Source organism: Podarcis bocagei (genome assembly GCF_964188305.1).
Source record: "Podarcis bocagei genome assembly, chromosome: 4".
NCBI classification, from domain to species: Eukaryota; Metazoa; Chordata; class Lepidosauria; order Squamata; family Lacertidae; genus Podarcis; species Podarcis bocagei.
Window position 1 is genome coordinate 5,625,697 of NC_138128.1, and position 60,894 is coordinate 5,686,590.

Sequence of the window (60,894 nt, forward strand, 5' to 3'; positions counted from 1 at the left end):
GTCTCCTCGTCTCCAGGCCTTTCTACTAGCAATCTGAGACTGTGCCTGCATGCAGCCAACCTCTCCACCCTTTTCATGCCAGGATGCCAGGCAGGGATATCTCCCAACCCAAGACTTACCTGGAGATGTTGGGGATTGAAACTGGGACCACCTGCTTGCAATGCAGACACGCTACCCCCTAGCTGCGGTCATTCCCACACAACGTCGCCACCTTAGCTCTGATCTCTGCTGCCCTGGGCCCCTTCCTCTGCTGACACGTGTGGGATGTGAAACACAAGAGCAGTCGAGTACAACATTCCTAGAGTGAACATGTTTACACATGGGGAGGAATGTAAACTTCCTGTTTCCTTCTGGGCTGGGACAGACTCCTCTGCATGTGACTAGAGGTGGGTGTGGCCTCACCTGTGCAGGTAATGAGAAAAGCACAGGGCAGGGCAGCCATCTCTCTGACTACTTTTGTCAAAGAAGCAACATCTGCTTAGCCAAAGATGCTCTCTTGGCCTCCAGCCAAGAGAGGACAAAGTGACTGTCTCCGTATGAGATAGTTTCCAGGTGTAGGTTATTTTTCTAAGACAAGTCTGCCTTCTGGGATCTGATTGTGAGCAGAATGGTGTGTGAGTAAACTCTTTTTATACTTTTATAGAAGACTGTGTCGTGACTTATCTTTTATGAGGGAATAAGGGGAAAATACAAGAAGTTATTATAGAGGCTTTAGCGAACCTGAGCAAACGCATCCGCTGTGAGTTTAAAAAGGGGGATGTTACTCTGCTAAATTGTGAACTTGTTAACACAAGTTGGAAAGGCTATAATCAAACAATATATCCTCTCCTGCATCCCTGAACATTCCCACAACATGCAGCCCCTGGAAAGTTGCCTGTTGAGAAACACAACTCCTGACCTAATGGGGAGGGGACTCCCCAGCTGCCCAGGCTTTGCCTTCTTTTTCTGGCTCGGCTCAAAGGCATCAGCTGTGCGATCGCATAACTCAGTGCCCAGAGATCTTGTTTCCACTGGGACAGGAAGCGACTGTCAGGGGAGCTTTGATGGATGAAGTGGACTGGGCAGTGCCCTGCAGGGAGGGGAGTGGGGGGCTTGCTTGGCGCGACAGTCAGGCTCATGCACTTGGATCCTGCAAAGATGGCAGCGGGGACCCTGCTCCCACCGCAAAGAGCTTCCTTTCAAAGGCAGACGGGCTCTCGCATGCTTAATCCCACACCAGCAGAGCAGCCTAGTTAGCGGACTGTCAGGACTTGGGGCCGCTTTGCAGGAGAGCTACTGGATTTAAGTGGAATTGTCGCACAGAGAGACACATCCAAGCTTCAGGATCTTGGCCGCCCTGAGAGTTTTCAGGGTGTGTAAAAATAGGGATGGGAAGAAATTGATCCAGTTCACCTTGAAAGGCGACTTCACCTCGTTCTCCAAAATACCTGGATCAAAAGGCAGCCATTCTTTGACATTCCCACTTCTCCGAATTGTGATGCAATTCTCGAGCCAAGCAATGTGTAGAAGAACACGGATGCTGCTTCTGAATGCCAGTTACTGAGTATCACAAGTGGCGAGAGTGTTGTTGAACTCGGGACCTACCTTGCAGGTTCCACAGAGGCGCATCTGTTTGGCCCCCCTGAGAGCAGATGTTGACCTTTGGCTCAATCTAGCTATGGCTCTGCTCTTGCTTGTAAGGATGAGCAAATCTGACCATTTTGGTTGCTCTCAGTTTCTACTTTTGCTTCATTTCAATTCTCCAGTTTTTTTGCTGAAATTGGTATTCTTTTAATTTTTTAAAAAAACATGATGGAAATTCCTCATTTTAGTGTAAATTTATCCTAATAAACATTTTTGTATGCAATTGTGACTGATTACACTTTTTGCAAAGCAGTTTCCCTTAATGTAAGGCTATGTACCTTTTAATGCACTTGTTGTTGTGGTTGTTTAGTCGTTTAGTCGTGTCCGCCTCTTCGTGACCCCCTGGACCAGAGCACGCCAGGCACTCCTGTCTTCCACTGCCTCCCGCAGTTTGGTCAGACTCATGCTGGTAACTTCGAGAACACTGTCCAACCATCTCGTCCTCTGTCATCCCCTTCTCCTTGTGCCCTCCATCTTTCCCAACATCAGGGTCTTTTCCAGGGAGTCTTCTCTTCTCATGAAGTGGCCAAAGTATTGGAGCCTCAGCTTCACAATCTGTCCTTCCAGTGAGCGCTCAGGGCTGATTTCCTTCAGAATGGATAGGATTGATCTTCTTGCAGTCCATGGGACTCTCAAGAGTCTCCTCCAGCACCATAATTCAAAAGCATCAATTCTTCGGCGATCAGCCTTCTTTATGGTCCAGCTCTCACTTCCATACATCAGTACTGGGAAAACCATAGCTTATACGGACCTTTGTTGGCAAGGTGATGTCTCTGCATTTTAAGATGCTGTCTAGATTTGTCATTGCTTTTCTCCCAAGAAGCAGGTGTTTTAGTGCACACTTTTCCCTAAAATTGTTCGGTTGAAGAACTGCATGGCAAATTTCAGAGCAGGTGCAAATTTCAAACAATAGCAGTGTTTCTGGTGACATTGGTTTGAGGAGTGCAAAGCAGGCAGTTTCTCGTTAAAATAACGAAGAAAAAATACCCGCCGTCCCCATTGGGTGCAGAGCCACTGTGAACTTTTTGTTTAAGTTTTGAACTTGCATGCAAATAAGGAATGAAGTTGAATAATCGGCCTCAGCATCACTTGGAGGCACCTGTTTAAGAACATAAGAAGGGTCTGCAGGATTAGACCAAACGGGCTCCGCCTAGTCCAGCATCCTGTTCTCACAGTGGCCAATCAGATGCCTGCAGGAAACCTGCAAATTGAATCCGAACACAAGACCATCACATACAGTGGTGCCCCGCAAGACGAATGCCTCGCAAGACGGAAAACTCGCTAGACGAAAGAGTTTTCCGCTTTGGAGGTGCTTCGCAAAACGAATTTCCTATGGGCTTGCTTCGCAAGACGACAATGTCTTGCGAGTTCCTGCTGGTTTTTTTCCCTTCCCCCCTTTTTCTAAGCCGCTAAGCCGCTTATCAGCTGATCCGATCAGCAGATAAGCCGCTAAAAGCCGCTAATAGCGCTAATAGCGCTAATCCGCTAATCCTTCAATGGGCTTGCTTCGCAAGACGAAAAAACCGCTAGACGAAGAGAATCACAGAACAGATTCTTTTCGTCTTGCAAGGCACCACTGTACGATAAAAAGAACCTTCTTTCTCTTTACATTTCCAACACTTGTTTGATTTAGATTTATACATTTTTTGCCAGCTTACTCGGTGTTAGATACCAATGATATATCATTTTCTTTTCTTTCATTTTTATAATTTTAAAAAGAATTTTATTAGTATTTTCCACACAACAACAACAACAACACAAAAGATATCAAAAGATAACAATACACAACACACACAAAACAACATTCGAAAACTAAAAAAGACAAAACAAAACAAACAAACAAATCCATATCTTACAAGTTAATATTATAAACACTAAAACAAGACATTGATATATCATTTTCATATAATTTTCTCTTAAACCATAACATGCGGTACATTTTATATCCATATTCCACAATTGTTCTTATGGAAACTGCTCCATTTCTGCCCCCAAAACTGGTCCTGCACCTCCATTCCACCTGACACCCCATAGTTTGGCCACAGCACAAAAACTACACCTTGCATACTGAGGGGTCAGGCTGGGATCGGGGTGCTTTGCCCTTCCGCTGGAGCCCCCCATGTGGGGCAGCTGAAGCCCTGCCAACTCTTTGTCCCTTGTTTACCCAGAGCAAAACATCCCTCTTGGCTCAGAGCAGGGAAGGAAGGGATAGATTTGCTGCCTCTTGTTCCTCAGCCCAGCAGCTATTTTCGAACTCTCCCTCTGCCTGCCCCTGCCAGCCTTGCAGCTGCCGCCATCCGTCCGCATTCCCAAGTCACGGTCCCAGCTCGGACTTCCGTCCCCTTCGGGGGGAAAACGGCTGAGGCATTTGGAGGGGGAGTTGGGCACAGAGACGGCACAGGCGACCCGGGTGCCAACATGGACAGGCGGACACTCGCTCTGCTCTGGGTTTTCATCCTCCCAGGTAAGGATGCAGCTGCCTGCCAGAGCCTGCAGACTTGGGCCTAGTGGGAGAAGCCACAGGAGGTCCACCCAGCAAGAAGGTGGCTTCCAAAGCTGGGAGACTTGGAGGTGGATATGCGGAATGGTTCATTTCTAGTGAGGAGTCCTGGGGTTCAGGCTATTGGCATCAAGAGGAGGGAGAAGGAGGGACTTTTCTGCCCCTTCATGCTATCTATCCATCTATCTATCTATCATCTATCATCTATCTATCATCTATCATCTATCTATCTATCTATCTATCTATCTATCTATCATCTATCATCTATCTATCTATCTATCTATCATCTATCTATCTATCTATCATCTATCTATCTATCTATCTATCTATCATCTATCTATCTATCTATCATCTATCTATCTATCTATCATCTATCTATCTATCTATCTATCTATCTATCTATCTATCTATCTATCATCTATCTATCTATCTATCTATCTATCTATCTATCATCTATCTATCTATCTATCTATATTTCAAGTTTATACATTTCACTAATTTTACATTCATTTTGACATTTCAGAACTTCACTTGCTTCCCCCTCTTTCTACGGTTCCTTAAATTTGTTTTTAACTTCTGCTGCATATCTAAATGAACTTAATTTGCTCATTTATTCATCTTCTTTAAATATATACTCATGAAACTGCAGGTTATTACAATAACCCTGCCAATGTTTTTATCTGTTTATAATTTATCTGTAAATATTCAATAAACCATTTGCATTCTTTTGTTTAAAAAAATTGTTATCTTGATTTCTTATTCTTTCGGTAACTTTTGCCATTTCTACATATTCCATAAGTTTTTGTATCCATTCTTCCTTTACTGGGACTTCTGCTTCTTTCCATTTTGGGGCAAGTAACATTCTTGCCGCTGTGGTAGCATAGATGAATAAGTTTCTATACATTTTAGGTAGTTCTCTTCCTATAATTCCCAAATATCCCCCTTCATGTTAAACCAGAACCCCCTGATTCTTGGCTTTCATGTAAAAAAATAAATAAGCTTCTAGCATTTATCGAAGCTGATGGATGAGGCAAAACATATAGGCACCATTCTTCTCATTTTCTATGTGAGAATTTTCACATTTTACTCCCCCAAAATTCTTGTGGATACTTATCTTTCATGCCTTCTTAGAGAAAGGCATATTCTTGAACCTGGAAACTTCTTACCAAATGGTGGAGACGGGGAAGGGCTTTGGGCACTCTGCGTTTGCTCAGGGGAACTCTTTTCTTCTCATATTTCATGCTCCAGCGTGGGTGTTCCGGTACAGAGAGCATTAAAAGAAAAGGGGGGTTGTTGTATTGCAGCTGCCTTGACTCAAAAGAGGGGCAGAACCAGAGGGATATTGCATCCAGGTTCAGCTGAAGGGTTAAACTGAGAGCCGATGTGATGTAATGGTTGGTGTCACACCAGGACCCAGGAGACAAGGGTTCGAATCCCCACTCGGCCAGAAAGCTCTGTGCGGTCTGTGTGTGTGGTTTGGGAGCTGCACAGTCAAGGAAAAAGCAATGCTGTCCAGGATTGTAAAGACTGCGGAGAGAATAATTGGGTGCACTCTTCCCACCTTGGATCAAATCTATGCTTCCAGGTGCCATAAGAAAACTGCAGAGATAGTGCAGGATAGTGCGCACCCCGGAAATTATCTCTTTCAGCTTCTGTCTTCGGGAAGAAGCTACAGGGTTATAAAGACTAGGACTAGCCGCCTGAGAAACAGTTTCTATCCAAATGCGATTTTGATTTTAAACACAGTGTAAGGAGTCTCTATGGGTGTATATTGTATTTAAAAATGGGGTATCAGAGTTTTTAGGGGCCTAACCAGGCTGGGATAGCTGGGATAGCAGGGATAGCAGGCTTGTTAATTTTTGAATGTCTTATGTAGATTTTTTCAATTTCGTTGTTCTGTATGGGACAATGACAATAAAGATTATCGTATTGCATCGTATCGTAGCTCACAGGGTGACACTGTCTCTCAGCCTATCCTACCTCAAAGGGCTGTTGTGAGGAACTCTTCCCACTGATGTCAGCCAGGCCCCGTCACTGCACTCTTTTCGGCACCTGCCAAAAACATTTTCACTTAGACAAGCCAACCCAGGTGGCATGCTCTGGTCCATGGGGTCATGAAGAGTCGGACACGACTAAACAACTAAACAACAACACCCAGGTGTTCCAAAAGCTGGTGCGAGTTCTAATCTGTTTCAAGCCTACTGTTATTTTAGCAAGTAGATAAATAGGTACAACTCTGGCGGGAAGGTAAACAGCATTTCCGTGCGCTGCTCTGGTTCACCAGAAACGGCTTAGTCCTGCTGGTCACATGACCCGGAAGCTGTACGCCGGCTCCCTTGGCCAATAAAGCAAGATGAGCGCCGCAACCCCAGAGTCAGCCATGACTGGACCTAATGGTCAGGGGTCTCTTTACCTACCCTTTTAAATCCATTTTGGAGGGAGGTATTGCCTTGTTGTTTTTTTTTATTATGCATTTTTGTGTGTTTTTGTTGTATTTGTGTGTGTGTGTGTGTGTGTGTGTGTGTGTGTGTGTGTGTGAACCACCCTGAGTTCTACAGATGAAGGGCGGTATACACATTTTAATAAATAAAAAAATAAAAATAAATTTCTGAGCTTGCAGGAAGGCTGATGAGCTGGAGCAAAGCTCTGCCCCTTCTCTGGCCAGCTCCTGGGATGAACCACTGCAAAAGAGGGGTCTATCTGAGCTCCCCCTGCTTCTTTTCCCTTCCCTCCAGCAACCCTGGGCGTGAACATGGAGGAGAAGCTCATCAAGTACCTCTTTGAGGAGAATGGCTACAGCAGTAAACTGCGGCCTGTAGAATCCAAGGACGAAAGCGTCACCGTCTCCCTGGCGCTGACCCTCTCCAATCTCGTCTCCCTGGTGAGCCTACCTTCCGGGATCCGTCAGCAACTGCTCACCACTTGTTGTCTTACGTGAAGAGCGTAAGAGCCCCTCTGGATCAGCCCCAAAAAGGCCCATTTGGCCCAGCCTCCTGTTCCCCTACAGGGCCAACTGGATGCCTTTGGGAAGCCCATAGCCCCTCCCCACATCTTGCATTCGGAGGTTGAAGTGAAGGACATGAGGCAGGAGTTGGTAATGCAGGTGAGCTGTGCACAAGCAAGCTGCCAGCTAGCTCTGCTGAGGCTCTTTTTATTAGCACAATATGCAAAACCAGTCAGATACATTTTGGACTGTGCCCTTTACATCTTCCAATCACGTGGTCGTGGGGTGGTACAAAGTTATTTTGGCACCTGTTTCCACCGCGTCACTTTCCCCTTGAACAATGAATAACGAAGGAGACAAAGGTCACAGGCAGGGCACGGCAGACCACTAAGAGCAAAGGTTAGATAGAGGGCATGATGTTCAGACAGCTGTGGCTTGTCTGCGGGTGGAAGTGTGCTCCACACCTGGCGGTCATTCCTTCAGGAGGTACACTGCTGCAGAACATGGATGCTCCATTTCACTGTTGTGGCTAGAAGCCGTTGGTAGACCATTGGTAGATGAATTCATAAAGATGAATTCACAGTCAGAAACAGCGATGCGTCTGAATGCCAGTCGCTGGAAACCACAGGAGGTCTGTGCTTGGATCCTGCTTGTTCCCTCAGGCATCTGGCTGGCCAATGTGAGAACAGGATGCTGGACTGGAGAGACCATTGGCTTGATCCAGCAAGGTTCTTATTTTGTCCAAGCTCTGGTTTAAAACCATCTCAGGCAATGGCCATCACCGCAGGGCTACTGTATCTGTGTCCTGTGTTGCAGATCCTGTCCTGCTGGTTAGATCATATAATCCCCAAAGCCCATCCCAATTTTACAATTGCAATCCCCATAAATTTATTGTGTGCATTCTGAAGAACCGTTGCCTTTCGTCTGGGGTTGATGGACCAACGGTTTGCTTTGGTGTGGTGCAATTTCCTGTCTTCCTGTTCCCCTGTCCTTCTCCTTCTAATTGGAGCAGCCTAATTTCAAAGCCTCAGCATCCCCTCTGTGACAAAAGCGATGGTATCCAGGGCCGTCTTTAGCATATGCGGCACCAGGGTGCAAAAACTGGCCAGCGCCCCCAATTTTTGGGGGGGGGCAGGCCAAAGTTGTTGAGCCTTTTTTAGGGGGGCAGCTCAGAGTTGTTGAGCTTTTCTGGGGGGGGCACGCAACTCTCTCCCATGCCGCTGGGTTTGATCCTCCCTTATTGTGTGTTGTTGCAGAAAGAGGCCGACGAAACTCTCACCAGCAATGTCTGGATTGAGCATGTGAGTAGCAGAATGCCCCTGCCAGCTCCTCCGCCCCAAATCAAAGCCTGGTCATTGAAGTTTGTGTGTGTGTTGGTTCTCAAACTTAATCCGTTCCGGAAGTCCATTCCAAAACCAATGCGTTCCAAAACCAAGGTGCACTTTCCCATACAAAGTATGGGACACTGGCCGCTTGTGGCCCATGGGCCTTAGGTTGCGGACCCCTGACCAAGACGTTTGAGAACCAAGGTACTACTGTATATCTTCATTACTTCCAGCTGAGCTAATATGCTCATTTGAACTCCTGATTCGTGGCGCATTAGGCTTCTGTTTTGAGGGTGTAACTTCATTGTTGATCTCACGCTGTTTGCTGCCGTGAATTTTCTCTATCTCTCTTAACGTTGGCATTATAGAAATTTTTTTGCAGGTAATTAAAATAAAGTAAATCCCCACAGGAGTGGATGGACTACCGGCTGAAATGGAATGAGACAGAATTTGGCGGCATCAGTGTGCTCCGCCTGCGACCAGACATGCTGTGGCTGCCTCAGATTGTCCTGGAGAACAAGTGAGAACCAGCTAAGTCGCCCTTAGGGTTGCCAAATCAGTGGGACCACCATGCTCCTCTGCTTTCTGAGGCAGCTGGCTCTGCAGAACCTTAGCAGGCGATGTCTCCCTCCAGGCTGGTTCTTTCCTACATGGGCTGCGGGGCAAGGGTGGCATGTCCTGTGTTGGCACCAGAGGCAAAATGGGAAGTGCTGCCCGGCCCTACCGTTGCTGCACAATCTCCACGGTCAGAAGCAACGCCATTTTCCAGCGAGATCACGCCAAAATCTCACGATATCTTGAACGCCCCACGAGATCTTGCAAGATTTGTGGAATGCTCCCCTAGGGAGGTTCGGCTTGTTTGTGCCATCGTTATACACTCTTAGGTGGCAAGCAGGCCTTTGATTAATAATAATAATAACAGCAATAATTTTGTTATTTCTACCCTGCCCATCTGACTGGGTTGCTACACCCACTCTGGGCTGCTTCCAACATATATAAAAACATAATAAAACATGACACATTAAAAAGCTTCCCTATACAAGGCTGCCTTGCATAGCGATTAACATCTGATACCCTTTTAAATGTGTTTGTGAGAGCGGGTGGTCGGAATGGGTGGGATATTCGTTTGTCTTTGTTTTGATTATGCATTTTTATATTAGTATTTTTGAGATCTACGGATGAAGAGGGCGGTATACAGATTTAAGAAGTAATAATAATCGTCCTGGAAATCGACACCAAAGCAACTTCTCCATTGGTGGGGGGGGGGGGTTACCCATGGGGGGAAACACCTCAGGGACTTCCACCAACTGAGATGGCAGCTTCACTTCGCCTCCTGGGTGGGCCAGGTCTGGTTTCAGGGGGAGGACAGAAGCCATGGTTCCACGTGGAGAGCAGAAACGCCTGCGTGGACGGGAGGATCGCCTTAGCTTGGCGCAGGATCCCGCCCAGTGTCTCTGCATCCTCCCTGCTTCCTGGAGGCCTGCCTTGCCGCAGCAGGCAGGAAGCAGTTCCCCGGGAAGGACGATGCCCTTCTCAGCCCACGGCTCCCTCTCCCTTTGCAGCAACGACGGGACCTTTGAGGCCACCTACGACGCCAACATCCTCCTCTCCTCGGACGGCAGCGTCTACTGGCTGCCGCCCGCCATCTTCCGCAGCGCCTGCCCCATCAACGTCAACTACTTCCCCTTCGACTGGCAGAACTGCACCTTGAAGTTCACGTGAGGAACCTCCAGCCCCTTTGCTGGGCTTCTTCAGTGCGTGTGGTTGGGTGGTTGGGTCCCTAGAAACTGCCACATGGCTCATTCAGTAGAGTGCGAGACTCTTCGCCTCAGGGTCGTGGGTTCGAGCCCAGCGCTGGGAGCAAGATTCCTGCACGGCAGGGGGTTGGACTAGATGACCCCCGGGGTACACCTTCCAACTCTACAGTTTTATGATTCTATTATTCTGATTCACACATTTTTTGGCAAACCATTTCTCCTCGTATGATGCATTTTCAGATGGTAATATACGTATTGCTATGCTCGCTTTACCCTGTCAAGTGCACACTCTCTCTGTTTTGGTACACATTGATCACAGAATTGGTTCCCTTTAATACAGGCACGTCCAACTCCCCAGAGACTGTGATCTACTCCCAGTATAAAAGAATCTGGCAGTGATCTACCCATTGTCATTGGAGGGAGGAGGAGCATGGGGGGGTGGATAAATTGCCCAGAGTTGTTGAGCTTTTTATTTTTATTTTTTTAGGAGACCCTGCAATCTACCAGGATCAGCCAGGGATCTACCGGTAGATTGCGATCTACTGGTTGGACATCCCTGCTCTAATTCAACCCCTTGTATTGCAGGAGTCACAGCTATTGAGGTCTGGGGGCTCGCTGGGCCTGAGGTTCCTATGTGTGTGTGTGGGGGGGGTGTTTTTAAAGGCTTCAAACAGACCGTCCGTCAGTTTTATGAAGTTTGCTTGGTGGGGCAGAGACGGTTCAAAGGCATCCGTGGAACCTTCTGCCACAGGATTCTCTGCTAACTGGCTTTCTGCCTGCCTTTCCCAGCTCTCTGATGTACAGTGCCAACGAGATCAACCTGGAACTCATGTCGAAGGTAGACGAACAGACCAATAAGTCGTACGTGGTGCAGTGGATCACCATTGACCCGGAAGGATTCACCGGTAAGGGGGGGGGAGCGGGGAATGTCCTCCTATAGGGGGCGGTCAGCTGTGATGGGAGGAGGTCTCCCAAAGTTGTAGGGCAGAAAACCATCGTCCTCAATGGCTGGGGGAAGATTATCCACCCCATGGGCTGCATTCCGATCTGGGCAACATGCCAAAGGCCACGTGTGGGCGGTGGGCGGGGCTAGAGGCAAACTGGGCGGAGCAATGAGTGCAATTTTCACTTTTGTACAGCAGCAGTGCCGGATTTATGTATAAGCTAAACAAGCTATAGCTTAGGGCCCTGTACTCTTGGGGGTCCCCAAAAAATTTAAAGGGAAAAAAGGTGGATGTACATTTCCACAAGATAAAAAACAAATAAAATAAAACCTACATACAGCAACAGTGTTTCGTGTTGTGTAGGCTCCTATGATGTAAGTAAGTGGCCCCGCCTGCTAGCCTGCCCCCTAAAATATCACTGGTTTGCTCATTTCTATATATAGGGTGCCTACATTCTGCATGCACTGGTGGCATGGCAACATGTAGCATGCAGCTGCAGACTGCAGGGCAGCACACTTGAACGTAGGTCAAGCTGTTGTACCTGTTATCTAATATTAAAGAGTGCTTGTAGATTGATGATCAGGCAGCATAGACTAAGGGTATGAATCTTATGCCTACTGATTGATTTCATGTAATACACAATTTATTTATTTTGATCCCATTATGGCTTTAGGTACCTATTAGGTCCATAAATTACCATATAGCATACAGCGGGTGCTTGGGTTGCGAACGTGATCCATGCAGGAGGCACATTCGCAGCCCGCAGCACCGCGTCTGTGCACGTGCGGGTTGCCATTCAGCACTTCTGTGCATGTGCAAGCGCCAAAACCCGGAAGTAACTTGTTCTGGTGCTTCTGGGTTCAGCGCGGTGTGCAACCCGAAATCGCGCAACCTGAAGCGTCTGTAACCCAAGGTATGACTGTATATTCAACACACAAAAAAGAAACAATTTGTTGTTGACAAAGGACAGCTGGACATATAAAGGGCTCATCCAACCTAAATCCGGCCTTGTACAGTAGGCTAGTTTCAACACACCAACATACCTTTCTCTCCTCCAGGCAGGCATTGTCAGGGTTCAAGGACACATCTCATTCAGGGAGAAGCACTCAAGGTGGGCATGAAGGCGGGCCAGGAGAGGGAATGGCAAGGGAGAAGGGTGTGGCATGGGTAAAGTTTCAGGGGCCAGAAAGAGTGGCTTTGAGGGCCTGAGGTTAGACCTTTCGGTTAGAGAATCCTGGGACCTGTAGTTTACCCTCTCATGGTTATTTATTTATTTATTTATTTATTTATTTATTTATACCCTGCCCTTCCTGGGTCAAAAACCGGGCTCAGGGCAGCTAACAACCAATTTAAAACACTTACTTGTAAAAGCAGCATAACATACAGTATAAAAACATTAATAATAATAAAATTCAAAGTTCAGAAATCAATTTAGGGGAAATCCATCTAATAAACACTAGATAGTCACCAGGGCTAGATGGCTGAATTAGTCCTACTTGGGCCAGCGAGGAGACCAGGGGACTCTGTGGGGCCCCAGAGCGGGTAATCTTCATAAAAAGGGACGGGGAGGGAAGGAAGGGGAATAAAAGATCAGGCTGAATTCAAATTAATGGCCAGGCGGAATAGGCTCTGTCTTACAGGCACGGCGAAAGGAGGTTTAATCCTGCAGGGCCCTATTCTCATGGGACAGAGCATTCCACCAGGTCGGAGCCATCACTGAAAAGGCCCTGGTGGAGGATAGTCTGGCTTCCTTAGGGCCCGGGACCTCTAAATTATGGTTATTCATGGACCTTAAGGTCCTCTGCAGGGCATACCAGGAGAGGCGGTCCCCTAAACACGAGGGCCCTAAGCCACAATGTGGCAGCACCCTTAATGAAACTACATCTCCCAGCATTCTCTGGGAGAATGCCAAATGTCCACCCTGCCTGCCTCCCTCCTGGTTCATGGGCCTTGCGCGTCTGTCCCCCTCTCCTTGTATGCTCACAACACCCCTGTTAAGAGCTCGGGAGTAATTTTACTTATCAGCGCTCAAGGGAGTCCCTGTGCAGAGTTTCAAGACAATAAAGCATTAAGACATCACTTTGCAACCACGGCCCATCAATACAAAATAATAATTCCTTGCGTTTATGTGGAACTTGCAGAGCGTTCAAAGCGCTTTCTCACAATTATCTTGTTGTGATCCTCACAGCATCTCCATTTGGCAGATCCAGTAATAACACGGTAATTCACCCTCTTTCGGATCCAATTCACTGCGTGCCGTCGCTTTGTGTAGCTGGTGGGGGGCAGGGGGAGAAGGGATGGGATGGAGTGGCTGGAGTCCTCAGCAGACGTGCTGCAGCTTTTTTGTTGCAGGACTCCCATCTGCTAACCTCATTGCAGATGAAGGCTGAGTCAATAACCCCTCAAAAATCAACAGTAGAGAAGAGATGGTTTGATCTTCCTGCTCGGTTCATGTTTGCACTGGCTCGGCCTCTCCTGCCTTGAAAATGTCCCCTTGAGCATATGCATAAAGAGATTATTGTGGACTTTAGGAAATGTAAGTTGAATATTCAGCCACTCATTATTGAGGGGAAGTGCGCGGAACAGGTCTCGGTGTTTCGATTTCTGGGAACGGAGTTGAGAGATGACCTAACCTGGGGAGAAAACACTACAGACCTGTTGAAGAGAGCACAGCAGAGGTTATATTTTCTGAAAATCCTCCGGAAAAATAATCTCTCAAAGGACCTGTTGATGGCATTTTACCATTGCACTGTTGAGAGTGTATTAACTTATGGTCTGTGTGTGTGGTTTGGGAGCTGCACGGTCAGGAGAAAAACAATGCTGTCCAGGGTTGTAAAGACTGCGGAGAGAATAATTGGGTGCACTCTTCCCACCTTCGAGCAAATCTATGCTTCCAGGTGTTATAAGAAAGCTGCAGAGATAGCGCAGGATAGTGCGCACCCCAGAAATGATCTCTTTCAGCTTCTGCCTTCTGGAAGAAGGTCCAGGGTTATAAAGACTAGGACTAGCTGCCTGAGAAACAGTTTCTATCCAAATGCAATTTTGGTTTTAAACGCAGTGTAAGGTAGTCTCTATGGGAGTATATTGTATTTAATTATGGGGTATCAGAGTTTTTAGGGGCTAACCAGGCTGGGATAGCAGGCTTGTTGGCTTTGAATGTCTGATGTAGATTTTTTCAATTTCGTTGTTCTGTATGGAACAATGACAATAAAGATTATCTTATCGTATCACACATTACTCTGGATATCAGGACTGGACGCCTGCCCTCACATCCATTCTGAACAGAGGAGCTTCTCTCTGTGGCTGTGTGGCACTGGCTGATGTAGGTACCTTTTTTCACTGGTGGTGGAGATGCCTGTCTCTTTTCCCTAATCTTTTAGATGTGGCAGCCATTTTGTATTATGCTTCGCCTCAACAGCAGTCATATTGTGCCCCTCTACATTTCGACAGCAGCCATATTGTGACTGGCGCCCCCCTGGCACTTTCTCCAGATTCCAAAATGAGCCCGCTGGCGCAAAAAGAGATTGAGGAGAAAGGAGTAGAGAGGTTTTGTCCTTCTTACTTACAGCCTTGTACATAGCAGGGAGACGCACAACCAGACACACAGAGGGAAGACTTCCTCAGAACCACGCAGCCAACCAGAGCATGTGTTACCTCAGTAGAGATTGTGCCACTCCGACTGGCTGCTAAGCAACACCGCCATCTCCCTCATGGCTCGTTGACTTTGACATTAACAGAATTAAACTTTAAGTTGCAACCCGAATTAACGCTGCTGCCGTACTTCCACTGGCTAGGAGCCCTCTCCATTCTGGGTTCCTGTGAACTACGGCATACTCTCTCTCTCCCCTATCCAGAGAATGGCGAATGGGAGATCATTCACAGGCCAGCCCGCAAAAACACTGACCCGTGCTCCCCTCGCGACAGCAACAAGCACCAGGACATCACCTTTTACCTCATCATCAAGCGCAAGCCGCTTTTCTACATCATCAACATCGTCACCCCCTGCATCCTCATCGCCTTCATGATCATCCTGATTTTCTACCTGCCTGCTGACTGTGAGCAAAATCTAACTTTCGAGTCCAACCCTGTATGCAGCCACCCCAGACAGGGATCGAACCTGTAACCTTGGCATTATCAGCACACTACTCTAACCAACTGAGCTATCCCTACTGAAGCATGTGCTAATGAGGGTGGGATGTGTAGCACCAGTTCCGGGCTCAATTTGAAGTTCCAGTTTGATCTATAGAGAATTATGTGGCTCAGGACCCCAATGCCCCCAGAATTGCCTCTTGAACTGATCCAGATCCTGCAATCATCATCTGAGTTTCTCCTCTGTCTTCCTCCTCCATGGGAGGCCCAGAGGGTGGCGATATTCTAGAAGGGCCTTTTTAGCGGTGGCTCCCTGTTTGTGGAATACTTTCCCCAGGGAGCCACACCTGGCACCATCTTTCTCTATCTGCAGGTGCCAGGCAACTTACTCTTTATTTTTACCTTCACCCAACCTTTCGACCCTTAATTTGAAGGCTCTCAGGTATTTGGAGCCTCTTTTAGTGGGGTGGGTTCCACAAGGCCTGTCTTCTACCTGCACAGGTGTGCTTTGAGTTTTCATTGCTCCTGTTTGTTGCAGTTGATTTCAGCGCTCATACTATTTGTGTGAGTCTCTAAGTCTTGCTTCCTAGAGGAAAGTGGCTAATAAACTCCCTTCTGCTCCTCCTTTCGTGCCTTCCAGGTGGAGAGAAGGTGACCCTGGCCATCTCCATTCTGCTGGCTCAGTCTGTCTTCTTGCTGTTGATCTCCCAGCGTCTCCCAGCCACCTCCTTAGCCATCCCTCTCATTGGCAAGTAAGTCTTGCTCTGCCTGGAATACTATCTTGGAGGACTAGGCTATCAAGGTCTAACAGCCGTGATGGCTACGATCTCCCTCTTGAATCTCCTGATCTTGCAGCTAGCCTTTCCTTGTGTTCTCAGCCTGCTTGTCCCTTTGTGATCCTTATCATTTTGCATTCTCCCCCTTCCTTGTTCGTTCAGATTATTTCCGTCGTTCAGTATGAATTGTGCAGCTGCCTGGAAGGCTCTTGAATGGGGCAGCAGCTGTGCAGAGCGCCATCATTTGAAAACATAAATATTGCGTCAGGAAGGCTGCACAGAGGAAGAATGGTGGGAGCTACCCCCTCCCCTTGATCCTGAATCTTCCCAGGAGCAGGAGGACAGTATAGATTTGGAACAGTGGTTTGCAGAGGGGCATAGTTCCGAAGGCAGAAGCTGGGAAATACTGGATGGGGAACAGCTAGAATAAGAACAACTGGGAGAGAGAGGGTTAACAGATTCACAGTCTTTGGGTAGCATTCCTCCACCACCCTCCCCAAGGTCGAGAAGAGCTCAGAAAGTCTCAAAACAGAAAGCGCAGAGCGTACAAACTCAGATTACAAGACGTAGGAGTGACGTAGATTAATAGGGACGGAGCGGGGAGTAACCTTTAATTGGGAGCACCGCCATTTCTAGGGGGACGTGTTCTTTTGTCTCCACTGATGATTATTAAAGAATCTAACTGGTAAGATATTCCTTCCCTTTGATCTTATTATTCACTGCCATGGGCGAGGAAGGTGATTCCCCGAAGTCTGACATATTGGCCCCTGTTTCTTTCAAATGCACCTTCTGCCTCTCCCCCCTTCCCTGGGCAGGTACCTGCTTTTTGTCATGCTGCTTGTGACTGCCGTGGGGGTAGCCATCGTCACAGAGCTCAACATCCATTTCCGCACCCCCAGCACCCACATCCTGACCGACTGGACCAAAGAGGTGAGCTGCAAAGGCCGGGTAACAGGGAGGGGGGGAGATGTGTAAATCCAACATACCATGCGGGATGCCACCAGCGTGGCAGTGTAGCATAGTGGATGGTGTGTCAGAGTAGGAGACCGGGGTTCAAATCCCCGTTGTTGTTTAGTCGTTTAGTTGTGTCCGACTCTTCGTGACCCCATGGACCAGAGCACGCCAGGCACTTCTGTCTTCCACTGCCTCCCGCAGTTTGGTCAGACTCATGCTGGTAGCCTCGAGAACACTATCCAACCATCTCGTCCTCGGTCGTCCCCTTCTCCTTGTGCCCTCCATCTTTCCCAACATCAGGGTCTTTTCCAGGGAGTCTTCTCTTCTCATGAGGTGGCCAAAGTATTGGAGCCTCAGCTTCAGGATCTGTCCTTCCAGTGAGCACTCAGGGCTGATTTCCTTCAGAATGGAGAGGTTTGATCTTCTTGCAGTCCATGGGACTCTCAAGAGTCTCCTCCAGCACCATAATTCAAAAGCATCCATTCTTCAGTGATCAGCCTTCTTTATGGTCCAGCTCTCACTTCCATACATCACTACTGGGAAAACCATAGCTTTTACTATACGGACCTTTGTTGGCAAGGTGATGTCTCTACTTTTTAAGATGCTGTCTAAGTTTGTCATTGCTTTTCTCCCAAGAAGCAGGCGTCTTTTAATTTCGTGGCTGCTGTCACCATCTGCAGTGATCATGGAGCCCAAGAAAGTAAAATCTCTCACTGCCTCCATTTCTTTCCCTTCTATTTGCCAGGAGGTGATGGGACCAGTTGCCATGATCTTTGTTTTTTTGATGTTGAGCTTCAGACCATATTTTGCACTCTCCTCTTTCACCCTCATTAAAAGGTTCTTTAATTCCTCCTCACTTTCTGCCATCAAGGTTGTGTCATCTGCATATCTGAGGTTGTTGATATTTCTTCCGGCGATCTTAATTCCGGCTTGGGATTCATCCAGCCCAGCCTTTCGCATGATGAAGTCTGCATATAAGTTAAATAAGCAGGGAGGCAATATACAGCCTTGCCGTACTCCTTTCCCAATTTTGAACCAATCAGTTGTTCCATATCCAGTTCTAAATGTAGCTTCTTGTCCCACATAGAGATTTTTCAGGATGAGGTGATCAGGCACTCCCATTTCTTTAAGAACTTGCCATAGTTTGCTGGGGTCGACACAGTCAAAGGTTTTTGCATAGTCAATGAAGCAGAAGTAGATGTCTTTCTGGAACTCTCTAGCTTTCTCCATAATCCAGCGCATGTTTGCAATTTGGTCTCTGGTTCCTCTGCCTCTTCTAAATCCAGCTTGCACTTCTGGGAGTTCTCGGTCCACATACTGCTTGAGCCTGCCTTGTAGAATTTTAAGCATAACCTTGCTAGCGTGTAAAATGAGTGCAATTGTGCGGTAGTTGGAGCATTCTTTGGCACTGCCCTTCTTTGGGATTGGGATGTAGACTGATCTTCTCCAGTCCTCTGGCCACTGCTGAGTTTTCCAAACTTGCTGGCATATTGAGTGTAGCACCTTAACAGCATCATCTTTTAAAATTTTAAATAGTTCAGCTGGAATACCATCACTTCCACTGACCTTGTTATTTGCAGTGCTATCTAAGGCCCATTTGACTTCACTCTCCAGGATGTCTGGCTCAAGGTCAGCAACCACACTACCTGGGGTGTACGAGACATCCATATCTTTCTGGTATAATTCCTCTGTGTATTCTTGCCACCTCTTCTTGATGTCTTCTGCTTCTGTTGGGTCCTTACCACTTTTGTCCTTTATTATGGTAATCTTTGTACGAAATGTTCCTTTCATATCTCCAATTTTCTTGAACAGATCTCTGGTTCTTCCCATTCTGTTGTTTTCCTCTATTTCTTTGCATTGTTTGTTTAAGAAGGCCTTCTTGTCTCTCCTTGCTATTTTTTGGAAATCTGCATTCAATTTCCTGTATCTTTCACTGTCTCCCTCGCATTTTTCTTACCTTCTCTCCCCCGCTATTTGTAAGGCCTCATTGGACAGCCACTTTGCTTTCTTGCATTTCATTTTCATTGGGATGGTTTTCGTTGCTGCCTCCTGTATAATGTTGCGAGCCTCCACCCATATTCCAAATTCCCACTGGGCCGCAAAGCTGCCTTATACCCAGTCAGACCATCTATTGCCTACAGTGAATGGCAGCAGCTCTCTGGGTCTCAGCAGGAATAATAATAATAATAATAATAATAATAATAATAATAATAATAATAATAAAAAATATATTACTTATACCCTGCCCATTTGACCGGGCCTCCCCAACCACTCTGGGCGGCTCCCAACAGAATATTAAAAACACGATAAAACATTAAAAACTTCCCTAAACAGGGCTGCCTTCAGATGTCTTCTAAAAGTCAGATGGTTGTTTATTTCCTTGACATCTGATGGGAGGGTGTTCTACAGGGTGGGCGCCACCACCGAGAAGGGCCTCTGCCTGGTTTCCTGTAACCACTTCTCGTAGGGAGGGAACCACCAGAAGGCCCTCGGAGCTGAACCTCAGTGTCCAGGCAGAACTATGGGGGTGGAGATGCTCCTTCAGGTATACTGGACCGAGGCCGTTTAGGGCTTTCAAGGTCAGCACCAACACTTTGAATTGTGCTCGGAAACATACTGGGAGCCAATGTAGGTCTTTCAAGACCAGTGTTATGTGGTCTTGGCGGCCGCTCCCAGTCACCAGTCTAGCTGCCACATTCTGAATTAGTTGCAGTTTCCGGGTCACCTTCAAAGGTAGCCCCACGTAGAGCACATTGCAGTAGTCCAAGCGGGAGATAACCAGAGCATGCACCACTATGGTGAGACAGTCCGCGGGCAGATAGGGTCTCAGCCGGAGTACCAGATGGGGCTGGTAAACAGCTGCCCTGAAGTCTGATCCTAGTACTACATGGAGTTGTCAGGAATTGAACCCAGGACCTTCTGCATGCCAAGCAAACGCTCTACCATCTGAGCTACGGCCTGTCCCCAAGGACTAATCACTTCCACAAGGAGGCTTCCAAGACCCCTGTGTGGGTTAAAGGCCAGTTTTTAGACCTCAAGGCACAGCAGCAACATACCTTCCAAGCACCCGTATTTTAATTCCCAGAATTACAGAATCATAGAATCATAGAGTTGGAATAGACCACAAGGGCCATGGAGTCCAACCCCCTGCCAAGCAGGAAACACCATCAGAGCACTCCTGACATATGGTTGTCAAGCCTCTGCTTAAAGACCTCCAAAGTAGGAGACTCCACCACACTCCTTGGCAGCAAATTCCACTGTCAAACAGCTCTTACTGTCAGGAAGTTCTTCCTAATGTTTAGGTGGAATCTTCTTTCTTGTAGTTTGGATCCATTGCTCCGTGTCCGCTTCTCTGGAGCAGCAGAAAACAACCTTTCTCCCTCCTCTATATGACATCCTTTTATATATTTGAACATGGCTATCATATCACCCCTTAACCTCCTCTTCTCCAGGCTAAACATGCCCAGCTCCCTTAGCCGTTCCTCATAAGGCATCGTTTCCAGGCCTTTGACCATTTTGGTTGCCCTCCTCTGGACACGTTCCAGTTTGTCAGTGTCCTTCTTGAACTGTGGTGCCCAGAACTGGACACAGTACTCCAGCTGAGGTCTGACCAGAGCAGAATACAGTGGCACTATTACTTCCCTTGATCTAGATGCTATACTCCTATTGATGCAGCCCAGAATTGCATTGGCTTTTTTAGCTGCCACATCACACTGTTGGCTCATGTCAAGTTTGTGCTCAACCAAGACTCCTAGATCTGTACTGCTCTCCGCCCTGGCTTCTGATTTGATCCTAGAAAGTCCCAGGGATGAGCTGGTGCTTGCAGCCAGCACTGGTTCTTGCATTGGTGCTGTGTTTTCGCTGTGTTTTGCGGCACTCAAAGATGGACATCCCAATTTTACGTGCCCCGATTTTCTTCAGGGGAATGTTGGAGGGGATGCAGACATGGGATATTCCTCCCAACTGTTATAAGAAAAAACTGCTCCTTTTCCCTTATCCAAGAGCCCACATAGAGTCCTTAAGTGGGTCCCTTATCGGTGGGAGAAAATAACAGAGGCCAAACAGAGAATATTGAGAAGCAAAGCAGTTAGTAAGCCTGATCTTTATTAAACTGTTGCAACAGGGTCCTCACTCACCACACGCAGGAGGGAGGAAGAACCCTGAACAATGGCATGCAAGCCCTTATATAGACTTTTGGAATTGCCCACCCTGTAGCCCAAGACCACCCCCCAAAACATCATACATACATCACAGAAGGAGGCGGTCTACAGCAAAGTTCCTGCCTGCCAGGATACCTGATAGTGGTCACTGATTGCTTTACCTGGGCAGCCTGGCCATTCTTTTGTGATGGTTAATATTTAGTCCCTGAGTCCAGGTCACAGACTCACTCTATTCATACACAGATGCGCCCTTAAAACAGGATTCGTAAGCAAAAAGAGTATTGGAAGGCAGAGGAATATTTGAGAGAGTCAAAATGGCTTCAGGATTGCTCTCCTGTACTGTTTCAGACACGTGGTTTATATACTTATGCATGTGTTTGCCTTGGACATTTATGAACATTTAAATTATATTTGAGTGCTTAGAATTCGTATGACGCTACCTCCCCCAACCTTTCTGCTTCCCTGTCTCCCCAATGCTGCAGTTTTTCCTGGAGACCCTCCCTCGCCTCCTCCGCATGTACAAACCGGCCGAGAGTGAGCCCGAACACAGGCTGGTGATCCGGCGATGCAGCTCTGTGGGCTACATTGCCAAGGCGGAGGAGTACTTCACCGTGAAGTCCCGCAGCGAGCTGATGTTTGAGAAGCAGTCGGAGAGGCACGGCTTGGCTAGCCGCATCACCCCTGCCAGTGAGCTTGCGGGGGGCAGGGGGTGGTCACTGCTCCCAGGGGGCCAGAAGAGGGTCACCATCTCAGAGGGCTTGGAGAGAAGACGATGCAGAACTTACGGAGGGCAGGACAGGCGCATGAGAACATGAGCCCTGATGGCACAGACCCAAGGGACCACATGCTCTTCTCAACAGTTTTCTGCGGGCCAAACAGTGGTACCTCTGGTTGCGATCGGGATCCGTTCCGGAGCCCCGTTCTCAACTTGAGCAGAACGCAACCCGCATCTGTGCGTCTGTGGGTCACGATTTGCTGCTTCTGCGCATGCTCGTGATGTCATTTTGAGCGCCTGCGCCTGCGCGAGTGGCGAAACCCGGAAGTAACCCTTTCCTGTACTTCCGGGTCGCCACGGGACACAACCTGAAAAGATTTAACCCGAAGCGTCTTTAACCCGAGGTATGACTGTATTTTATTTTGTTCCATCTCATTTTTAATTTGTATACCGCCTTTCTGTATTACTATGCACAAGGCAGTCTGCAAAGCTGAAGAAACAGCAAAATAGACAGATCACCCATCTAATAACAACCTGATCCAATGCACAAAAGTCATAATGAAAACATAACTTTGAAATGAACAACCTATATCGAACAAAGCAATATTCAACCATCCATTAGAATATAATAGAATTAAATATCAGCAGATGATAATTAAACAGTTTACACTTAACAATTATGATAAAGAACTACAAAACTATAATCAATAAAAATAACGTCAAGTCACAGTGCATAAAATACCACAAAACCTGCAAAACCAGGTAAAAGGGTCAAATTGAGAAACAAGGAGGCACAAGTTATAAAATTATTATTTTTTAATATCCCTGGTGGGCGGGGCCAGAGGCAAAAGTGGGTTTCACGGTTGCAAAGGAGGCTGGTTTCTATGCCCACTCACACGCTCCTCTCTGCCCTCAGTCCACGCAGGTAAGAGGCATGGTCAGAGTTCTAGGACATAGTCCAGCCAGGCAAAAACACTCCAGCAAAGGGTGAAGGGGTGTGTGGCCTGGGGAGACTCCCAAGGGCAGAGGGAGAGGCCTGGACTCCCCCCCCCCCAGCATGAGGCTCCTCCACCCTTGGTCTATCTGGAGCAGCATCCTCTTCTCGCAGTGGCCAACTAGATACCTCAAGCAGCACCTGAGTGCTCAGTTATTATTATTAATAATAATAATAATGATAATAATAATAATAATAATAATAATAATAATAATAATAATAATAATAATAATATATTATTTATACCCCGTCCATCTGGCTGGGCTTCCCCAGCCACTCTGGGCAGCTTTCAACAGAATATTAAAAATACAATAAATCATCAAAGATTAAAAGCTTCCCTAAACAGGGCTGCCTTCAGACATCTTCTAAAAGTCAGATGGTTGTTTATTTCCTTGACATCTGATGGGAGGGCGTTCTATAGGGCAGGCGCCACCACCGAGAAGGCCCTCTGCCTGGTTCCCTGTAACCTCACTTTTTGCAGCAAGGGAACTGTCAGAAGGCCCTCAGCACTTGGCCTCAGTGTCCAGGCAGAACGATGGGGGTGGAAATAAAAAAATTCCTTCCAGTAGCACCTTAAAGACCAACTAAGTTAGTTCTTGGTATGAGCTTTCGTGTGCATGCACACTTCTTCAGATACACTGAAACAGAAGTTGCCAGATCCTTTTTTATTTTGACTATGGCAGACCAACACGGCTACCTATCTGTAACTGGAACGATGGGGGTGGAGACGCTCCTTCAGGTCTACTGGGATGAGGCCGTTTACGGCTTTAAAGGCCAGCACCAACACTGTGAATTTTGCTCAGAAACATACTGGGAGCCAATGTAGGTCTCCACCACTGAATCTCAGTGGAACCTCCTTTGGTTGCTTTTTATGAGAACTGGAAGGAGCCTGAGGGAGGCTTCTGAACCAGGATGTGATGATCCTTAAAAAAGTCTTAACCAACCTACATAAAATATGCATTATAATTACACATCAGGTCAGATGTGAAAAGCAAGGAAAGTTTAGAAAGAATTATAAACGGACACACACGTGTGTGTCCAGTCAGTAGAACCTCCGCTCTGGTTCACTGTGGCTCAAATCCAAACTGAATTTTTATCTAACACCAGAGCACCATCTCCAAAACATGCTGGCTGCCAGGAAATTTGAATATTGTTTCTATAGACTGTAAATTTAGCTGGTGGATGTAAACGCTTCGGTTGTAAATTTTTTATGCCTGCCTTGCACTGCTGTTGTGTGCTGTGCTTTTTATTATTGCTGTTATCAGAACAGCAGCTTAGAAATATTGTTCATAAATAGATAAATGTTTGAAAGCCCGGGAACTGACGATGCGCTAATCTGCATTTGTGAACACTGCAGGGTTGTTGCAATGGGAAGGGGGGGGGACAGGAGAGCCGGAGCCCCTTTTCTGCAGCCCCCACTTCTTAGCGAAGTGTTGGGTTGAAAATGAACGACAGACGAGTATGTAGGTGTCATCGAGAGGCGTCTGTCTGGGCGGACCCCGGGAGCCTCTTTTATTGAATATTACAAACATTGCCACAGGTGGGCCTGTGGCTGATTGGTTGATACATACACAAAGAAACTTGTTGCTGATTGGTTAACATAAGTACAAGGCGGGGATTACATGTGAGAGGTGGGAATTACATATGATCATTTATCACTAATAGATTAAAGGCTGAGAAACGGAGCTGGAACTAGACAGGCATGAAGCCTCCTAATTAAATTAAAACTAGAGATTGATATAGCATAAAACAATTACTAATGACTGATCATAACATGAAAGAATACAATAATCAAGTTCTGTAGATGTGGTCAGCAAGGCATAAAAAGCAGGTCATGTTGTTTTCCATGAACTTAGGATGACTGAACAAGGAAGGAATGTCTTGGTGTTTGGAACAGGTTTGTACAGTGTGTGCAGAAGCAGGGAAAAGATTATAAGCAAGACTTCCCAGAATGCAAGAGAAAAGGAGCAAGGCTTCCCCATAATGCAACAGAAAAAGAAGAAGAAAAACTTCCCTTTAGCGAAGGGACCTCTGTGATCACACACCCCCATCTGCTTGTAAATTGTGGAATATTTATTCCAAAAACGTTATGCAGCCAACTCAGTGGCAACAATTCGCATGGCGACTAATTTATAAGCTAAATATTGCAGAGGGAACACAGAAATCTTGCAAATCAGTGGCAAACCAGACTGTGGCGCCTTCAAAACACCCTCAGCCGCCCCGGGCAGATTAGAGCCCCTGTAAGCAGAGAAGCAGAGGTGGTCCTTCCCATCTTGCCGCCTGAGGCGAAACGGGAAGGCGCTGCCCTGTGGGCAAGACGTATTTTTCGCTCCATAAGACGTGCCTGACCATAAGACGCAGGAAGTTTTCAGAGCAGGAAAACAAGAAAAAAAATATTCTGAACTAAACAGTGGATGTATGATTTTTGTGGTTCATGCTGTGGCCACAGACATGTGATCTGATGGTGAATTTGGGGTGACCCAATGTAAAAATCCTGAGGATCCATGGGCTTTTACCTCCCCCCTCCCAGGCAGCCTCCTTTATCTCTAGAGTCCCTTATCTCTCTCCCAATCCCACTAATCAGCTGTTTCCTTTCAATACTCCCTTCCCTCTTGTTTGCCTTAGTGTCTTTTCCTTAGCTGGAGCAGTTTTTTGCTCCTCCTTTTCTCCTAATTTCTCTCCTTGTTGCTTTAGTCTTCCTGTTCCCCCCCCCCCCTTTGCAAGTTTGCTGTCTTTACCTCCCCCCTCCCAGGCAGAACCCTTTATCTCTAGCGTCCTTTATCTCTCTCCCCAATCGGCAAACAATCAGCGGCTTTGTTTCAACACCTTTCAAAAAAAAAGTATGATCTGCTTTTTGCCCCTGGGCAATTCGGCTCCAGGGACCACACATTCGCTCCATAAGATGCACAGACATTTCCCCTTACTTTTTAGGGGGGGGTGCATCTTATGGAGCGAATGCGTGGTCCCTGGAGCCGAATTGCCCAGGGGCAAAAATACGGTACATACACTCTTGACACCCCCATTGAAGCCTCACTTTCTAGGGTCAGAAGAAGGCAGCTGAGGACTGTCCTCTGTGAAGTGGACTGAATGGCCACCCAAGTCTCGCTGTGGCCCAGGTTTGGTTCCAGTGGGTGGCCAGGGGAGGCCTCTCTTGGGCTGGCAAGGGGCCCTGCACCCCAGCAGCAGCTCCAAAGATCAGAGAGGATATTCTCGACGCATTGCAGGGGGTTGGACTAGATGACCACGGGGGCCCTTCCAACTCTACAGTTCTAGGATTCCATAAAGCCCCTTTTTGATTATGAGTCCACTGAGGTCATCTTGATTATGGATGGATGAATCTGTCAGCTGTGCTTAATATGCACATTTCTCCAAAGAAGTTTTCCCTAATAAAATGTGCTTTTGCTTCCCCAAAATGCAGAATGCCGCGGTGAGGCTCCTTATGGGGTCCTTGCCGCAGGATCACATTCATCCAGTGCTTTACCAACTGCACTGACTCCCGGTGGAGTACAGGGTCAGGTGTAAGGTGCTGGTTTTGACCTTTAAAGCCCTATGCGGCCTAGGACCCATGTACCTATGGGACTGCCTCTCCCGGTATGCCCCGTGGAGGACCTTAAGGTCCACAAATGACAACATTTTGGAGGTCCCAGGTCTCAAGGTGGTTAGATTGGTCTCAACTAGGGCCAGGGCCTTTTCAGTACTGGCCCCGACTTGGTGGAACGCTCTGTCACAAGAGACCAGGGCCCTGCGGGACTTGACATCTTTCCGCAGGGCCTGCAAGACAGAGCTGTTCTGCCTGGCCTTTGGTTTAGACTCAGTCTGACCCTTATGTTTCCCTCCCCTTATGGTCTTGATCTATCGGATACTCTTAAAATGAGGCTGCATTTTAAATTGTATTTTAACCTGTATTTTAAATTGGTTCCCCCCCCCATTATGTTTTTACTGTGATTTTATTGGTGTTAGCCGCCCTGAGCCTGGCTCTGGCCGGGGAGGGTGGGGTATAAATAAATTTATTATTATTATTATTATTATTATTATTATTATTATTATTATTATTATTATATTTGATACTGACTTTATATGCAGCCAACACATTTTTGTGCCCATTGCTTGGCTGGAGAACTGCACTGTGAAGGATGGCTGTACGTTTCCCCCCAGAAACCACAAATTGGGTAGCTTCACCCTGAAGTGCAAGCTGAACTGAATTCCTCCCTCCACCCATCATAGCCTAGTTTGCTTGATCCGGGAGCTGGGACCCAAATTCTGTGCTGCCCTCTCGGTGGCTGCCTTCACCCTGCATTTGTGAGGAACCCCCCCCCCCCCCGGTTTCCTGGATGTAACCTGCTCACCCCTTCTCTCCTCTCTGTCTGCTAGGGCCAAACCCCCACGGGGTGGAGGGCACACAGGAACAGCTCTACAATGAGATCAAGCCGGCCATCACGGGAGCCAACTTCATCGTGAAGCACACGCGAGACAAGAATGACTACAATGAGGTGGGCTTGGCAGAAGCGTCACGGCTCTTCTCTGGTTTACCTTTGGTTCCTCTGAGCCCAAGCTCCTTGCTAGTGCCTTAGATTACAATGGATTCCTCCTCAACAATCATCGATGCCCCGTCCGCACTACACATTTAAAGCAGTATCATTCCACTTTAAACGGTCCTGGTTTCCCCCAAAGAATCCTGGGATCTGTAGTTTATTGTTCGGTGCTGAGAGTTGTTAGGGGACCCCTGCTGCCCTCATGGAGCTACAGTTCCCAGAGGGGTTTAATAATAATAATAATAATAATAATAATAATAATAATAATAATAATAATAATAATTTATTATTTATACCCTGCCCATCTGGCCGGGCCTCCCAAGCCACTCTGGGCGGCTTCCAACAAAATATTTAAAAAACCCTCTTCCCAGGGAACTCTGGGAATTCGATGCTCTGCTGGATTTTAACCCTTGCTGGATCCAGGAGATTAGGAGGGACTGAGGCTAAATCTCTGCCAAACATACAACCATTTTTAATGATGTTAAATAATCTTAAATAGCAATTATTATTTTAGAGCGGCCTTGTACCAAGTCAAATCATTATTCCATCTAGCTCAGTGCTGTGCGGCACTGACTGGCAGCTGCTCTCAAGGGTTCCAGGCAAGGGCTATGGAATGGCTCTCCTAGAAGGTGCCACTGGGCATGAACCTGGGACCTTGTACGTGCCACGCCTGTACCTGCAATTTTGCAATACGGCAGGCTCGCAACTTGCAACGCATTTAACTGCAGGATTGCAGCTTTACACATCTGGCAGCTGGTCAGCCAAAACCACACAAATTAAGCGCATGCAAGGCGGAGAGCTTAAAAGCTCTTTTCCTGCCGCAGAAATGACTTCTAAGCTTTCCACGTTGCTTCCCGGGCTCTGGGAAGGTCTGTTTGGCTCTAGGAGGCTCTCTGCCTTCTGGTTTCGTGGGAGCAAAGCCTGCCTGGCATGCCAGCTTTGAGAAATTAAGGATGGTCACACAGGGGCAGTTCCGGGGTTGCTATGTGTTAAGTCGTGGGCAAACATATCAGACGACACAGCGATTCTTCAAACAGCTCTTGTTTATTCCAAGGCCAGAACAGAACTGAACTGAAGAGCTCAGTCAGCCTGCTTATATAGAGCTCCAGAACACGTAACTGTAGCAACTTTCTAAAACTATCCAATCACTGAACGTCACTTTCGATCCTTCATTTGCATAACTATCTACAGTATCCCCCTGCTGGCCCAGGGTGAGAACTTCAGTACATAACACTATGACTTCCTGACAGTAAGAGCTAGAATTATAGAATCATAGAGCTGGAAGAGTGTCAGGAGTGCTCTGATGGTGTTTCCTGCTTGGCAGGGGGTTGGACTCAATGGCCCTTGTGGTCTATTCCAACCCTATGATTCTATGACTATGTGCCGTCTTGGCTTTCCACATGTGCTGGTCCAGGTCTGGTCCAGAATCCAAAGGTTCCGCTGGGAGTCAGTCTGACAGGGCCAAGGCAGGACACGAGGCAGGAAACCAGGCAAGGACAGGTACAGGATCTCAGGCAGGTTCTAGCAAACAGCAATGTTGCTCCCGCAACCTGGGGCAGGGTCTGACAGCTTTTTATCTTTGTCGGGGTAACGGCCGGTCCTGATCCCCCAGTGACTCACCTCCCTGTTTCGCCCAAAGGCGAGCACTCCTCCTGCGAGTACTCAGGTCTCTCCTTCTCTCAGACCTCAGTCTCTGCAGCTCGGGAGATGTCGGTGGGTTCCTAGACCCAGGGGCCGCCTCAGCCTCCCCTGACCAAACCGGTAGTGGAGCAGCTGTGAGTGATGGCCCAGCTGGAGGCAATGAGGTCATCCCTGCATCTGGAGCCAGGGCAGGATCAGGCCCCTGACTCGGCCCAGCTGGTGCTTGTTGCAGGGGAACCTGTGCAGACTGGGACTCTTCAGGGTCAGGCCCCAGACTTGGTTCAGATGCCGCCTGAGGCAAAGGATCCGGTGCGGACTGAGACTCCTCTGGTTCCGAGTCCAAGTCCCAGGCTATCACACCACACAATCGCCACCCCCTGCCAAAATGTAACCTCTCCTCAAGTTGGGAGCCTCAGTTGTATCCCAACTGAGCCTTTGCATCCTTCATCTCTGGCTGCGCACACCAACCGAATGACAGGACCAGCCTTTGGCTCTTGTGCCGCGGAGGCTGGATGGTAATCTGTCATGGATGCTTTAGTTGAGAGGGGGTTGGACTAGATGACCCTCGGTTTCTCTTCCTGCTCTACAATCCTGCCCAGCTGTCAAGAGGGCATCCTTGGATACCCTCACTTTCTGTGTCAGGCTGTGGTGCAGAATGTACTGTATGCATCGACCGGGAAATGGGAAGGTTTGTGTATGCTTGAGTTGGCCCTTGACCTCTGTACATTGGGGGGGGGGGAAGAGAGAGAATTTGTGGTCTTTGGGCCCTTCCGAACCTTGCGGTTTCATTGGCAGGAGATAGACAACTGGAACAGCATTGCCCGCACGGTGGACCGCCTTTGCTTCTTCCTGGTCATGCCCGTTCTGAGCCTCGGCACCTTGTGGATCTTCCTGAACGGGTCCTACAACCACCCTCCCCCCTTGCCCTTCGAAGGAGATCCCTACGACTACAATGAAGTGAACAAGAATTACATCTAGAGCTGGAGGGGACCCTTGACCCCCATCTCCCCAGATTCAGAGGGCTTGACTCCATTTGAGAGCCGGTCTTCTTCCCTTCCTCTTACCTGTGAGATGGGACGCAGCCCGTACTAACTCACACTCGCCTCCCAAGCCAGCTGGCGTGTTGCATTCTCTTAAATTGTTTCTGCTTTTCTGCCTTGTCCCTTGCGGTGCAATAAAAGCTGTGTGTCCCAAGCGCTGGCTCCGAAACTACAGGGAGAACATGTTCAGGCAGAAGAGTCCTGGATAGCAAGGGGGAAAGGCTGACGTAACTTTTCTTAGGCAATGTGTCTCTGTGTGAGGAAAACCACCCTCACTGCGTTCCACACAAAATTTTGTATCTCTTTCCATCACTGGTAAATTCTTGCATGTGACAGAGAAATATTATAAGCTGCCTTATGTCAAGTCAGATACCCTTAGCCCATCTAACCTAATATTGTCTGAACTATGGAAAAGCCAGCCATGCAAAGCTCCTATTGGGCAATGCCTGTGCCGTCACCAACACTACTTCCTGATGCAGTTTTTCAACATTCTGCAGTCCAATACAGACTTACCTGGGAGTAAAGGTGTTTCCAGATTAGGGATGGACAAATCTGAACGTGTCAGTTTCTCTTTTATCCAATCTTAGATTCAGTTCCCCACATATCAGTTTGCTTTTTTAAAAAAAGAGTCCTTATGAAAAATTTTCAGCGTTTAGTGTGCATTTATCCAACATATATTCAGTTTTGTATGCAGTTTTGACTAATATAGACATTTTCCAATGCATTTTCAGTAATAAACTGCATTTTAAATTTTATTTTCGCAAATATATGCCTTTTTAATGCATGCTTTCCTCTGTTTTATCAATTTCTGTGCACATTATTGGTCGGAATGCTACATTGCAAAATTTAGAGAAGTACAAAGCTTAAAGGATGGCTGTGTTTCAGTTTGCGTATCGTACCAGGAGGTGCAAATTAGGTAGGTCCACATTAGAATGCAAACTGAACTGAATTTATCCCCCATCCCTCTTCCAGACATGAAGCTCATTTTGCAAATGGGTCATTCAGATCTGATATTTATTCTGTGTGCGCATTTGGCAGGTGAGCTTCCACACATTCCTGCTGGGGGTTTTAAGGTAATATTGTTCCTGTTACACCACTTGCCATCCATATCAGGGGGAGGGCTTGATGGAATGTATATGTTGTTTTTGTCCTTCCCTGAGCAGTCAGAGAAACCTATGTGAAGGCTGCAAACAGGAGCTGAGGGCAAAAACACTCTTCTCACTTATGATCCGCAACAACTGGTTTTCTGAAGCATCCTTCATCTGACAGGGAAGGGAGAACATCGCCCTACAGTATCTTCTCCCATCCTGGTGTGCAGGTATTTCTGCACATGCACCTTTTAATTAAAAAATATTCCCCCGGATATGCACAACAGCAAATACTGCTTACAGGCTTCATTTAACAAAATTTAGACACCATTTGACTGTAGCAAACAAAAACAAAAACACTACCAAACCTCCGCAGCCAGTTATTTATTCATTTAAATAAAATATCTCAAAGCGATTTAACAATAATTACAATTGCATATTTAAAGGCAACAATGGCTGCAACTGCATATTTAAAAGCAGTTAAAACAATTCCATATAAGACAATCAAAACTACCATTCAGTACATTCAAAACTTTATTAGCAAAGCCAACAGGCCACAGCTGTACAAGAGTTAAAAGTGAGAATAGGGATAAAAGGAAGAAAAGAACAGGCAAAAGGAGGTCCGTCGGGTGAACAGGTCTGTCACTCAGATGGTGGCCCTCAATTTCGCAGCTCTCTCGATGTACCTCGCGACCTTCTCTGTTATCTGACTATCCGTATCAGATAATAGAAAATACAGTGTAATGTCTGGTGAACGGCCGGGGTTGGAGAGAATGAGTGGAGTAATAATCTCATTCCTTAGGTCTTTGTAAAGGGGGCAAGTAAGAAGGACGTGGGACACTGTTTCCGTGTTACCATCTCCACATGGGCAGAGTCGTTTTTCAAATGGAGTCTTTTGGTAACGACCTTCGAGTACAGCAGAGGGAAGAACATCCCATCTAGCCAATGTAAAGGCACGTCTGTATTTTGGGATGGTTAGTTTAGACAAATATGAAGCTGGAGAATCAAAATGAGAAGGGGGAAAATAGGTATACCATGGGCACAGTTTCTTTAAGATAGTCAGGTTGTTTTGTCGTTCAATGTCTTTCGGGCGCTGGCCTATTAGACTCTTTGCTTTAATGAGGCCCATTGATAGTAGGGACTGTGAGTGCAGACCGCATGTAAGGAGTTTTTGATGCACAGTTTTAAACCACTTGCTTTTGTGAGGGTCTTGCATTACTAGCGGCAGTAGACCAGGAGGATTCAGATTAAGACGAAGCCAATAATTAAATGTTCTCTGCCAGGTCCGAGTTTCCACAGATGGAAGGCAGGCCTCGAGTCGTAATGCTGCGTTTGGAACACAGGAGGGGACACCGAGTATCTGCCTTAGAAATTTGGACTGGACAGTTTCGAGACTGGAGCAATGGATCCCCGTCCAGATTTGCGCCCCGTACAGTAACTGCGCCAGAGGTTTTGCTTGAAAAACTTCAAGGGCTGCTGGGATGTATCTGCCCCCCTTCGTATAGAAGAAGCGGGACAGCATCTTGATGCTTTGAGCAGCTTTTTCTTTGGCACATTTTTGATGGACATCCCAGGACCCGGTCGACTGGAAAACGATACCCAGATATTTGAAGGCTTTGACTTGTTCAATTGTCTGGTTATCCATCCTCCAGCTGTACTGTCTGTGTTTCCTTGCAAAAACCATGATTTTGGTTTTCTGATAGTTTATTGCAAGTTGCTCTCTTCTACAGTATGCTGAGAATTCACCTATGAGCCTATTTAAACCTATTCTTGTTCGAGATAGGAGTATCGCATCGTCAGCGTACAAAAGCACTGATATTGCTTTGTCAGCCAGTTTGGGGGCGTGGAAGTCCGGAGATGACAAACAGTTAACCATATCATTGATGTAGATGTTGAATAGAACTGGGGCCAGGATGCAACCTTGCTTGACCCCCTTACTGACAGGAACTGGTCCTATAAGATGGCCATTTAACGAAGTTCTTACATGCAGCACCGTGTCTTTGTATAAACAGCTGATCAGAAATAATAGTCTTTTGTCTATGCTAGAGGTGCTCAATTTGTCCCAGAGTCTTACACGTGGAATTGAATCGAAAGCAGCCTTTAGATCGATAAAGGCTGCATATAACACCCCACGGGATTTTTTGGCATATTTGTCAATTAAATAGGCTAGGGTGAAGCAATGGTCTATGGTGGATCTGCCTTGCCTGAAACCCGCTTGCTCTTCCGCTAGAATAGCTTCGGTTTCCAGCCAGCTAGTTAGCTTGGTATAAAGATGTTTGGCATATAGTTTGCTGGGTATAGGCAGAAGGCTGATTGGTCTATAACTCGCCGGATCTGTCATGGGTCCTTTTTTATAGATTGGGATAATTATTGCCTCAGTCCAACCATCTGGGAGTAAACCCGTTGAGTCGATCCAAGAAAATAAAGACGCCAGCAGGGGGGCCCACCAGCCAATGTTGGACTTCAGAAGTTCGGCAGGGATGTAATCATTCCCTGGGGCCTTGTTGTTCTTTAATTGTGCGATTAAATTCTCAACTTCCTTCGCAGTTACTGCTGGCCAATGAGGTAGGTCCTCCAGTTGAATGCATAGTTTGTAATGTTGGGCTTCCTGGTCATAGAACAAAGATTGAAAATGGCGCAACCACTCCATTGGTTCCACTGTACAGATGGAATTAGTACGCTCCTGGTCCAGTAGACCAGATATGGTTCGCCAAAAGCAAGTAGTATCTTTCTCGTGCGATGCCTTAACCAACCTGTGCCATGCGGCTCTTTCAGCTTCCAGTTTCTTTCTCCTTAATAATTGTTTGTACGACCGTCTCAGATAAATATAAGCATTAAGTAGGAGGGCAGTCCCTGATTTCCTGTATCTCAAAACTACCATGTATAGAAGCAATTTCAGATTCAGACAGGGATGATCATATTTCACAATGGGCAAAATGGAGGTTTGTGCATTTGGAAGCATTGCATTAAAAATAACCGTACAAAAGGCCCAACACTGTTGGAGGGAGAGAGTTGGAAGAGAGATTCCTTCTCTCCAGCAGCAGTTAAGCACAATGGTGATTGCTCCAAGCACATTAAAACTTGATTAGATTTACACCTGCCCTCATCCACCTTGAAATGAACATTCCTGACAAAAATACTTAGGCTAGAATAAATCACAGCCTCAATTCACTCTGTGCTGTGTGCCCTGAATCTTCATCCAAAACGGGTCTCAAAGTTGCCGCAAAGCAACAGAAGTGGCCTCCTGAAGCGACCTCTGGACTGAGCCAAGTCATGCCTGGGGGCTTATTTTTAACCCCCAGGCCCTGCCGCGTCTGCTGCCGGCTGTTGTGTGGAGAAAGGAGGTTAGGGGGTCAGGCTGCGGTGGGCAAAGGAGACATGGCCTTGGAGGAAGTGCCTTTCTCTGGGGCACAGATCCCATTTCACAGGTGGCAGCTGAGGCTCCAGGAATGTGGACCACCAACAGCTGTGGCCTGAGGGGGGCCCAGGATCTTGTTGGGAGTGACTGGGATCAAAGGGCAGGCGTGAAGAGAAGACATCAAGCTGCGGAGGATTCCTGCTCCCTTCAGTGACTGGTTCAGTCGGGGGGGGGTGTATTGTGGTTGCGCTCACTGATCCCCTCAGCTTCTCGATAGAAATGATAGAAATTTATTTATTTAATTGGAAAGAAGGAGGAGTCCCTACCAGAGAGGAACAGCAAACTAAGCTGATGGACTGCGCCAAAATGGCAAAGCTGACTGGGAGCACAAAAAGTTTTAAAAGGAATGGGATTTTTTTATAATTTATTTAGGAGACCACTGTAAGCAGATGAAAACATTAGCAGTGTTTTTAAATTATTTTTTAAATATATCTTTATTAATTTAAAATCAATACATTTAAGAAAAAACAAACAAACATACAATCAAACAAACAAATAACAGAAAAATCAAACAAACCACCACACTATAAGATACAAGAGGATTAATATAATTATCATCATATATACTCCTGATACTGAACTCAATTATAAAACTTATAGAGAAGTAGTTTAAACATTAGCAGGGTTTTAATATCACTTGTAATGTAACAGGTATTATAGATAATTTGGATGAATACAAAAGATAGATTAGGAAATAATATGTAGTTGGAAATGTTTACATTAGGACATGGTAGGGACGGGGGGAAGTCACAAGATTCAGAGAAATCTCTTTATATGGATATGTAAATGGTACTGTTATAAACTCATTTTTGTAAAATCGAATAAAAAATGAATTTTAAAAACAAAATTTATTTATTTAAAAGCATTTATAAACTGCTTAATTATTTTTTTTCCTGAGAGGCATACAATGCTTTCTTTCTTTTTCTTTCTTTTTAAAGCACCATTAAAGAATAATAAAGCCTAAAGCCAATAAAAAGGCATTATAAAAGCATATAAAACAGGCCCCACACCAAACAGGGGGGCTACTGCTGGCAAAATCTGAAGTTTCCGGGAGGGTGGAAGAAGGACTGTACTGTTTATAGGAGGCCTAGCAGAGCCTCCAGGGACCTTCCCCCTCCCCCAGGGGTAAAAAAAATAAAATCCTAGGCTGGGTGGTATTTTTGCCACCAGGGTCAGAAGCGCGAGGCTGCTTGTACCACACACTGAACACATGCAGAGTGGCTTCCATCGGGCAGCTCCAATCTCCAAATGTCCAAGATTAGGGGTCAGGCTTCTAATACAAAGAACTTGAGCGAATACATGCCAGGCCAGTTTGAATTCTACTCTCCGCTTTCCCCAGAAATTAAATAATGATAAACACTGAAACAACTGGCAAGCACATTTCTCGGCGTTTCCTGTTGGCAGGATATGGCACTCAGATAAGGGTGGATGAATCTGTCAATTTCAGTTCCCTTATTCTGTCCGTCCATCCCCTTTCCAGTCCAGAATTCAGTCATCTACATTTCTGCAGCAATTTCCCCTGGTACAACTCCTCTTTGTACCTTACTATGCATTTTATGCAAATCTCTCCCTAATATATGCACCTGTCGACCTACTGTTTAGTTGGAGAACCGTACTGCAAAAATTCAGAGATGTGTGAATTCCAAAGGATAGCTTGTGTTTCAAGAAGGGTGAATCAGGTAAAGGTAAAGGTAAAGGGACCCCTGGCCATTAGGTCCAGTCGTGGCCGACTCTGGGGTTGCGACGCTCATCTCGCTTTACTGGCCAAGGGAGTACAGCTTCCGGGCCATGTGGCCAGCATGACTAAGACGCTTCTGGCGAACCAGAGCAGTGCACAGAAACACCTTTTACCTTCCCGCCGGAGGGGTACCTATTTATCTACTTGCACTTTGACGTGCTTTCGAACTGCTAGGTTGGCAGGAGCAGGGACCGAGCAACGGGAGCTCACCCCGTCACGGGGATTCAAACTGCTGACCTTCTGATCGGCAAGTCCTAGGCTCTGTGGTTTAACCCACAGCGCCACCCGCGTCCGGTAGTTTCTCATTAAAACACAAACAAAATTGAATTTTCCCTCCATCCTTATACTCAGGTAGAATAGACGGGGTGGAAGGTGTCCTCAGCTAATCTGAGGAGTTCCTATCATGCAAGGTATAAGTCCTTCTCTTTGATCATCTATGGAGAAAAAGGCTTCTCTCATCTCACCTCTATAGGCAAGCCTCTGTTCCCTGCAATCTTTTGGTATGAAGCCCCTCTGAAGTGGGCAGAAATTTCTCGGAAATTCTGCTGCCGGAGGCTGGTCGTCTTCTTTGTTCCTATAAATAGGGGCCCTGACCGCTTCCCTGGTCACACAATGCCCTCAGCACAGACATGTTCCTGGCACTGTCTCCTTGCTGCAACTCTCCCCCAGCCCCATTGGGAAGAGATGACTGTGCTCAATGGCTCAGTTCGGCTTGCATGCCCAAGGGGGTTGGCAGGGACAGCCAGTCCCCCCCCCCAGCCTCACCTTCTCCACTCTGTTTTTCCAAAGGCAGTCATCCATCACCATCAAGGAAACAGCTGACAATGCAAGCACTCGTGGGACAGCTGGTCTGCCAAGTGGCTGAAAAGGAGGGTGGGGGGTTAGGGGGGAGGAGGAGGATGGGAGAGGTGGGTTTCAGCTCAAAATAGCCCTCCAGACCCTCCCAGACACACACACACACACACACTGCTGCTTGGGGTTAGGAAAGAAGACCGATCTGCGCCACTGGCATGGGTTGGCCTAGCCTGGTCCTCGCCTTCACCTTCCTCACAGGTAAGGAGGCTCAGTCCAGGTGGAACTCCGGGGCTCTGATTGATGCGCTAAAACAGAACTTGGAAGCTATTCCTTGGGAGCGGTGAAAGGGGAGGAATTGCTTGGAACTGAGATGAAATGCGAAAGCAGGAAACTCTTATGGGGAGTCAGATGGTTGGGAATGGTCTACACAGCTGGGCAGTGGGTCTCCATGGTTTCAGGCAGGGGACGGCCCCAGCAAAACCTGGAAGTGCAGGTGGGGGCTAATTCTGGGACCGTCTTAATGCAAAGCGGATTCTCTGCCCCTAACACTCATGAGCAGGCAAGGGATGGGCAGACCCCATCCTCCCCTCTGTAGCCTCCTTCTGTGGGGCAAAACAAATGGGATGTCAGAAGGATTTGTCATGGACACAATGCAGTTGTGGGGAACTAGGCACAAAATTTCATGGATTGGAGATGATAGATGATAGAGAGAGAGAGAGAGAGAGAGAGAGAGAGAGAGATATGAAACCGGAAAACAGATAAGTGGCACCTAAGGAGGATTTACAACACCTTTGTCCCTTTCAGTTTTAAGCTGCTCCTACCACACTGTGCGTTAAACCACAGAGCCTAGGGCTTGCCGATCAGAAGGTTGGCGGTTCGAATCCCTGCAAAGGGGTGAGCTCCCGTTGCTCAGTCCCTGCTCCTGCCCACCTAGCAGTTCAAAAGCCCGCAGTGCAAGTAGATAAATAGGTACCACTCCGGTGGGAAGGTAAACGGCGTTTCCGTGCGCTGCTCTGGTTCGCCAGAAGCGGCTTAGTCATGCTGGCCACATGACCCAGAAGCTGTACGCCGGCTCCGTCGGCCAGTAAAGCGAGATGAGCGCCGCAACCCCAGAGTCGTCTGCGACTGGACCTAATGGTCAGGGGTCCCTTTACCTTTAGCTTTACCACACACAGAGAGAGAGAGAGAGAGAGAGAGTGCAAAATTGCATTTATATAGCACTTTTAGATGATGAAATATTTATTTATAACATAACAATTAATTACGTATACTCTGCCCAGCCAGCTAGGTTGCCCCAGCCTCTCTGGGTGGCTTCCAACATTATACAAAAACACAGTATAAAATCATATTGTCTCCACCTTCCGAGTTATCTTTACAACAACCCTTTGTGGTCGGTTAGGCAAAGAGTCTCAAGGCAATCCAGTGAACTTCCTGGCTGAGTAGGAATTTGAACCCTGGACTTCCAGGTCCCACTGCACAACCACACAGGGATGGGGCAGACACACAGGTGAAGAAGCATACAAGTTTGCCTCCTGCCACACACCTCTGTCTTGGTCCTCCGACTCACTGCATGAGTTTTTATGAGGTCCTGCGATGTATTCTGTTTCAGCGACACAATCACAGAATTGTGGAGTTGGAAGGGACCTGTGGGTCATCTAGACCAACCCCCAGCAATGCCATGCTCCAGGGGTGCCCTCAGGGACGAGGGTGGCAGGAGACCTATGCCTTCACCAAAGTGCTCACCAATGAGGGCCAGGTTGCAGAGGCAACACGATCCAAACAGAGAACCAGCCTAAGCCCAAGCAGAATCCAGAGACAAAGTCAGGCACGAGTCCAAGGTCAAGATCCCAGGGAGGTTGGGCAAGGAACATCACAGCAAGGCAGCAAGACCAGACTTGGGAGCAAGGAGCCAGAGAACGCCACCATTTGCAGCAGCTGGAAATCTCAGGAGGGATGACTTAACTGGGCCAAACTTGGGCTTCCTATTGATCAGCCACCTGACATCACAATGGAACGAGGTGCGAGGTGCTTTGAAGTCCCAAAGTTGGGATTTCCCCTTGCAAGACCCTGATAAAAGGGAGGTCTTTCTCCTCCCTTCCTGAGTCCAGAACCATCCAATTATGGCAAGGGAATGACTATTCAACCGCTGCAGCATAGACAGGTCCTAAAATATCCTAGGTAGGAGCAAGTCCCCTCAGAGGAAAGGTTGTGAAGTTTGCCTTCCTCCCTCAAAGTCATTGTGGATGGAGAGTCCTGTTTGAGGGAGAGCAGCTGCTGGCCATGTCCATTAGCAAGCGCGGGGGTGGCAAGTGCCAGCCGACAGTCACATTAAGAGTTTTCCAAAGTTCACTCTCCCCTTGGAGCCGCCCACTCAGCCTCTCAACCCCGCCTGGCTCTATAAACTCCTCAGTAGGCAGCTGCAATTACCCTAATGAAGGCAATTTGCCAGCACTTCTCCCACACACTTCCCTTTTAGATTTTGTTGGGCAGTTATCGTGGGCTAATAATTTGATAATGTACGGGATTAAAAAATAGTTAGCAAGGTAACCATCTGTGGACTAGACTAGACAGGGATAGATGGCAGGTGGAGCTGAGGGGGCTTTAATATTAATCCATTATTATTTATGGAATGCCCTCCACCTGCCTCATTAAATTCCCATTCAGCCCAGGGATGGGAGTAAGTTTGGATTTGTGCAGGGGGCGGGTTTTCGCTTAGGGAGGCAGGGGATGATAAAGGTGGAACGTGATAAAGGTGTATGCAAGTATGCTGGGTGTGGTGGAAGTAAAAAGGGAGAAGTCTGCCAGTCTCTAGAAATTCAATTTGCTTTGCATTTAAAGGTGAACTCATCTAACCCAGGGGCATGCGGGTGGCACTGTGGGTTAAACCACAGAACCTAGGGCTTGCCGATCAGCAGGTCGGCGGTTCGAATCCCCACAACGGGGTGAGCTCCCGTTGCTCGGTCTCAGCTCCTGCCAACCTAGCAGTTTGAAAGCACGTCAAAGTGCAAGTAGATAAATAGGTACCGCTCCGGCGGGAAGGCAAATGGTGTTTCTGTGCGCTGCTCTGGTTCGCCAGAAGTGGCTTAGTCATGCTGGCCACATGACCTGGAAGCTGTACGCCGGCTCCCTCGGCCAGTAAAGCGAGATGAGTGCCGCGACCCCAGAGTCGGTCACGACTGGACCTAATGGTCAGGGGTCCCTTTACCTTTACCATCTAACCCGCACTTTCTGAAAGAAGATGCAAACCGAAACACGGGCATCTTTCAGAATCCACACTTCTCCAAATTTTGCAATGCAATTTGCCATTCAAGCAACGTTTACAAAAAAAAGCATGTAATAAACAGGGTATGGCGTGCATGGCAATACATATATCACCATCCAAAAATGCATTATATGATGGGAAATTATTTGCAAAAAATAAAATAAAAATGAATTGAATTGTAGAGTTGAATTGAATTGTAGAGTTGAAAGGGGTACCAAGTATCATCCAATCCCTGCAATGCAATAATTAGGTAACATCACATGCAGAAGTGTGTATATTAGGAGGAATTTACATTAAAATGCTGGTTTAGGGTTGTTGTTTTTTTAAAAAAAGAATGCTGATGAAGAAATGCAGAGAACTGAAATTAGAAAAATGAGAAACTGAGAGAAACCAGAATTTTCAGATTTGTCTGTTCCTCCTCAGACGTTTCCTGATGAGATTGAACGGCAGTAAGCACTGCAGAAACAAAAGAAGGTGATTTTCCTCACTTAGGACACAATTCATTCCCAGAGCCAGCCCTACTGTTGGGTCGAGTGAGGCAGCCGCCACATTCAGTAGATGCCTGATGTCGGGGAACAGCCATGAGATGTTGGAGGACAGAGCTGGGTGCGCCACACAGCCAGCCCTGCACCCTGTGGCAACTGTCTGGTCCACACCTGGTCTTCTCTTGCCTTGTCCACTATAACCTTCCGCTCTCAAGTCTCCCATTGTCCCACCTGGTTCCCCTCACAGCTACCCATCATTTAGCTGTCATTCACTCCTCTCATTACTCTGACGCCCCTCCTTAACCTGTCCACACCAAAATCCAGCACAAGCTCCTTCTCCTTATCTCCAGGGCCCTTGTCCCCTTTATTTCTCTGCTCTCATATCCTGACACATCTCTGCCTGGGGTCTTTGTCCTCAGGCTCCGCCATCCTCAGGCCTCCTGCTCCCCTTGCAAGGACCCCCCCCCCACTTTCTTGCTTGCTGCTCCCCCACTTTCCCTAACACCTGTGTGATGCCACCTCCTTCCCTTCAAATGCTTCCTCGAAACCCTCCTTTTGTGTGGTGAGTCCCCCCCCCCACAGTGGAAATAAAGACACATGACACAATTATTAAGTTTAATGGGCTAAATAAGGCCACAACATTTATTGGTTACATGTGATGAGCGGTATTGGCTTAGGCATTGGTCCTAACCGACTATATCCGACTTCAACCCGTCTGCTAGAAGTCCGGGAAGGGTTAACCAGCAGTAGGGGGAGTCCTGCTGATGCACATCAACTAGGAACTCCCCTGGGGTCACTGATAGGGGGCGTGCCTTAGGTCCTCACCCCCCTAGGCTTCAGGCAGGGCCACGCCCCCCGAAATCCTTTACCGGACTACCCTTCAATATGTGGGGCAGGTGATGGCGTTACCTCCCCTCTTCCATCTACAGTGCAATACCAATGCCTAACCGCCAATACCCAGAAAGTTGTGACGATTTGCTACAAGGTAGGTGGAAACCAAGTGGCTGGTGCCAATTTGCCAAGTGGAAAAATTCCTACCAGATCTCTCAACGGCGACCAACCGAGGTCCATAGCAAGGTCAAAGAACGAAAACCTTATAGGGCGGGAGGGTGGGGAAAGCAGGAAGAGCTGGTAAGCAGCAAAGAGGGAGATCCCTGGCTGCTTCTGCTTTAAATAAGGCAGGCCACACCCCCAGAGCCAGCTGATTGGCTGGCCAGGAGGTCATGTGGCCGGGAATCCCTCCAGTCGCGTGGGGACTGGGTTCCAGCCGCCGCATGCGTGGTGGGGCCGTGAAGCCTGCAACTCCACCTCCTCCAAAGGGCGGAAGTGGCTTTCCAAGGCACCTTTGGCTCTCCGTACATAACAAAGAGTTGCTTCTTCATTGTCTTTCTCCAGTGGTCCTGAGCCGAAACCAGGAGGAGAAGCTTCTCAATGACCTGATGGCCAACTATGACCGCAAATTCCGCCCAGCCAAGGACGAGAGGGACATTGTTGACGTTTCGGTCAAGCTAACCCTCACCAATCTCATCACACTGGTGAGGAAGGAAGGAAGGAATAAAGGCTTTATTTCCTCTCCCCCATGCAACATATAGTTAAACTATGGAACTCCCTTCCACAGGACACAGTGATGGCTTTAAAAGATTAAATTCATGGAGGAGAGGGATATTGATGACTATTTAGGGCATATGACTGATTCTTGGGGTCACTGCAGAGGGCCCTACGACTGTCATGTAGAATGGAAAGCAAGAGGTACATGCCGGATTTTGGCATTTCTTACGTTCTTAACATCTCATACCTAAAATTTACATTTCAGAATTATGTTGCTCGCTAGCAAGGCTGCATCTTCTAGTTCCTAAAGGAAGCACGAATGCATCTGCAGCAAGCTCCAATAGCAGGTGGAGATTTAAGGCTCAAGACAGATATATCATTTAAAAAATCACAGCAGGCTCTTCACACATGATGTGAGCCTGGCTTCCCGACTTGCACAGCGAACACACATTATATCAAGCTGAATGTAGCATCAGCCTCCAGTCTTGCCTCTCCTTTTAGCTTTAAGTATGTTCTCCATCATTTTTATTGCTCAAAGCACCCAATGTACATTTATCGGCTTGTACATTCAACCTTAGCCTTGTTTTCAAAAATGAAAGGAGGGAAACGTTTATAAACAGTCGCAAAAGTGGCGGTGCCTTGAGGATGTCGTCATGGGTACAAGCCAACTGGCACCCTTATTTATTTATTTTATTTTATTAAACTTACATACTGCCCTTCATCCGAGGGTCACAGGGTGGTTTGAAGCCATCCTGGTCTTATTTCCCTGCTTATTTCCACTGAAGTAATCTCACTAAAGGCCAGGATGCAAAGATGACAGAGACTGCCTCTACAGTCCCCTGTTTGCTGTCAAAAGGTGTAGCTTATAGAAGTTCGGGGTAAGTTGTAGCAAGACTGGATCAATGTTACAGTTGTCCAACTGTGAGGGTGTCTCCACCTCCATCATTCAGCCTAGACACTTAGGTCCAACTCCGAGGGCCTTCTGGTGGTTCCCTCATTGCGAGAAGTGAGGTTACAAGGAACCAGGCAGAGGGCCTTCTCAGTAGTGGCGCCCGCCTTGTGGAACGCCCTCCCTGTGGATATCAAGGAGATAAAGAACTACACAACTTTTAGAAGACATCTGAAGGCAGCCCTGTATCAGGAAGTTTTTTTTTTATGTTTTATGCTGTTTATATATCTGTCGAAAACCACCCAGAGTGGCTGCAGCAACGCAGTTAGATGGGTGGGGTACAAATATAATACAGTGGTACCTCCAGTTGCAAATGGGATCTGTTCCGGAGGTCCAGCCGGATCCCGAGGTTTCCACAACCTGTGGATCACTGTCCTGCACATGCACAGGGTGGTAAACTGCTTCTGTGCATGTGTGCAGCAAAACCCAGTCCGATACTTTCGGGTTTGCCACTTTCGTAATGTGAAGTTTACATAACCAGAGGGTTATGCAACAACACTCACCTTTTCTCTGCTCTTTCCAGGCACGGCCCACTCTTTAAAGTTCTGTGTATGAGCATCATTCCCCTCCCCTTCCAGAGCTTTCTCTGTGGAAACCTGCTCTTTGAAGCTCAATCGGAGCAAATGGCAATTGACAGAAAAACTGAATTAGCATTAAAGAGCGGGTTTTCCTGGAGCAAAAAGACAAGTGTGGAACTTTTAAGCATGGACCTGTGCCTGGAAAGAGCAGGGCAAAAGTTAAGTGTGGATAAGACCTTAGATCGGTGTTTCCCTAACTTGGGAGTCCAGCTGTTTTTGGACTACAACACCCATCATCCCTAGCTAGCAGGGCCAGCGGTCCGGGATGATGGGAACTGTAGTCCAAAAACAGCTGGAGACCCAAGTTTGGGAAACACTGCCTTAGAGGGTTTTCAAAGGAGGATTGATGGAGGATAAGGCTCCAAGGCACGACCTAGATGACTTTAGAAAGGGACAGAGGGCTCAGATCCTGCTTGTGGGTTTCACACAGGGATCTGCTTGGCCACGGGGAGAACAGGATCCTGCACTAGATGGACCTGATCCAGCCACAGGGTTCCTCTTACATTCTAATGCTGTCTTCTCTCTTTTTCCAGAATGAGAGGGATGAGGCTCTCACAACCAACGTTTGGGTAGAACTGGTAAGAGAAGCAGCCCAAGCTTCACCTGTTATCTTTTATGTGTTGCAAATTATGGACCCTTTAACTCCGCCTTTCCTACCCTGGAAGTCTTAAGGGCTAGTAACTTAATTTTTAGGGGGGTGGGAGACAAATCCTGGGGCACTGATGATTTTCCTAGCATCCTGGATTCTGGGTTTGGAAACTCAGGTTGTGCCTCTAGTTGAAATTTACCCTGGATTCAAATTTACCAGGAAGGAAGTCAGCCTCACCATTTCAAGGCAGTAACATGTTCCATTGCAAAATATCCACCAGGCCGGACAGTGTGATTAACTGATTTCTTTGTTGGCAGAAATGGCACGATTACCGCCTGCAGTGGGATGCGGCTGATTATGACAACATCAAGTGTTTACGAATCCCCTCCACCATGGTGTGGCTGCCAGACATTGTCCTGGAGAACAAGTCAGTATCCTAAAGGGTTGTTCTCTTCCTCCTCTTCCTCCTCCTCCTCCTCTTCCTCCTCCAGCTCATCTGCCAGCTGGCTGCAGGTGAACTTGGGATTCCCCTTCTGTAGATAGGAGATGTGACCTAGCATGTCTCCTTGTAGCCAGGTAGCTTACTTGATCTTCATGGGGTCCTCCTGGGCTCCTTCCAGGAATTAGTTCCCAGAGAAATTGCTGAGTTTTGGGGGGGAAGAGTAGCCTTCACCCAGAAGGAGGCATCGTCTTTCTCTAGTTCAAAGAATCGTAAAATTGAAAAGTTGGAAGTGACCACAGGGATCATCTAGTCTAGTCCAACCACTGGCAATGCATGAATCTTTTGCCGAACATGGGGCTTGAACCCACAAACCTGAGATTAAGAGTGTCAGACTCTACCGACTGAGCCCTCCCTCATGAACTAATTAGCAGGAAGAACAATTAAAACAGAGCTTACAAGCAGCATTTAAGATTGCATTATATGAGCTAGCAATGTCCTTCCTCATAGAAGTTCCTTTTACAGTGGTACCTCTGGTTACATACGGTACTTAATTCGTTCTGGAGGTCTGTTCTTAACCTGAAACTGTTCTTAACCTGAAGCCCCACTTTAGCTAATGGGGTCTCCTGCTGCCACTGCACTGCCGCTGCACAATTTCTGTTCTCATCCTGAAGCAAAGTTCTTAACCCAAGGTAATATTTCTGGGTTAGTGGAGTCTGTAACCTGAAGCGTATGTAACCCGAGGTACTACTGTAATAATACTGGTGGGGAACCTCCAGCCCTGGAGCATATTTTAGGTCCTGAAAACCTCTGGATTTGGCCCACAAGGGCTTTTGGGGCAAACTATGCCCACCTGTCTGTTACCAGGCAGATGCCATATGACATTGGGTGCCGAGAGCTGTCACATCTGATCTAAGTACACTGATCTTGGCACTAAGCACCACACAACGATGACTGGAGATAATCTTATCTCTGATCTTAGCGCTGTGGCACTTAGTGCTGAGATCAGAGACAACCCCATTCATTTGACTATAGACTGCCAGAAGGGTCTTAGATGGTCTTAGAAAGTCAGGAAAAAGAAAGGAATCACAAGGCCCCATAGCAGAGGGTAGAAGAGGCCCTTTTCCAAGATAAGAAGAGGGCTCCCCCCCCACCTCTATTTCCCCACTCTGTGGCAGCTCTTAGCTAGGAGGTGAGGCTGCTCTCCTCTGAGACCAGCGCTAGGATAGGGAAGGAAAAAATATGCCGAGTTGCCTCCCCACAGCAGCACTGGGGCCGAAGAGGAACATCTCCTATCTCAGCGCTGGTACGGAGAAGATGAAAACACTGTTTTCTCACTCTTTAGCAATGAATACAAGAGGAGCATCTCCTCCTATCTCAGCGCAGGTGCAGAGCAGAGGGGGGAAAGTGTTTCCTTGCTCCATAGCAGTGCTGGGGCAGGAGAGGAGAGTCTTCTATGTGTGTGTGTGTGCCTGCCTGCCTGCTTGAATGTGCTTGTGTTGACCATGCCCACCTCTGCCAAGCATCCCTCTCAAGGGTGACCAACCTTCACTGCAGCCCTCGGGTCCCAAATGGCAGGAGAGCTCTGCTGCAAGAGGGTGAGGAAAGGGATCCTGGCTCTCCCTTCCAGTCGGGATTCCAGTCCCTTCCAGTCGGGATTCAGGCCTCATCATGGGACTGAAACTGCCTTGGTCGCACTGGTTGATGATCTCCGGCGGGCTAGGGACAAAGGTGAGAGCTGTTTCCTAGTTCTGCTGGATCTCTCAGCGGCGTTTGATACCATCGACCATAGCATCCTTCTGGACCGTCTTGAGGGGCTGGGAGCTGGGGACACTGTCATACAGTGGTTCCGCTCCTTCCTCCTGGGCCGTGTTCAGAAAGTGGTGGTGGGGGATGAGTGTTCAGACCCTTGGGCCCTCACTTGTGGGGTGCCTCAGGGTTCTGTCCTCTCCCCCATGCTTTTTAACATCTATATGAAGCCGCTGGGAGAGATCATCCGGAGGTTTGGGCTGGGTGTTCATCAGTATGCGGATGACACCCAGCTCTACCTCTCTTTTAAATCAGAACCAGTGAAGGCGGTGAAGGTCCTGTGTGAGTGTCTGGAGGCGGTTGGAGGATGGATGGCGGCTAACAGATTGAGGTTGAATCCTGACAAGACAGAAGTACTGTTTTTGGGGGACAGGAGGCGGGCAGGTGTGGAGGATTCCCTGGTCCTGAATGGGGTAACTGTGCCCCTGAAGGACCAGGTGCGCAGCCTGGGAGTCATTTTGGACTCACAGCTGTCCATGGAGGCACAGGTCAAATCTGTGTCCAGGGCAGCTGTTTACCAGCTCCATCTGGTACGTAGGCTGAGACCCTATCTGCCCGCGGACTGTCTCGCCAGAGTGGTGCATGCTCTGGTTATCTCCCGCTTGGACTACTGCAATGCGCTCTACGTGGGGCTACCTTTGAAGGTGACGCGGAAACTACAACTAATCCAGAATGCGGCAGCTAGACTGGTGACTGGGGGCGGCCGCCGAGACCATATAACACCGGTCTTGAAAGACCTGCATTGGCTCCCAGTACGTTTCCGAGCACAATTCAAAGTGTTGGTGCTGACCTTTAAAGCCCTAAACGGCCTCGGTCCAGTATACCTGAAGGAGCGTCTCGACCCCCATCAGTCGGCCCGGACGCTGAGGTCCAGCGCCGAGGGCCTTCTGGCGGTTCCCTCACTGCGAGAAGCAAAGCTACAGGGAACCAGGCAGAGGGCCTTCTCGGTAGTGGCGCCCGCCCTGTGGAACACCCTTCCAGCAGATGTCAAAGCGATAAACAACTATCTGACATTCAGGAGACATCTTAAGGCAGCCCTGTTCAGGGAAGTTTTTAACGTGTGACATTTTACTGTATTTTTGGTTTTTATGGAAGCCGCCCAGAGTGGCTGGGGAGGCCCAGCCAGATGGGCGGGGTATAAATAATAAATTATTATTATTATTATTATTACTCCTGACCTCTTCCTGGAAGCAGTTGGAGGATGCATGGGGGCTAACAGATTGAGGTTGAATCCTGACAAGACAGAAGTACTGTTTTTGGGAGACAGGAGCCGGGCAGGTGTGGAGGATTCCCTGGTCCTGAATGGGGTAACTGTGCCCCTGAAGGACCAGGTGCGCAGCCTGGGAGTCATTTTGGACTCACAGCTGTCCATGGAGGCGCAGGTCAATTCTGTGTCCAGGGCAGCTGTTTACCAGCTCCACCTGGTACGCAGGATGAGACCCTATCTGCCTGCGGACTGTCTCGCCAGAGTGGTGCATGCTCTGGTTATCTCCCGCTTGGACTACTGCAATGTGCTCTACGTGGGGCTACCTTTGAAGGTGACCTGGAAACTACAACTAATCCAGAACACGGCAGCTAGACTGGTGACTGGGAGCGGCCGCCGAGATCATATAACACCGGTCTTGAAAGACCTACATTGGTTCCCAATACGTTTCCGAGCACAATTCAAAGTGTTGGTGCTGACCTTCAAAGCCCCAAACAGCCTTGGCCCAGTATACTTGAAGGAGCGTCTCCACCCCCATCGTTCAGTCCGGACACTGATGTCCAGCTCCGAGGGCCTTCTGGTGGTTCACTCCCTACGAGAAGTGGTTACAGGAAACCAGGCAGAGGCCCTTCTCAGTGGTGGTGCCCTCCCTGTGGAACGCCCTCCCACCAGATGTCAAAGAGAACAACAACTACCAGACTTTTAGAAGACATCTGAAGGCAGCCCTGTTTAGGGGAGCTTTTAATGTTTTATGAATTATTACAGTATTTTAATATATATTTTTGGAAGCTGCCCAGAGTGGCTGGGGAAGCCCAGCCAGATGGGCGGGGTATAAATAATAAATTATTATTATTATATTATTATTCCTCCCCTTGTTCCCCTCAGCATCGACGGGGTGTTTGAGGTCGCGCTGTACGTCAACGTCCTGGTGTCCCCCGACGGCAGCATCTCCTGGCTCCCCCCGGCCATCTACCGCAGCGTCTGCCCCATTGTCGTCACTTTCTTCCCCTTCGACTGGCAAAACTGCTCCATGGTGTTCCAGTGAGTACTAGTTGGAGCCTCTTGCACCCGTGGCAGTTCCCTGCGTGATTTAGAGGTGTCTCAGTGAGGGTGGAGAGGAAGGCAGTAGATGAAGGGGGGCTTATCTTGCTCATTCATGTTCCTACCCCCCCCAAAAAAGAAAACACTTCTTGTGTTGGAAATTTTAATGCCTGAAGGGGACTAATATATATTCATTTCTAACTGTGGGCACATTTTCTTTCTGCATTTATATCATATTTTTAAAATTAATTTTTCATATGCTAACATATATTTGTTTGTGTTTACTTATTTAACGAAATGTATCTGCCGTTTGATTGTTAGCTCCCCACTTCTAAGCAGTTGTATAAATTCAAAGTATGCAGCCCTATACACTCGAATTACTTTAGAAAATACCTATATACATTATAAAACATACACCGAAACAATATACATGATAATGAGAGGATAAACAGGTATTTTAAATAATCATTTTATCCATTCGTACATTTACTTATATTAGCATGTAACCTGATATCTAAAGTTCCCTTTTTATATCTCACACAACTGGTTCCCAACAGTCTAACATTTCTCTAAAATTTTCATATTTCTTTAACATGAATAATATCAATTTAACAATTGCCACCTGCTCCCATAAAGCACTAACTAATTCTTCCTTATTCAGTTTACGGCCATGCTTCTAAGTCCTCCTTGCTAGAGCTGAAGATATCCAACACTTGAATGTGGATATTCTTCTGTATCCTTTGATCATTCCCATTGCTCAAAAGGCATAAAGAGGGATCATTGGTCTACCTCAGTCCAAATATTTCATTTACAGCCGAAATCACAATATGCTGATAACGTCTGGCCTTCCAACAACCCCACCAGATGTAAACCATGGTTACCTAGGACTCGGATCCGATGAACCTTGGTTATCTGTATATTGTAGCGCAGTAAGGGATTCTGCTCTGGTCTAGAGGCCTCTGGAAGTGATTGGCTGAATTGCGCTGGTGTCATAGAAGGCCTGGCAGGCGTTCTCTGGCAGGAATCGTGGCTAAAGAATCCTTGACCAATGGCAATCCAACTTCTAGTTGAAAACACTCAGTGAAAGAGAGTCCCCCACTTTCCAAAGGAATCCATTCCACTGTTGAACAGCTCTTACCATCAGAAGGTTCCTCCTAGTGTTTAGTAGGAATCTCCTTTTTTTGTAATTGGTTCAGCTCTTACCCTCTGGAGCAGCAGGAAAAAACCTTACTTGATTTGGCCTTACTGGGTGATTTTATGTTTAAGGTCACAGACCTACAATGCCCGTGAAATCAACCTGCTGTTGACCGTCGAAGATGAGCAGACAATAGAATGGATCTTTATTGACCCCGAAGCTTTCACAGGTAACCCCACCTGCATGCAAGCCGAGGGGGACAACGGGTGGGAGGAGGTAATGATGCTGCCCAAATCCTTATAAGAACATTGAAAACATAAGACTTGTCTTGTTGCATTGCGTTGACTAAATTCAGCCTCCAGTTTCCTGCAGCAGTGAGTCCCATGCCTTTGCGAAACCTGCAAACTCTCCAAGGAAAAGGGACACCCTTCCCCTGTAGTTTGTTCCCATCATTTGGTATTTACAGTTAAATTGCCCCTTAACATGGAGGCTCCATTTAATAGTAACTGATATCTATATCCTCAGTGTCAAGTTATTTTTTAAGGCTTTCTAAGCAGCCGTCCGTACCTGCAATGAATCCCACGAGTTGAATAAAGAGGAAGCACATCTTTTTTTTCTGGTCCTGATCCTACTGCCTGCCAGCTTTTCTGGCAAACTCCCCTGATTTCTAATGTTAGAAAATGTTCAAGGGATAAATCTCTCACTCTCTCTCTCTCCCTCCACCCGGCACCACACTTTAGGAAATGACAGGGCTGCCTGGAATCCTGAGGGCATTTGGAGGATTTGGAAAACAAAAGCATTTTTGGCACAGATACCACAAAGGCAAAGCATCATTTAGATCGGGGTCAGCAAACTTTTTCATCAGGGGGCCGGTCCACCGCCCCTCAGACCTTGTGGTGGTGGGCAGGACTATATTTCAAAGATGAAAAAATGAACGAATTCCTACACCCCACAAATAACCCAGAGATGCATTTTAAATAAAAGCAGACATTCTACTCATGTAAAAACACACTGATTTCCGGACCGTCCGCGGGCCGGAATTGAGAAGGCGATTGGGCCGCATCTGGCCCCCGGGCCTTAGTTTGCCTACCCATGATTTAGATGCTCCCTGGCCCTGGTGGAGGCAGGGCAGTCGAGTCTTTCTGAGTGGGCGAAACAATTTAGCAGGGAAACTGTTTAACTATAAACCATAGAATCATGGAAGTGTAGAGTCGGAAGAGAACCCGACGGTCATCTAAGCTCTGTCCATGAGGTGTAAGTCAGGGCATTTGGTATAATCAATTTGACGTACCAAACATGAGAAACAGATGGAATGAAGAACTGGAGGTTGCTATCTCACCCAATCAGTAGGATAATGTTTTAACTTTGGTAGCTAATGTGTCGTTAGATTATGAATTATGTATTATACAACAAAAAGTAATATTTAGAATTCATTGGGCTCTACTACACTTGCACAGAAAGGGATGATCTACAACAACATGCTGCACATAATAAGGAAATGCTTCTTTGAAACATGCTTATGCAGTATCCGACGCTTGCAAATTTCTGGAGGAAAGTATTAAGATGTATAAATACTACTTTGGGGAATATTTTAAAATTGTCATAGGATAATATTATCCTAAGCCACATACCAATCATATGAGGTTTGACTGCGGGTCAACATAAATTAGGGCTGCCCTATGGCCGGGTTTTCCCGGACGTATCCAGGATTCATCTGCCGGAAATAGCGTCTAGGCGAAATTTCGAAAATCACTAAAAATGTCTGGGGAAACCCAAATAATAATAATAATAAAATATATTTATACCCCGCCCTCCCCAGCCAAGACCGGGCTCAGAGTGCCTAACAACCGGTAATAAAAACAAATTGATTAAAATACAATTTAAAAAACAAGATTAAAATACAACATTAAAACATTAAGATGCAGCCTCTTCACAGGAGGAGAAAGGAAAAAGAAAGAGTGTCAACCCATGTCAGAAGTGGGCAAATTTCCTTAAAATGTAAACAACTTTTGTGCCCAGGTTTCCACTTTTAGAAATATGGCAACCCTAACGTAAGTGGACTCTTCATGCCCTTATTTCTGCTAAAAGACTGGTATCGAGACATTGGAAAGATAATACCATGGTCCCCTTTTTCCCAGCTGGAATGGGTAACATTCCAGGGGCCACAATCCAGTGGTGAATGGGGCCACGGGCAAAAGGTGGGTTGAGCAATGCATGCAAATTTCCCCTTTCTAGAGTAGGGTAGTTTCTACACAAACTCCCACATCCCTCTCCTTCCTCCATCCAGACTGGCAGGAGACATTATCAGAACTCAAGGGCATGTTCCAGCCAGGCACAGATCTTTGGGGTGGGTGTGAGGCAGGGCTGAGGAGGAGGTGTGGCTAAGGAAGGGGGTGGGGAGAGTCCTGGGGGTTTGGGGGGCTGCACTTGGGCTCCCTCTTCAGCTTTGCTAGGCCTTGCACCTGGGAATCACACCTGTCACCTGTTTGCATCCACCTCTTAATGGCTTTCAAGGTTTGCCTAACTTTGCTCTCTGGCCATGTGTCCCCTCCTCCTCCCCCCCAGCCTGCTTCTGTAGGTTATTAATAAGAATCACTGCAGGAGAATGTTTGGCATTTGTCATCCCCCCCCTCCTTTGTTCTGCTGGCTCCTCTCCTTCCCTCCCAACCACTCCTAAAGCTAACAGTTACATTTCAGCCAATTGATCCAGGAACGCAGACGTCGCCAGCAGCTGCCACCGCCATTCTCCATCATGTTTTAATAGCATCTCCGAGGTGGAAAAGTTCCTCTTTGGAAGCGAGAGGCTTTCTTGTTTTTTCCTGATGGGGGACAAGCCAGTTATTTTGCACGGTTAAAAATCTATCTCTCCCGCAGACGGCGGGGGGAATAAACAAGAAAACACCAGCTTAATAACGTGTCACGCTTGGCTTCGTGTTGCAGCCCAGAGAGAGAAAGAGAGAGAGAGAGAGAAATGTGGGCTTTTATATGGCAGCAGGGCCACTGGAGGCCTTTGGGACCAAACACATGGCAGAATCAGCTCTCTCTCCATCAGATTCCAGCTTCTGGCAGAAGTCCCTCTGGGCTGCCAGGCAGTAAGCTGGCAGCTCCTGGCATCCTGGCCCAGATGATCGGATGAGTCTTGCTATTGTGGATATATCGTTCACACAGGGCTCTAAATCCTCACTCAGATCCAGGGCACTTTTCTCAGGGACTGTGTCTGTTCTCTCTCTCTCTCTCTCTCTCTCTCTCTCTCTCTCTCTCACACACACACACACACACACACACACACACACACTCACACACACACCAGGTAGGAAAGGGATTGCTCTCTGCACCTTTATTGTTTGCACTCGTTTCCCCATCAGCTCCTTCGTCGCCAGCAGGTCCCTTCCCCCAGGGTCCATTCCTCGTCTCAACGTGGCAGCCTGGCTTCAGATCGAGGTGGCCGCCAGGACCAGACTTGGGGACCCCCCAAACAGCAGCAGCTGGTGCCCACTGGGAATAGTGGGGCAGTTGGCAGGGAGGTCAACAGTAGGGGGCGCCAGAGCTAAGGACAGGCAGAGCAATTTAGACAGGCTTTGTCCCCTCCTCACCTTCCTCTCTCTTGATTTCTGCAAGGGACTGTGGAGAAGGGGGGAGCTGCTGGGCAAAGTGGGTGTGTCTGGGGCAAACTGAGATTGGAGGGCTTTAGTGAAACAGGCACTACTGCCCACAAATGTTTGGAAGATGGGGAGCTCTGGAGGCAATGAGCGATGCTTTCTTTTCAGGTGCATTATTAGTTGGGCGAAGGCAACATTTCTCATCAAAGAATTATTTGATAGGCTTTTGAGATCTCCTGTTGGAGATTATCTCCGCTGGAGAATATTCTGCAGAATAGCCACTCCAGTTTTGCAAAGCAAGAATTTTGGATGCTGCTGTGACCCAGAATTAATATCATTTACTGTTATTTCTGTATTGTTGAAGGAGGGCTTGAAACTTGGTGTGCGTGTGTTTGTATTAAAAGGTTGGGGTGCGAGAATTCATGGTGATGCCAAAAATAGGGAATTGCAGAAAAGTGGGAGGGGGAGAGCTCTGAGCTGCTAGTCTCAGAAGCTCCATAGTTAATGTGACCAATATTTGTATGTAGGAAAGCTTTGCTTCTACCCACATGACGCTGCCTTCTCCCGACAGAGAACGGGGAATGGGCAATCAAGCACCGGCCAGCCAAGAAGGTTGTGAACGCTCAGCACTTCACGCCAGATGACATAGGGTACCAGCAGATCATCTTCTTCCTCATCATCCAGAGGAAGCCACTTTTCTACATCATCAACATCATCATCCCTTGTGTGCTCATTTCCTCGGTTGCTGTGCTGGTGTACTTCCTCCCAGCGAAAGGTCAGTACCAAAAGTATCACTGTGGACTCAGCTATACAGCTTCAAATAAGTGTGTTGTAAAGTGCAATATACAAATGTCCCACCAGATGGCGACAGTGAGCAATGGCAAATTCAATGTATTTTTCAAAACTTTAAAAACAAATTAAAAAAACATTTTCACAGCGTTTTTTAGAATCATAGAATCATAGAATCATAGAGTTGGAAGAGACCACAAAGGCCATCGAGTCCAACCCCCTGCCAAGCAGGAAACACCATCAGAGCACTCCTGACATATGGTTGTCAAGCCTCTGCTTAAAGACCTCCAAAGTAGGAGACTCCACCACACTCCTTGGCAGCAAATTCCACTGTCGAACAGCTCTTACTGTCAGGAAGTTCTTCCTAATGTTTAGGTGGAATCTTCTTTCTTGTAGTTTGGATCCATTGCTCCGTGTCCGCTTCTCTGGAGCAGCAGAAAACAACCTTTCTCCCTCCTCTATGTGACATCCTTTTATATATTTGAACATGGCTATCATATCACCCCTTAACCTCCTCTTCTCCAGGCTAAACATGCCCAGCTCCCTTAGCCGTTCCTCATAAGGCATCGTTTCCAGGCCTTTGACCATTTTGGTTGCCCTCCTCTGGACACGTTCCAGTTTGTCAGTGTCCTTCTTGAATTGTGGTGCCCAGAACTGGACACAGTACTCCAGGTGAGGTCTGACCAGAGCAGAATACAGTGGCACTATTACTTCCCTTGATCTAGATGCTATACTCCTATGTATAGCCCGCCCTGTGGAACGCCCTTCCAGCAGATGTCAAAGTGATAAACAACTATCTGACATTCAGGAGACATCTTAAGGCAGCCCTGTTCAGGGAAGTTTTTAACGTGTGATATTTTATTGTATTTTTGGTTTTTATGGAAGCCGCCCAGAGTGGCTGGGGAGGCCCAGCCAGATGGGCGGGGTATAAATAATAAATTATTATTATTATTATTATTGATGCAGCCCAGAATTGCATTGGCTTTTTTAATATGTTTGTGGATTCCACCTGTGGTGCTGGGTTAGGTCTGGTAGTCTTTGGATGGCCTGGGTTAGGTCTGGTAGTCTGTGCCCCCCCCCCAGGTGTTGATGGATGATGGGAACTGTAGTCTGGAAAGCCCAGCTTCCCTCACCCTGGGCTAATGATTCAGCACTCTGGACAGCTCCCAGACTTTGCTTCACAGGGAGGCAAGGAACCAGGTTGGTCAAGAGGAAGTGAAAATTGGTGGGTCTTCCGATGTGGCTGAACTCCAACTCCCATCAGTCTCAGCTAGCACAGTCAGTGGTCAAGGATGATGGGAATTGTAGTCCTGCAATAGCAGAAGACCATCCAGGACAGGGGGAATTAAGTGTGTGCCTGCTGGTTTTTGCAGCAGGCATGTGTTTAGCATGACACGGGCTACGATCGCCTCCAAATTTGCACTATCGAAAGCCCTCTCACGATTTCCAGGCCTATTTATTCATTTCATCAGATATCTAAGTTGCCCCTTCATCCAAACAGACTGCAGGCAGGTGTAAATTAGTAAACACAGGGTAACCTCTTTATGCTTGGGTCTTTGGCTCCTGGGGTGTCCAATTTCAGCCCCCCCTTGCTTTCTGTGACTGCATTTTTCTCAATCTTCTAGTAAGAACCACCTCCACCTGACGATAAAATATAAAACCCGCATAAAAAGCGAAGTGCAGAAATTGAACATAAAGCATGAAACAGATCGTAAAACAGTATCAAAATCCTAAAACCATCAGGAATTAAAAACTGCAGGAATAAAATTTGGGAAGGCTTAGGAGAAAAGAAGCGTTTCAAAAAGTGGTATAACAACAGCAAAGTGATGACATAAGAAAAGCCTCCTGGATGAGGCCAATGGTCCATCTAGTCCAAAGTCCTGCTTTCTCAATCCCATGTATAATTTTATAAACTTCTATCATGTCTCCAGGGACGCAGGTGGTGCTGTGGGTTAAACCACAGAGCCTAGGACTTGCCGATCAGAAGGTCGGTGGTTCAAATCCCCGTGACGGGGGGAGCTCCCGTTTCTCAGTCCCTGCTCCTGCCAACCTAGGAGTTCGAAAGCACATCAAAGTGCAAGTAGATAAATAGGTACCGCTCTGGCGGGAAGGTAAACAGCGTTTCCGTGCGCTGCTCTGGTTCGCCAGAAGCCGCTTAGTCATGCTGGTCACGTGACCCGGAAGCTGTACACCAGCTCCCTTGGCCAGTAAAGCGAGATGAGTACAGTAACCCCAGAGTCGGTCATGACTGGACCAAATGGTCAGGGGTCCCTTTACCTTTACTACCATGTCTCCTCTAACTCAAAGGCCCCAATGCTGCAACCTTTCCTCTTAGGAGAGTCACTCCCTGAATCTACAGGACCCTGAATTCCTCAGCACGATGAGAGAGGAGGAAAAACTTTTCTCCATCGAAACAATGTGCAACAGCACACAGTGGCAGGTTGAGAATCCCTCCCTCTAACCTGATAGATCAACTCCCTGCCTGCCTCACTGTGGGAATGTTCTGGGGTGCAGGAGAGGATATATTGTGGGATTATATCCTTATCCAACTTGTGCTAACAAGTTCCCAAAATATCAGCAGAGTTTATAGACATTCCCCTTTAGGTTCGCAACGGTAGCGCTTGTACAGGTTCACTAGGACCTCTATAATAATTACTCTGGTAATTTCCCCTTTTGTTCCCTCTTAAAATACAAGACACGACACAGTCTTTATAAAAGTATAAAAGAGTTTACTCACGTTCTGTTCACAATATGATCCCAGAAGGCAGACAGCTTAAAAAAGGTTACATACATTCGGAATCTATCTTATAGCAAGATAGTCCTTTCCTCCTCTCTTGGCTCCTCTCTTGAGCCAAGAGAGCATCTTTAGATGCTTCCTCATCAAAGGAAAATGGCAGAGAGAGAGAGATGGCTGCCTGCCCTGTGCTTTTGTCATTACCTGCACAGGTGAGGCCACACCCACCTCTGGTCACATGCGGAGGAAGTCCGTCCCCAGGAAGTTTACCTGCTTGCTGGACAGACATCCCTCCCCATGTTCTAACATGTACACTCTAGGAATGTTGTCATTGACTGCTCCTGTGTTTACATCCCACACTCACCACCTCTGTTTAGCAGAAAAGAGCTGAGAAAGTGCAGAGCAAAACTGGGTCCCATCTCAACAGGAAGAAGGCCAAGAGGCAACTGGTAGTTTGATAGATAAAGCCCCTCATCCCCTAGCCTGCGATTAGGCAGTGGAAACACCTGCAGATGGGACTCACAGAGCATCCTGGTAGGACAGAGTTGTTTTTAGGGTTCAGAAGACACAGGGTGGAAGGTGCTTTGCATTTTTAGGGCTCTGCCTCTCCCATCCCTCATCCTGGTTCCGTTTACTGGATGCGAGGGCTCGGGCAGGGCAGAAGCAAGATTGGGAGCAGTGCTGGCACACAAGTGAGATCCAGCAGCAGCCCTGCTCTTCCTAACGTCTCCAGGACCAAGCCTGGAATTGAGTTGGGGAGGTTCATAAGGAGCTCCTGGCTCATCAAGGTCAGCTTGCTGGGAGTCAATCATGACGTGTCCCAGAGGCTGAGGTCTCTTTCCCCGCTAGTCTGGGGTTTTGACTGCTGAGAACCAATCAGCGAAGCATCCCTTTCTTTTAACCCTGTGGCAGTAGAGAAAAAGTGGGGTTGGAAGGGGCATGGTCCTAAAGTTTAGAGAGTTTAGAGAGTCCCTGGTACCGTTTCAGATACAGTTAAGAACTTAATTCGTTCTGGAGGTCCGTTCTTAACCTGAAACTGTTCTTAACCTGAGGCACCACTTTAGCTAATGGGGCCTCCCGCTGCCGCCGCGCAATTTCTGTTCTCATCCTGAAGCAAAGTTCTTAACCCGAGGTGCTATTTCTGGGTTAGCGGAGTCTGTAACCTGAAGTGTCTGTAACCTGAGGAACCACTGTATTCCCTGCCAGTCAACTGCTGAGAGGAGGACAATAAGTGATACTTCTGCATCCCAGGCCTCTATTTTCAGAGCAACTAGTCATTCCTTGGGTGGACCTTCTTGGGACGGGGCGTGAGAGCATGATGAAGCAAGACAGAAGCCTTATTGCGCCTCTCTCTCTCTCTCTCTCTCTCTCTCTCTCTCTCTCTCTCTCTCTCTCTCTCTGCAGCTGGTGGTCAGAAGTGTACGGTTTCGATCAACGTCCTCCTGGCCCAGACCGTCTTCCTCTTCCTGATTGCAAAAAAGGTCCCCGAAACCTCGCAGGCAGTGCCGCTCATTGAAAAGTAAGCAAACGATGTTTAGGGAAGCTTTTAATGTTTGATGCATTACTGTATTTTAATATTTTGTTGGAAGCCGCCCAGAGTGGCTGGGGAAGCCCAGCCAGATGGGCAGGGTATAAATAAATTATTATTATTATTATTATTATTATTATTATTATTATTATTATTATTATTATTATTATTATGTAGGGGGCAGTGATGGCCTCCAGCTTGGGTGGCTTTAAAGGAGAATTAGACAATTAAATAGTTTCCAAAAAGCCACTCCTTTCATTTTAGCAAAGATTCCCCTGCATTGGGGCATCGGCATGTTTCTGATGTTATTACACCAGTTCATCACTGAAGTGGCAACTCTTTGCGAAAGGGAGTTGCGGAATTTATCTTCCCAACACGGTTGCGCGACAGATAATGGATAAATCCATTTTGCCGGTGGGGAATGAGGGAGAGGTAGCGGCTTGTCCAAGGCCCCCTGAGAAGCCTGCGAGAGTGGCAGGACGTGAGCTCTAGATGTTGGATTTGATCTCTGGCTGTTGGCATGGCTTTATCTTATTATGGCGGAAGCTCTTGTGGGCTAGCAGCCACTTCATCAGATGTTATCCTGATAGATGCATGACTAAGGCTGCCAAGAGGGGGGGGGCTTCACAGAGCTGCTTGCTAAACCACTGGCTGAAGCCCCTCCCTCCTCCATTAAACCTCACTGCAGACACGTTTGATGGGGAGGGGACTTTGCAGAGTGCTCTGTGAAGTGCTTCTCCCCCTCCATTCAGCAACTCAGGAGTACACATGGTTGGTGGTTAGGATAGAAGGGAAATTTGGTTCTGTTTGCATTTTTAGGTGAGCCTTCCTGATTTGCCGCCCCCCCCCAAGACACAATAAGTTAAACACAGCTGTCCTTCAGAACTCACAACTCTCTGAATTTTGTGGTGCATTTCTCTATAGACAAAAACTGGTATACCAGGGGAAAGATGCCTACAAATGCATATATTAACAAATGCATTACAGTAGAACCTCACTTTTCGAACGTCTCCATTGAACCAAAATGCCATAACCCAGAAATAAATGCTTCCATTTTCAAATGCGCCTCAGAAGTTGAACTTCCAAGGCAGCCTCCGTTTTCAGTTTCCTTGTTGTATTGAGGCTTTTGTATTCAGTTTCCAGTTTTCGAACAATTTCGGAAGTCGAACAGTCTTCCGGAACAGATTACGTTCGAAAACCGAGGTTCCACTGTATATCCCGGGTTTGGGGTTTTGGGGTTGTTGTGTTTTTTGCAAAACTGTGCCTACAAATGCATATTATTAGTGAATGCATCATATATGGGGAAAACGTAAAATTGCAAAAACATGGACAAATTTGCATACTGATATGTGTGCATTAAAGGGGAGGCATTTTCCAGTTACTTAGAAGAACAAATTCTCAGACTGATGAAGAATATGAAATGGTTGATTTTGCCACTGATTAGGTTAGGTGACCAGTGTGCCATTTTCCTTTTTCTCCCCAAAGGTACTTAACTTTCCTCTTGGTGGTTACTATTGCCATTGTTGTGAACGCTGTCATTGTGCTCAACGTTTCCCTGAGGACCCCCCAACACTCACTCCATGTCCGCACGGGTCCGGGAGGTAGGTCCAGCAGATGCTGCCCAGAAGCTGTGGGCTGGCCCCCTGCTCACGTTAGACCTCCTTGCACTGCTGAGCCCCAAGACTTGGCCTTTGCCTTACCTAGGAAACTGCCTTATCCTGACTCAGACCACAGGTCCCTCTAGCTCAGCAATGACCACACTGATTGGCAACAGCTCTCTGGGGTTTTATGCAGGTGTCATTCCAGTCCTACCTGGAGATGCTGGGAATCAAACCTGGGCATATCCTCTGCCACTGAGCTACAACCCTGTCCCCTTCCTTCTTAAAAGAGCACAGCCCTAGCTCAAACTGAAGACCCTGCCCTTTCATGTAACAACCCACTTAGAAACTGCCACAGACTGGCTGGACACCAGAGTGCCAGCTTGGCCCCCGCGACCTCAGGTGCCCGGGGCATGGGTGTCATGCAGTGTGCCTGGCCCTGGCATCGAAGTCTGTGTATGCCACAAACTCTCCATGGGGAATTTTGTGGGTGTTTGGGCACCCAGGGCCCCAGGGAGATGGCAGAGGAATGGTGGGAGGAACCAGAGTCTGGGGAATGGTGGTGGGGTGACAA

At 47.4% G+C, this 60,894-nt stretch overlaps 2 protein-coding genes across 2 annotated transcripts in view; both read left to right on the forward strand.

Moving 5' to 3' along the window:
* The first annotated feature begins 3,981 nt into the window (after nucleotides 1-3,981).
* Nucleotides 3,982-30,148, forward strand: CHRND (cholinergic receptor nicotinic delta subunit). Its single transcript, XM_081190363.1, has 12 exons — nucleotides 3,982-4,087; nucleotides 6,859-7,004; nucleotides 8,324-8,368; nucleotides 8,803-8,912; nucleotides 9,955-10,110; nucleotides 10,939-11,054; nucleotides 14,948-15,148; nucleotides 15,823-15,934; nucleotides 16,774-16,888; nucleotides 21,555-21,759; nucleotides 27,153-27,271; nucleotides 29,750-30,148. Exons 1-12 carry the CDS (start codon nucleotides 4,042-4,044, stop codon nucleotides 29,930-29,932), a joined length of 1,554 nt encoding a protein of 517 aa, XP_081046489.1. The 5' UTR covers nucleotides 3,982-4,041; the 3' UTR covers nucleotides 29,933-30,148.
* Nucleotides 30,149-37,187: 7,039 nt separating this feature from the next.
* CHRNG (cholinergic receptor nicotinic gamma subunit) overlaps nucleotides 37,188-60,894 on the forward strand; it is a 29,006-nt gene continuing 5,299 nt past the window's right edge. Inside the window, 10 exon segments of the mRNA XM_081192410.1 lie at nucleotides 37,188-37,291; nucleotides 42,176-42,315; nucleotides 44,389-44,433; nucleotides 44,762-44,871; nucleotides 48,782-48,937; nucleotides 50,204-50,301; nucleotides 54,243-54,446; nucleotides 58,599-58,713; nucleotides 60,208-60,286; nucleotides 60,288-60,323. Of these exon segments, the coding sequence (XP_081048536.1) occupies nucleotides 37,249-37,291; nucleotides 42,176-42,315; nucleotides 44,389-44,433; nucleotides 44,762-44,871; nucleotides 48,782-48,937; nucleotides 50,204-50,301; nucleotides 54,243-54,446; nucleotides 58,599-58,713; nucleotides 60,208-60,286; nucleotides 60,288-60,323 (1,026 nt within the window). The 5' untranslated portion in view covers nucleotides 37,188-37,248.

What these genes read in the sequence shown, in the direction of transcription:
- CHRND (XM_081190363.1), top strand. Translation starts at nt 4,042, where the DNA reads ATGGACAGGCGGACACTCGCTCTGCTCTGGGTTTTCATCCTCCCAG. An exon ending in GCCATCCCTCTCATTGGCAA is followed by an intron (nt 15,935 to 16,773) that starts GTAAGTCTTGCT and finishes TTCCCTGGGCAG; the next exon opens with GTACCTGCTTTTTGTCATGC. An exon ending in TGACCGACTGGACCAAAGAG is followed by an intron (nt 16,889 to 21,554) that starts GTGAGCTGCAAA and finishes CCAATGCTGCAG; the next exon opens with TTTTTCCTGGAGACCCTCCC.